Here is a 62196-nt window from a genome sequence, read left to right on the forward strand (position 1 = left end):
GAGGACGCTGCAAGAGAACGTGGCTGCATCGCGTTCTAAGCAGGAAAGGATGCACGAGGCGCTGGTGGCCTCGCAAGCAAGGAATGAAGAGCTCAACAGGATCAACGAAGAGCTGCGCAAAGCCCTTCAAGAGCGGGAGGAGCGTGTGGCAGGGGACAGACCCCCATCCCCACCACGCAGCTTTCCTATGCCATTTTCCCAAGAGATCATGGACTCGGTGGTCCCGGCTAGCACTGTGGCAGTGAAAGCGTCTTTCACTGGGGTGGAGGACCTTGAAGCCCATCTCACGGCGTTTCATACTCAGATGATGCTCTTAGGGGGCTCAGACGCGGTGTATTGTAAGGTGTTCATGAGCACTTTGAGCGGAACGGCGTTGGACTGGTTTGTCAGTATACCCACTGGCCACATTACCACGTTCCAACAGTTTTCCAAGATGTTTGTTGAGCAGTACATAGTGAACAAGGCGCCACCTTTGGTGTCTTACGACTTGTTTGACATAAGGCAGTACCAAGGGGAGTCCTTGAAGGATTTCCTGAACAGATTCGGAGCTCGGATAGTCCGTTTGCCAGGAAAGGACGAAGAGATGTTCGTGCACGCCTTCAAAAAGGGCGTGTTGCCTGGGCCTTTTAGTGAGTCGCTCATCAGGAGCCACCCCGTCACGTTCGCCGAAATCCGGCGACGTGCTGTGGCTCATATCGCCGCCGAGAGCGAGGTCACCGAGAAGAGAGGAAATGTGGCCCCAGCTAAACTGCGCACCCAAGCAAGGGTACAGCCTCAGAGGGTATTGGAGGCGGCGGCGGGAAAGAGGGATCAAAGGACGCGTCATCCTTACGACCCTAAGAAAAATAAGAGCAAGGGACCAGGGCGCCCCAGGGAGAGTAATCGCCCCCCCAGGTATGAGTTTGTGATGGGTTTGGCTGATTTGATCGGCATCCCAAACATAGCTGCCAGGCTCAAAGTGCTTGAGAAAACGGCGAAGATTTTGGGGCCAAAGCCAGACGCTTGGTGCGAGTTCCACAAGAGTTTTGGCCACTCTATCAATTCTTGTTTGGCTCTTGGGCACCAGCTCGCCGAGCTGGTCAAATGTGGTTTCCTAAAGGATTACTTGTTAGAGAAGCAAGCGAAGCAAGCGAACCAAGCATCAGGGTCTCAACCGGCGAGCAGCGGAGGGCAACAGCACAAGGTGCCTATTCACGGCGAGATCCACACCATAGCTGGCGGATTCTCCGGCGGGGGGTGCACAGCGTCGCAACGAAAAAGGTATGCGAGGTCGATAATGTCAGTGGAAGTCTTTGAAGATCACTCGCCCGACGTGGACATCACGTTCACCAAGGAGGACCGCAGGGACGTGGTGCCTCACGACAACGACCCTATTGTGATCTCGCTTGTCACGACGGGAAGGACCGTCCACCGGGTGCTGGTTGACCAAGGAAGCTCAGCAGACGTGATGTTTTGGCCAACCTTTGAGAAGTTACAACTATCCCCTGATCAGCTAAGACCATATGGCCTCACGAACGGAGAAGGTCAGGTACCTTGTTGTAAACGCCCCATCAGCATACAACATACTGCTGGGGAGGCCAACGCTCAACAAAACAGGAGCTGCGCCTTCGACAAGGCACATGAAGGTCAAGCTGCCGTCTATGGAGGGTATGATCATCACTATTTGCTCCGACCAGAAGGAGGCAAAGAAGTGTTACGAAAATAGCCTCAAGAACAAGAGGTTTGTGTGCCACGTAACCACAACGCCTCCCCCTGGCGTGGAGCCAGAGCGCGAACCCCGACGAGCTTCGGATGCGGCGTTAGAGGTGGTCGCCGAGGGCGATGTGCCGATGGGGAATGTAGAGGCAAGGTCAGAGAGAAACTGCTCGAAGACCGCCAGAGAAACCGGTATCGCGAGGGCGCTAATCGCCAGCGAGAGGAAACCTCAGCCAGTGGAGGAATGGCTCGAGAAGGAGATCAGTGGTAAGGTGTTTAAGCTGGGAAGAACCCTGGATAGCAAGACGCAAGACCAGATCGCCGAGGTAATAAGTAGACACTTGGATGCGTTTGCGTGGGCTGCTTCAGATATGCCGGGGATCGACCCCGATTTCTTGTGCCATCGTTTGGCAATGGACCCCAAGTCAGGCCCATCTGCCAAAGAAGAAGAAAATTCAATGAGGAGAAGAGACAGGCGATCAAAGAAGAGACACGGAAACTACTTGCAGCGGGCCACATCAGGGAAATCCAATATCCAGAATGGCTCGCTAACGTCGCCCTGGTCAAGAAGAGTAGCGGAAAATGGCAGATGTGCGTTGACTTTACAGACTTGAACAAGGCCTGCCCGAAGGACTCTTACCCTTTGCCAAGCATTGACGCCCTAGTAGACAGTGCATCAGGGTGCAAGCTGCTCAGTTTCCTGGATGCCTTCTCGGGGTACAACCAAATCAAAATGCACCCCATGGACGAAGAGAAGACCGCCTTCATGACGGAAAGATCATGCTATTGCTACAAGGTGATGCCCTTCGGGTTGAAGAATGCAGGGGCCACGTACCAAAGACTGATGGACAAGGTGCTCGCGCCCATGCTCGGAAGGAATGTGCAGGCATACGTCGACGACATGGTCGTGACGTCCCTGGAGAAAGACAAGCACGTCGCAGAATTGGAAGAGTTGTTCACCATAATAGCCAGGTACAAGCTAAAACTGAATCCTGAAAAGTGCGTTTTTGGTGTAGAAGCAGGGAAATTTCTGGGGTTTCTTCTGTCAGAGAGGGGAATTGAGGCTAACCCCGAGAAGTGCGCTGCCATTTTGGCAATGAGGAGCCCCGCCAATGTGAAGGAGGTGCAGCAACTCACGGGGCGGATGGCCGCCCTGTCTCGATTCGTATCGGCAAGCGGAGAGAAACAACAGATTTGTTTGGACAAAGGAGTGTGAGGAGGCCTTCGTAAAGCTCAAGGAATATTTGGCGAGCCCTCCAGTTCTGTGCAAGCCCCAAGACATTTGGCTGTACTTTGCCATAACTGAGAGGGCGATCAGCGCAGTGCTAGTGCAGGATCAGGACCAGACCCAAAGGCCTATATATTTCGTTAGCAAGGTGCTGCAAGGCCCGGAGGTAAGGTACCAGGCCCTAGAAAAGGCAGCATTAGCGGGTGTATTCTCGGCGAGGAGATTGCGCCATTACTTCCAGAGCTTCACGGTACTGGTGATGACTGATCTGCCGATCCAGAAGGTTTTGAAGAAGCCCGATGTGGCTGGAAGGATGGTGAAGTAGGCAGTCGAGCTCTCGGAGTTCGACATCAAGTATGAACCCCGGGGATCAATCAAAGGGCAAGTCTTCGCCGATTTCTTGGTCGAGTTGTCCTCCGAAGTGGCACAAAACGCCGAGGGTGACTTTCGCTGGGTACTCTCTGTTGATGGGTCGTCCAACCAGCTGGGCAGCGGGGCTAGGGTCATCTTGGAAGGGCCCAACGGAGTGTTGATAGAGCAGTCATTGAGGTTCGCTTTCAAAGCAAGCAACAACCAAGCAGAGTATGAGGCTCTGATCGCTGGAATCCTGCTGGCTAAGGAAATGGGGGCGAGAGTGCTGATGGCCAAGAGCGACTCGCTGTTGGTCACGGGACAAGTAACTAGCGAGTTCCAAGCCAAGGACCCGCAGATGGCAGCCTACTTGGAGTACGTGCAGGAGCTAAGAAGATCTTTCGCTTCATTTGAAGTGGTGCACGTGCCAAGAGAACAGAATGCCCGAGCTGACTTGCTAGCCAAGCTCGTCAGTTCGGGCAAGGGGGGTAGGCAGAGGACTGTCATTCAAGAAACTTTGAAAGCACCTCGAGCATTCGTGGCAGACCACTAAGTTCTCCATGTTTGTAGATCAATGGGAAGACCGGCGAGAAGTCATAGATCCCTAACGCAGGAAACTCTGAGGGCGCCGAGGGTCAGAGCGCGCCCAGCAGAAGAAGGGGCAAGATCGATGCAGATTTGCGCTGTCCACGAGCCAGACACGTGGATAACGCCTTACCAACGTTATTTAGCGGATGGTGTGCTTCCAGTTGACTCAATTGAGGCCAGAAAAATAAAGAAGAGCTCCAGCAAGTTCACCCTTATTGACGGCGAGTTGTACAGGTTTGGATTCACCCACCCCCTTCTTGTATGTATACACGGAGAGAAGTGCACGAGGATTATGGCTGAGCTCCATGAGGGAATTTGCGGGAGCCACATTGGAGGTCGATCGCTAGCGACAAGGACTATCCGTGCAGGCTATTACTGGCCCACGATGAGAGAAGATTGCAAGAGATACACCCAGCGTTGCAAGCAATGCCAGCAGCACGCCGATTGGCACAAGGCACCCCCAGAAGAGCTGAAGTCGATTTACAGCCCCTGGCCGTTCCATACTTGGGGAATTGACATTCTGGGACCCTTCCCATTGGCAATCAGGCAGATGAAGTACTTGGTGGTGGCGATTGAATACTTCACCAAGTAGATCGAAGCGGAGCCAGTGGCCCAGATCACCGCACACAAGATCGAGAGCTTTGTATGGAAGAACATAGTGTGCCGGTTTGGTGTGCCTAAACGCCTGGTGTCAGACAATGGGACTCAGTTCGCAAGTCACCTCTTGAAAAAGTTGTGCGAAGAGGTGGGGATACAATAGGTGTTTGCATCCGTTGAGCACCCACAGACGAACGGCCAAGGGGAGTCTGCCAATCGGGTGTTGCTGAGAGGTTTAAAGAGAAAATTAGAGAAAGCTAAGGGTTCGTGGGCTGAAGAGGTACCCCGCATAGTTTGGGCATACCATACCACTGAGCAGTCAAGAACCCACGAGACCCCCTTTAGTTTGGTTTATGGATGTGATGCGATGATTCCAGTCGAAATCCAGGAAAGCTCGCCGAGATTCCAGAACTTCGTGGCGGAAGACTCGAACCAAGAAAGAAGAATGAATCTGGATTTGCTGGATGAGGTCAGGGAGGAGGCGAGAGTGAAAGCCGAAGCAGTAAAGAGAAGACTTGAGCGAAGGTACAACTCTAAGGTAACGTCAAGGCAGTTTAGAAGCGGCGATCTGGTGATGAGGAAGGCCCATCAGTATGAGATGCAGAACAAGTTATCGCCCAAGTGGACGGGACCGTTCAGAATAACCGAGGCGCTCGGGAATGGCGCCTACCGCTTGGAGACGTTAGAAGGAGGGGCGATTCCTCGCACTTGGAACGCCACACATCTCAAGTCGTATTACAGTTAAAGCCTTGTAAGTAAAGACGAATATGAAAAGATTTGAATAGTTTCTGTTAAAACAATTTCAAGGGGGCACTCTTTTTTCCCTAAGGAGGGTTTTTAATGAGGCCACCCAATAAAGAAGAGTTTTTCAAAGTTTAAAGCTTCTATGTTTGCATGCTTATGGCTTCGAGAGTTTTAGGAAAAAGGCCTTATTACTCGTATGTGATCTAAGGAAACAGTAAAATCGTATTGCATGCTCTCAGTTAAAAGTTTTAAAGTCCCCATCGTTTTTTGGCGATCGGCGGCATCAGTTAAAAGTTTTAAAGTCCCCATCGTTTTTTGGCGATCGGCGGCATCAGTTAAAAGTTTTAAAGTCCCCATCGTTTTTCGGCAATCGGCGGCATCAGTTAAAAGTTTTAAAAGACCTCGTCGTCTTTCGGTGATCGGAGGCACCAACAATGATTAAAGACCTCAACGCCCTCGCGCGTCTTGAGGCGAGAAAGAGATAAAGTCCTCCTCGACTTTGTGTGAGTGCAGGCGAGAACAGATTAAAAGACCTCTCTGCACCAGCAGATAGAGGCAAGATTAAAAGTCCTCAGTGCATCCAGGGGGGTGGAGATGTACACCCTGGGCAAGTTGAGGCACCAGATAAAGTCCTTCTCACCGAGTGAGTTCAGGCAAGATGAGCTGAAAGGTCAGGGGTGTTTGTGGCCTTAAGTGGTGGGAAGGGAAGGAAAATGCCTTTCCCCCTTTAAGTGAAACATCAATGTTGACCCAGTAAGACCAGATCATTGTTCTGAAACTCAGGGAGGTAGAGAAGGATCCGAAAGGCGCCTCTATCCCCAGATGAGGGAACAATGATTAGGTCAGGAAAAGAAGAAAGGTAACATCGCCAGAACCTTATGGCGTGAAAGTTGAGACAGTGAAGGGGTTGTGCGGCGAGTACCAGATCAGAAGAGTCCCGGGCGATGACAGAAGTAGGGGGGATTTCACTTGGCAGATCAGGTAAACTGTATTTTAATACTAGTTTGAGTCAAAACCTGCTGCCTAGTAAGTGATTTTATGTTAAGGTTTGTTGCCTTAAGTTCACAAGTTTTATTGAACGTCATCGTCGAAGAATTGATAGTTGCTCAAGTTTACTTTGAGTTAACAGTTTGCCAAGTTTGTTATAAGATTAAAGAACTTGCTCGAGTTAAAAGCGGTACATGGAGGGTCAAGTTCAAGTATTGCTGAGTTCACGCAGTTGAGCAAGTTTCGCCAAACAAGGTATCACCTCTGACGATCGATGTCCTCTATGCACTTAGCGCTAGAGCGATAGAGAAGCAAAGTGAAGTACGAAGAACGATGACTGATGAGTTTTCGGTGGGTACGCTGCCCGAAGAACGATGACTGATCAGTCTTGCCTTGTCGGAGGAAACTTTCCCAAACAAATTCCTACACAACAAGCTAGCAGACAGGCTATGCCTTATCAGTCATCCAGTACAAAGCAGTGCACAAGAACTGTTAAGGACGAAGCTAAGGGAGTTGTTAGTCGTGATCAAAGTAGAGGCCAAGATCAAAGAAGGCAGATCGTGCTAAGCCTAAGCTGGTTAACAGTTAGTCGTGTGCAAAGAGAAAGACAAAGCTTAAGAAAATGCGAAGAGAAAGATATGCGTCTGAAACTAGTATATATTAAGCGACAAAGTTTATACAAGTTCAAGTACAACAAATTGTGCAGAAGTGTAAAATTACAAAAAAAAAAAAAAAACAGAAAGAGCTCAAGGAGGAGGGATGAGTTTTCCATCTACCACTTCGTGATAAATGCTGAACTGGGAAAGGTCCAGATCTGGGAGAATGCATTTGATCTGCTCGAGTGCCAGCTCGAACCCATCAGCAAGGGCTTCAGCGCCCACGCCCATAAGGTCAGCATTCTCCACTTCGAGCTTTTGCTTGGAGGCTTCCGCAGCATTCTTCTCGGTGGTAAGGGAAGCAATGGAAGAAGCAGCTTCTTCCAATTGGCCCTTTGCCTCAGACAGCTTGCTCACCGCCTCCTCAAGCTTCTTCTCCCCAGTAGTGGTCGTTTCTCTGGCAGACTCGAGATCCCCCGCCAGTTGTGAGTTCAGTTGGCGTAGGGAGGAAGTCTCAGCCTCCAGGTGGGTCACCTTGCCCCGCAACTCCACCACCTCGCAGTCCAAGACATTGATGGCTTCCCCCATCAAGATCTCAGTCTTGATGGTCTCTTGGACCTGCGCTAGGTACTCTCCCCTGGCTTTTTCCACCATACCCCTCATCAGCTCTACGGATCCTTGGGCAGCCTCAAAGTCACTTTGCAGTGACTCCTTGTCATGCTCAAGCTCCTTGATCCTTTTCTCCAGGATTAGCTGCTTGCGGTGCTGGGTGGAAAACTCCAGGGAAAGCACTATCTGCTTAGCCAAGTGCATGTCCACCCCCTCTCCGTTCCATTCGATAAGCTCCCGGCTGCGAATGAGCTGTCGGACCAAAGCAATGACTCGGCTGAAATTCTCATTGCTTGCTCCAGAGCCGCTTGGTCGAGAGCTGGCCCCGCCGCCTTCAGCGGTAGCGGCGGAGGTTGGCGGTGCTGGTGGTGATGGAAGAGGCCCAAGCACAAGCCCACATGCAAGCCCACCAAAGGGTAGATTTGGGCCAACCATAGAGTTATGGCCAAGAGGATCCAAGAAGACGTTCTTTTACATGTTCAAATGCCATAAACTCTAGTGTAGAGTAGACTTTAATTTCTTGTCAAAATTAGCATAGGAGCTTTATTTGTAATTTTCTTAGAATTAATTTTGGCACCTAAAACACCAACCTTGGTAAACTTAGAGTTTCTAAAAAAACCTCTAAATTTACCAAGGCCGGTCTAGAAAGCCCATGGAGGGGGTGAGCATAAAAACTAGACACACCCCTCCCCATGTGCTCATTTGTGCACCCATGTGCCATGTGCACCCATGTGCTTCACATTTACATTTCATTTGGCTAGCATTAGGGTTGCATTATGGTCCTTCTTAGCCTATAAAAGGAGGAGCCTACACCTTGTATTTTCAAGTTTATTGTGAGTAAAGTTATGCTGCCATTTTGTGCCAAGCTTTGCTTCTCCTAGAATTCTAGGCTCTAAACTTCACTTCCTTCACATCTCCTTGGGCTGGCCGAAGCTCCCTATAATCATACCTATCATGCACCTTCAAGATCAACACCACTCTTACGAGGATCTTGCACACACACCTTCATAGCTTCCGCACCACTTGTTGCCGAGAATTAGAGCATGTCGACGAGAGAAGGTGAATGTGATGCAGGTCTGCGCCACCCATGAGCCAGACACTTGGATAACACAGTACAAGCGGTGCCTGGCAGATGGCCTCCTCCCGCTGGATCCGACAGAAGCTAGGAAGGTAAAGAAAAATTCCAGCAAGTACACATTGATTGATGGCGATCTGTACAGGTTTGGGTTCACTCACCCACTCCTGGAGTGCGTACACGGCGAGAAGTGCACGAGAATCATGGCAGAGCTCCACGAGGGTATATGCGGAAGCCACGTTGGGGGTCGAGCTCTGGCCGCGAGGACTCTCCGTGCAGGCTACTACTGGCCATCGATGAGAGAAGATTGCAAGAAATATGCCCAGTGTTGCAAGCAATGCCAACAGCACGCCGATTGGCACAAGACGCCTCCCGAGGAGTTGAAGTCGATCTATAGCCCTTGGCCGTTTCATACTTGGGGAACCGACATCCTGGGACCTTTCCCGCTGGCGATCAGGCAGATGAAGTACTTGGTGGTGGCGATTGAGTATTTCACCAAGTGGATTGAAGCAGAACCAGTGGCCCAGATCACCGCACACAAGATCGAAGGTTTCGTGTGGAAGAACATCGTGTGCCGGTTTGGAGTGCCTAAACGCCTGGTGTCGGATAATGGGACGCAGTTTGCAAGCCACCTGTTGAAGAAGCTTTGTGAAGGGGTGGGAATTCAACAAGTGTTTGCATCCGTCGAGCACCCTCAGACAAATGGCCAGGTGGAGTCAGCTAATCGGGTGTTGTTGAGAGGTTTGAAGAGAAGGCTTGAGAAAGCCAAGGGAAGTTGGGCTGAGGAGGTACCCCGTATAGTCTGGGCGTACCACACCACCGAGCAGTCAGGAACCCATGAGACCCCCTTCAGCTTGGTCTATGGGTGTGATGCCATGATTCCAGTGGAGATCCAGGAGAGCTCGCCGAGATTCCAGAACTTCGTAGAGGAAGACTCGAACGAAGAGAGAAGGCTGAACCTGGATCTACTGGATGAGGTCAGGGAAGAGGCGAGATTAAAGGCTGAAGCCGTGAAGAGAAGGATCGAACGAAGATACAACTCGAAGGTGATGCCAAGGCAGTTTAGAGAAGGCGACTTGGTGATGAGGAAGGCCCACCAGTACGAGATGGAGAATAAACTGTCACCCAAGTGGACTGGACCGTTCAGAATAACCGAGGCGCTCGGGAACGGCGCCTACCGCTTAGAGACGCTGGAAGGAGGGGCGATTCCTCGCACCTGGAACGCCACACACCTGAAGTTGTACTATAGTTAAGAGCTTTGTAAGTAAAGACAAACACAAAGTTATATTACAATGTCTCTGATAAAACAGTTTGAAGGGGGCACTCTTTTTTCCCTAAGGAGGGTTTTTAATGAGGCCACCCAATAAAAGAAGAGTTTTCAAAGTATAAGGCGTTTTCTGGTTGCATGTTTGCTGTTTTCCAAAAGTTTTGAAGAAAGACCTTGTCACTTGTAAGTGATTTAAGGCAAGAAAAGATATATCGCATGCTTTCAGTTAAAGTTTTTAAGTCCTCATCGTTTTTCGGCGATTGGAGGCATCAATTAAAGTTTTTAAGTCCTCATCGTTTTTCGGCGATTGGAGACATCAGTTAAAGTTTTTAAGTCCTCATCGTTTTTCGGCGATTGGAGGCATCAGTTAAAGTTTTCAAGTCCTCATCGTTTTTTGGCGATTGGAGGCATCAGTTAAAGTTTTTAAGTCCTCATCGTTTTTCGGCGATTGGAGGCACAAGTAAAGGTTTTTAAGTCCTCATCGTTTTTCGGCGATCGGAGGCACCAGATGAAAGACCTCAACGCCCTCGCGCGTTCTGAGGCAAGTTAAAGACCTCCTCGCCGTCGAGCGAGTGCAGGCGAGGAAGAGTAAAAAGCCCTCCGTGTTTCTGGAGGCGAGAAGATGTAACCCCTGGGGCAATGTAGAGGCACCAGCAAAAAGTCCTCCGTGTTTCTGGGGGCGAGAAGATGTAACCCCTGGGGCAATGTAGAGGCGCCAGTAAAAGTCCTCCGTGTTTCTGGGGGCGAGAAGATGTAACCCCTGGGGCAATGTAGAGGCAAGATAAAGACCTCCTCGCCGTCGAGCGAGCGCAAGCGAGAAAGAGAAAAGGTCCTCAGTGCATCCAGGGGGGAGGAGATGTACACCCTGGGCAAGTTGAGGCACCAGATAAAGACCTCCTCGCCGTCGAGCGAGCGCAGGCGAGAAAGAGAAAAGGTCCTCAGTGCATCCAGGGGGGAGGAGATGTACACCCTGGGCAAGTTGAGGCACCAGATAAAGACCTTCTCGCCGATGAGCGAGTTCAGGCGAGTTAAAGACCTTGTCGTTTACATGCGATTTTAGGCAAGATAAAATCCTTCTCGTCTCGAACGAGTTCAGGTATGGTGCAGAGGGTGGAAGAAGTTTGGAAGGTGGCTAAGGTAGGTTCGAAGAGAACGCCTAGTTAACCGGTCTTTTGTTCTGAAGTTCGGGGGGGGCAAAGAAGGATCCCAAAAGGCGTTTCTACCCCCAGATAAAGAAACAATTGCCAAAGCATGAGGCCAGAAAGAAGCTGATATTACCAAGAGTTCTTGGCGATCGGGAAGAGTTCAAACAGCGGCGAGAAGGTTGAAAGACCTGTTTGATAAGGCAGGTCGAGCGGGACGGTGTTTTGAGCCAGTAACTGAGTTATAGTTCGTTGCTTGAGGGATATTCTTACGATAAGGTTAGTTGCCTTAAGAGTAAAAGTTGCTTAAAGTGATTATTGCTTAAATTTGAAGTGGTTCGAAGCAGTTAAGTCAAAAGTCGTGTTTGCAAAATCATTAAGTTAAATCCGACAAAGTTAAACATGCAAAGAAGGTTAAAGCGCTTAAAGAAGTCAGGAGAGGGAATACCCAAACTTTGTCATTAAGATAAGTATCTGTTAAAGGCACATATACACGAGTTTATTACAAAGTAATACAAGGGAAAACACGCAGGTAGTAGATGAAGAAGAGTTGATTAGTCTTCAGCAGGAACGACTTTTCCATCTACTACTTCGTTGTTCAGCGACACCATGCTGAGATCCAGATCGGGGAATAGGCAAGCGAATTGTTCCCGAGCAGCTTCGAATCCAGCAGCCAGAATCTGAGCAGAGTTTAGCTTGAGTTCTTCAATTTGCCCCTGAAGTTCCTCAATCCGCTTCTTGAGGTCTTCAGTTTGCTCTTTCAGCTCTTTATTTTGTTGCTCCAGCTCTTCAACCTGTTTTTTAAGTTGTTCGTTGGTCTCTTGAGCCTGGAGAAGGTCTTCAGTAACCTTTTTGGATTCCGATTGTGCTTGGGCCAACTCAGCAGCCACCTTTCCCTTCTCTTTGTTGGCCTCGACGAGATCAGCCATGGTGTCGTCCCTCGCCTTTTCTACTTGCCCAAGTAGTTTCTCTCGGTCGATCGACCTCTGCTCCAGTTTTTGCACCTTAGCGGCGTCAGCTTTCATGAGAGCCTCCAGGTCGACCGCCCTGGCGCGAAGAGGCACAATTTTGCTTTCCAGCTCGACCTTCTCTTGGGCAAGTTGGTGAACTTTGTGGCGAAGGTCAGTGGCCTCCTTGCGCGTCAGCCTGAGCTCGGTATTCATTGCATCCTCCACTCGGGAGTGTTCGATTTCTGCGAGCGTCAGGCTGAAAGACAACTTCTCCACCTCGACTCTCATGGTGCTGTTTTCGGTTTTGAGGTTGAAGAGGTCGTCTTGGAGCCTCCTGGTTGAGCCTTCCACAGCCCTGGTTATGATCGCCGGGATGTCCTCTGCTATGGTTTTCAGCTTGGCAGTTAGAGGCTCCCACATCCTTGTGACCTCAAGGGGAAGGTTTGCGGCTTGGAGAGGCACCAGGTGGGCTTGTTGTGGGTTCTCACCGCCACCTTCCTTAGCAGGTTCTTCAGCAGTTGCTTCCTGGCGTGGCGACGGAATCGGGGATTCGGTGATCAGAATCGGAGAGGTATGAGCAACCTCATCCCCGATTGGAGCATCTTCTGCAGCTGAAGCGTTCGAAGGGGGGCCCCCTCCAGCTGACACATATGGCGTTGAAGCGCTTGGGGGGTCCTCCAGGAAGTTTGGCTCTTGGGCCTCAGCTGCAGGTGGCGCAATGGCCAGTGGAACCGCTTGGACTGGAGAGGCAGGAGCCTGTGGGGGTGGCGATGATGGAGGAGGAGCAGGCGTCGATGGTGGTGTTGAGGTTGGAAAAGGGGGTGGAGCAGGTGGTGAAGAAGGTGCCACCCTCTTCCTCTTCGTAACGAGGCCATCCTCGGTGACCTCGTCATCCTCTTCTTCTTCCTCATGGATGACTTGAGGGGCTTTCCTTTTAGGTCTCTTAAGGACCAATTTCTTGCGTTGGGCGGGTTCCTTGGGTGGTGATCGCCCTTGGACAATGGCGGTCTCCATCACCGAGTTGGGCACCGTTTGGGAACCGGTCGCCAACCCGTGGTTTCGGGCGAGCGCCTTCAGTTCGGCGAGCATGCTTTTGCCCAACATGTTGTCTGCATGGAACAAAAGTGCATGGGTTAACTCAAGGGAAAAAAATAAGTGCATAAGGTAATAAACAGCAAAGCAGGTGGTATGTGCAGGAAAGGTAAAACCAAAGTCTTGTGCATAACGCACAAGACGCCCAGAAACAGCTAAACAAGAAGCGGTATCAAAACAAGAGTTTAATGTCCTAACCTATTCGAATTTCTAGCTGATCTTCGTAGAATTCGAAGCATATCAAGGTGGTGGTAAGGAATGTTATATTGGCGTCCGCCACCTTCTTCCAGAAGAGACAGAGGTCTCTGTCCAATGCTCCCATGCTGTCAGGACTTCTGGGTCTCCTGAAGCAGCTCTTGGACTCCTTCTTCCCCTTGTCCACCCAGTACAAGGGGAAGCCATCGAGAAGGGAGGCGTCCTTGTCGTTCGCACGTACTTGGACGAACTTCCCCTTCCAGTCTTTGTACGATTGCTGGAAGCTGGCAAAGATGGACCTCCCAGCAATCGCGTTCAAGCTGACCCACAGGCGCTCTCCTGGGTGGTTGGCTTCGAAGAGGAATAAGAACGCGTCCACCGACGCGGGCAACCCCAGGTGGTCACACATTACTTGAAAAGCTCGAACAAACGCCCAGCTGTTGGGGTGAAGCTGGGCGGCAGCAATGTTGAGCTCGGTAAGAAGTTCCCTCTCGAATCGGGTGAAAGGGAACCTGAGCTTGACCTTCTTGAATAGAGTCGTATAGACAAAACAGAAGGGCCCGTCGGCGCTTACTTTGTCATCAGCACACACGGGCAGATCGGCGGGGCAAGGCAGCACCATCATCTTCTCGTCGTGCTCCTTGTGAAAGGATTGATAGATCTCGTCCCCCTTGGTCAGCCGCAAAACTGCTCCCGCAGTGTTCACAGAGGACGTCTCCCTCAGGAGGGTCGAGTTGGCCCAGGGATACAAAGTTTTGAAGTCAGGCAGGGGAACGGGGGCTCCTCCAGCGTTAGGTGGAGTCACCTGGGCCAGGACAGGTTGGGAAGACGCAGGCCTCTCAGCCTGCAAAGATGAAGCGCCACGAACTTGTGTTGGGTCATGTGCTTGTGAAGGAAGGTTTCGTGCTGAAGGAGGAGGGTTCGGGGTAATCTTTGTGCGAGTCATGGTAGCAGCTGCAAAGGAAGAAGAAAGGAAAAATGATCAGGGGGTTACAGAGGCTGACTCGATCATAGAAGGAGGGTGAAAAACGAACGAATGTAGGTTCGTTGCGACGATTGACGAAGCCCTAAGTTACGCAGAAGGATAAATGGAAAAACAACCCACAGCGTATGCACCAAGCAGTTACAGGATGATGCAAATCGGTGAAAATGCAAGAAAAACCAGCAGATGAAGGAAAGTAAATACCTTTTGATGATCAGGAAGACGATGGAGGAAGATGGTGATCTAGAGCGTTGGAGAGCGTTGAGAGTTTTCACAGAAAGAAGTTAGAGCGTTTGCAGGCACGAAGAAAGTGATGGAACAGTGGAGCGAAATGGGTTTAAGGGTTTTTCGAAATGGTTTTAGGAAGCGCAGACGGCAAATGAAGAGAGTCGTTGATGAAGCCACGTGTCGAGCGATGAGTGAGGGGTTTGGTGGAGCGTCAGAGCAGCAGAAGGTACAACCGCTTGGAATTCTGCGTCAGTGCCACGTAGGTCGGTGTTAACGTAGGCTCTTTCAGTCTTTTCGCTAGACAAGTCTTCGCTTAAGACTGGGGGGCTTGTGTACCGCCCTGGTGGTCGTGTGTGATGACGTGGCATCCTGCTACAGTATAGGCGTGTTGACAAGGCGCCAGGTTGGTAGAAGGGAAGGAAGTCGGGGGGCTCGTGTAGTCGCCAGTTGTTATATTGGCGTGTTCCGATTTCCAGCTTACCAGAATCGGCGATCGCCAGGTTAAAGATGAAGTCGCCAGATGTAGATTCAGGCGACCTAGTCATTGGAGATCGCCAGAGCAAGCACATCGCCGAAGATGAAGGAGAAGCAGATTATGAAGGCGGCCGGCGAGACCACAGGAAGGTGTATGAAGGCCCCTAACTCGCCAGTTCCAGTAGAGATCGCACTCCCAAGTTAGCTATGCACTGGGCAGTACCATGCATAAGTAACTTAGCCAAAATGAGAGTAGAAGCAGCGCCAAGTCAGGGAGCCTCCAGATGATGGCACGTGTACAGTTGGATGCGAGCCACGTGTCCAAGTCTGTAACTGCCAGGAGAGAGAAAGCTACCAGGTATATAAGAGTTCTTAACAAACTTTCTGAGGTACGCACGTTCAGTTTATACTCTTTACGCTTGCGAGTTAGAGCTGACTGTGAGAGAGGATTTGCACGGTTCTTGTTCTCTTAGTATTTGGTGATACTGTCACTGACTTGGGCGTTGGAGTGCGATCGGCCGCAGCGGCGCCGCTCTGTTTCTTTGCAGGTTCTTGAGGTGGATCTCGAAGAGGAACGGAGGTTCGAAGCGGTGCACACGTCGATCCTTTGACGAGGCAGTTTCCAGCGTTCTGGTCAACAGGCAGGATCAGATGTGTTGTCAACAACCATATTGTAAGCAACCTCAACATGATGTAAACATAATTCTTGGATAGCCGTCACCTTTTCATCATCTACATGAACTCCTTCGGCACTTACCACAAAACACAAGAATGCAGTTTGTTCAGTACAAAATGTGCATTTCTCAAGATTAGCATACAACTTTTCTGTTCTAAGAACATTTAAAACAACGCACAAATGTTCCTCATGTAATTCCAAACTAGTGTTATAGTTCAAGATGTCATCAAAATACACCACAACAAATTTGCCCCAAAAATTCTCTCAAAACATAGTTCATTAATCTCATAAAAGTGCTTGAGGCATTTGTTAGCCCAAATAGCAACACACGCCAGTCATACAATCCATATTTTGTTGTAAAGACAATTTTTCATTCATTCTCATTCCTAATCCTAATTTGATGGTAACCACTTCTTTAAGTCAATTTTTGAAAATAAACAACCACCATACAATTCATCCATTAAATCATCTAACATGGGAATATGGTGTTTATACTTAATGGTAATGTTATTAAGCGCTCTGCAATCTGTGCACATCCTCCAATAACCATCATTTTTCGGCACCAAAATTACTGGAACAACACACGGGCTCATGGTCTCTTGTACCCATCCTTTGTTCATCAATTCTTCAACTTGAGTTTGGATTTCCTGCAAAACAGAATCAACACTAGGAAGCAAATTAATTTGGTTAGAATGGTCAGCAACCAAAGTGCTGTTTTTGCAATAAGGTAAATAAAGAAGTTTGCTAGAAAGTAGCAACTTCTTCACTTCCTTCACTTTCAGTAATCCACTCATTTTTCTCTCATGTGTTTCTCTCCTTTTAAGTGTTTCACTCTTGCTCTGTTTAGGTGTTTCACTCATCTCTCTTTTCTCTTGGACTCTCTTTTCTCTCAATTTGATTTTATCCTCACACACCTCTCTAGGAGATAAAGGTTTGAGAATGATCTTCTTATTATTCTGCATGAAAGAGATTTTATTGGTGAAACCATCATGAATAGCCTTGGTGTCAAACTACCACAGCCTCCCTAACAAAATGTGAGTTGCCTCCATTGGAACCACATCACACAAGACATTGTCGTTATATTGTCCTATGGATAGGTTCACCTCCACTTGCTTACTCACTGTCATCTCTCCATCTTCACTAAGCCATTGAACCTTGTATGGCCTTGGGTGCGGTTTTGTCTCCAAATTCAATTTGTTAACTAGTCTTGAGCTAGCTACATTGGTGCAACTTCCTCCATCAACTATGAGTGAACATATTTTCCCTTGAATGGAACATCTAGTATGAAAAATATTTTCCCTTTGGGTTTGGTCCAAAGCTTGCATTTTGCTTCCTAAAAGCCTTTGAATCATCAACAAATCACCCTCCAATGCATCCAACTCCACCTCTACATCCTCTTTCTCTTATTCACTTGAAGGTTCACTGTCTATTTGTCCATTTGATAACATGTACATAGTTTTTTTTGTTGGACATTCCGCAGCATAGGGTCCCCTTCCCAAGCATTTGAAACATTTTACATCACTTGTCTTCCTTTTAGGTGGTGAATTATTATATCTATTAGATGACCTCCCACTTGAAGACATGGCTGAACTTGAGGGAACTCCTTTATCCTTCATCACCTTATCCTTCCAGTTGGAATTATTATTATTGTTTGAACTCCTCCTCATGATTCCTTTCCTCTTGAGTTGTTGTTCTACTTGGTTAACCTTGTGGAACAAGTCCTCAATGTCAACATACTCTTGCAGCTCCACAACATCCCTAATATCGTAGTTCAGTCCATTCAAAAACCTAGCCATGATTGCTTCGTTTTCTTCATTCATTCCAGCTCTAATCATGGTTACCTCCATCCCTTTAAAATACTCTTCCACACTTTTATTTCCTTGAGTCATTCTTTGGAGTTTGAGTTGCAAATCCCTATTGTAGCTTGCTGGAATATATCTCTTCGTCATAATCCTTTTCATTTATGTCCAAGATTCTACCATGGGTTCTTTATATCTAGTTCTGTCCCTTTGGTATTTATTCCACCAAGTTAAAGCATAAGCTGAAAATTCAGTTGCTGCCAACTTCATTTTCTGCTCCTCATTGTACTCATTGCAAGCAAACACATGCTCTACTTTAATTTCCCACTCCAAGTAAGCATCAGGATCACTTTTCCCATTGAATGTGGGAATATTTAATTTTATTCCATCAATTCTCAGAGTTCTTTGTTCTCCATCATTTTCTCTTCTCCTCCTCCTATCTCCCCCTCTATTTTCTGGATTTACTTGCTGTGCTTGCTCCATTTGATCCAACCTCCCATGGAGTCCATCACTTTGTTGTTTCATTATCCTTTCCAAGTGTTGTGTTAAGGCTTGCATCTGTAGTTGAGAAAGTCCATTATCTGACGATTCCCCAACCATGCTCAAGTAAACAGATTACAAATAACAATAAGTTTGGGCCTCACACCACTTTCTCACGTGTTTACACTCAACACTCGTGTTTCACACAATAAGGCTTTTTTTTCTAATGATCACGTTGCCTTTTATCACTTTTTCTCTACTTAAGGTTCTTACAAGAATCAAACAATCAATAATCCAGAATCACTTCCAAAAGTAGCAATCAGAATCAATTAAAAAATAATAGTAAAGAACAAAATAGTGATGAACAATTTCACTATCAACAAACAAACAAGGCAATTAAAAAACAGCAAGCAAAACAATATATAGAGAAAATAAAATATATAGACAGAACACTTTTAGAACTTTTAAAAAACACCAAGTATGAACTGAATAAGAACTATTTTTTTTTCTATTTTCCTCTTGTTCTTTTTTTATTTATTTCTGTTTTCCTCTTCTTCTTCCTTTTTTTTCTTTTCTTTTCTTTTTTTTCTATTTCTTCTTCTTTTTTTCTGTTTCTGCTTTTTTTAAAAATAAAATAAAAAATGAACATTACCGTGAACAGTGTCGTGGACAGTACCCGTGAACATTAATGTGAACAGTACCCCGTGAACAGTAACGTGAACAGTACCCGTGAACAGTAACGTGAACAGTAATGAGGAGAAAAAAATACAGGATGCACAGTTATATTATGACTCAAACCTTTGCTCTGAATACCAACTAATATGAATCCAAATAGAAATGACAATAAAATTGGGAATTTAGGGTTACAAAACGGAATAAATTCAAAACAGTAACAATAAAAACCTAGATAAAGGAAGACGCCACAAACAAAGTTTGATAAGCCTAAGGATGATCGCCACAAGAATTGGTGGATTTTTTATAAGATCGCAAGAAGCAAAGAAAAACCCTAGCAGAGAAACACTCTCTAAAATTGTGAAAATATTCGTCCCTATTCCGAGTTTCAACAACGTATAAATTACAAAGGTCTTTTCTTGTTTGTAAGAAAATAAGACGATACTACAATCCTTATATTTCATGAATGATCATTTGTCCCAGTGGTTAGGTTGATACTCTGTACTTGGTCCTGATTTCAAATCCTAACTCCAAATAAAATAATCCAAATAAAATATTAATATTATTTTATTTTAATATTCCAATCTTGTTGTGCGTGGCCCTTGGGCTTGGATGTCCGCATCAACACTTAAAGCATTTGATGTCTCTACTGCAGGGTTGTGAGTTGCAGACATCTTAAGCACTCTCAATCCTTTTAAAAGATAAGTTTTTTTCAAGCTAAGTGAAAAACAACCTGTTGTTTTGTCGAAACAACTGATTGTTTTATACTTAGGTGTTTTTAGAAAAGGTTGAAAACTGTTTTTATGGTTAACTTGCTGTCAAAACCAAAACAACTGATTGATTCGTGGAAACAACCGATTGTTTGTTTTGGTACCAAACCAATCATTAACATACGATTGCGTCTCCACATTGACTCACGTTAGCCACAAACCAAAAACAAAAGAAGGGTCCTCATCGAACCTATACAGGGCCAACACAGGTGATAATTTCTCAAAAATCCAGTTAATTTTTTCACGTTTAACTTTCTTAATGCCCCTCATTACTAGGGCAACCAATTTTCCTTCTTACTTTCTTATTCTTTCGCATTTCACTCACTGTGCTCGTTTCATATAAGAATCTCGACTGAATTTAAGACAAAACGCGACAAATTTCAGGTCCAACGGATGAGTATTGACATAGGAAAATAATCAAACAGTTTCACACACAAACAAACCTTCGATTCAGGCTTGGAAGTGGTGAATAAAATTTTTATTGCAAATCTTGTGGGACAAATTTGGGAATCAATTATCATTGTTCATCTAGCCATGTCATCTATAGATGCTTCTTTGTTCAGTGAGTTATTATACAATCTTGGATAATTATAAATTCTAATTATTTAAACTTACGAAAAGAAATATATTTTTTCTTACTTCATTTAGAAAAACTTTGAAATAAATAAATATATAAATATATATATATACATATATATATATAACAGTGATCATCATCATGATATTGGGGTTTGTATCAATTATGATCTTGCCGGTTGACCTAGCGTAAGAGCGATGCCTCGTCACGATCTTCCTCACCACCTTTGACACCACGTGCCCTTCAAGTCCACACCACAGATTGTCTCTCTGAGAACCTGAAAACACAAGATGGCGCCTCTGCGGCCGGTGGCGCTCCGACGCTCAAGTCAGTAACAAGAACACCAAAAACTGAGAGAAAACTATACTCTGTAGAACCGTATTAAAGTGCACTCAACCTAAAACAATGAGCTGTAATGAACGTACCTCTGCAAATTCTGTTAAGTTTACCTTTATAGCTAGGTTTTTTCTCTCTTCAGGCAGTTACGCTTTGGACGCGTGGCTCGCATCCAACCCTGCACGTGTCACCATCTGGGTTGGGGTAGCAGGTAGCACCCAGCCCTACACGTGTCATCATCTGAGTTAGGATAACTCGAGCGTCATTTCTATATTGCATCCAACCCTACACGTGTCATCATCTGGGTTGGAGTAACAGGTAGCATCCAACCCTACACGTGTCGTCATCTGGGTTGGGGTAACTTGAACGTTATTTCTTAGTAACCAGCCGCGCGGCCAAGTCTCCTATTCGAGGAGTAATCTAGCACGTAACACGCTCTGGAACACCACCCGACAAGGCGAGTATCGGATGCAACAAAGTACACCATCTTTGTGATATCGCTTGTCGCAAGTGCCACCTTCCTCATTGCTACGCCATGCATGTTCCAGCTGAGGAAACCTTGCCACCAACGAATGTCCACTTTGGGAATCCCGTCGTTGATGAGCAAGTTGTTCCCTCCAACTCATTCGACCTTCACGCCCCATGCTGGAGTAACAATCATCTTACCAAACTTACAAGCTTGAACTTACTCGTCTAAGCCTCCAACAGCTTTAACTAGGCTTACTGGGAAACTCGGCGATGTGCTCCTTGCGGCGAGGTCAGATCACCTGATCTGCCATTATCTAACACGTTGATGACACACAAACCCGGCGACAATCGACTATGTACACTGCAGAACGCCACTTCCACGAACAGCGACTATGCTCACTTCTGAACCATTCATCTTTCTCCTGTCCACGTGCCCTGTTGAGCACGCCCCACATAGTCACTTGCTAGACACGTTATCACACCCGATGACCTGGTCGGTACACAAGCCCCCAGTCTTGAGCTGCGACTTGTCCAGCGAAAAGACTAAGGAGTTGAATTTCCAGCGACCTACGTGGCCTTGCGCGTTGGCGCTCACACTGTTTACTGATTCGACATTTCACCAACCCCTTCAATCAAACGACACGTGGACTTATCAACGACTGTTATTCATTGCCATTTGCGCTTCTCGCAACGTTCCAAACTCTTAAAAACTTCGCGCCACTTTACTGTTTCATTATCTTCTTCCTCACTCCAAACTCCCGAAACGCTTCAGCGAACGCTTCGTCTCCTTCGATCACCATCTTACTGAACGCTCTTCTAATCATCAAAAGGTAACTTTTTTATCACTCCCACTGATATTTGCTGCATTTTGATCGGTTTGCATCATCCATTAACTGTCTGGAGCATACGTTGTGGGCTGTTTTCGTTCTTTGCTTCGCTTTTTCCTACGTTTAGGTTTTCTAGTCTATTCTCTGCGAGCCCCCCTTGTCCTCTCTGTCTTCTCCTTTTCTGTTGGCTCCCTCTGTTTTCAAACTCTCATCTCTTCCATTTTCATTTTCTTTGCAGCTCTTTTGATGGCTCGCTCCAAAGTCACTCCAAACCCTCCTCCATCTCCTCAAAACCCTCCGACGAAAACTCGTAGGGCCAACCCCTCTTCCTTTCGCAATCCACCAAGGGATCCTAATGTCCCTTCGAGCCAGGCCGTGAGACCTGCAGCTTCACGACCCAACCAACTGCAACCAAACCCACCTCACACCAGCACGGTTGTGAGACCCCTCCCAAACTATAAACAACTGTATCCCTGGTTCTCTTCATCTTTGCTGGGTGAGACCTCCTCTATTAACACCGACCTCGACATCCTCAGCCTCAAGAAAGGTGATCAAGCTCACCTTTCTTTCAGCAAAGAACACGACGACAAAGTGTCTGTTCGTCCTTGTCCTCCCGGAGAACCCATTTGTCTACGCCACGATGTTCAAGAAAGTCAAGCTCCGCTTCCCCTTCACTCGCTTCGAGAGGGAGCTTTTGACCGAGCTTGACATAGCCCCCGCCCAGCTTCATCCCAACAGATGGGCGTTCGTCAGGGCATACCAAATCATCTGTGCACACTTGGGACATCCAGCTTCGGTGGACGTGTTCCTTTATTTGTTTGAGGCCAAGAACCCAGGTGATCGTCTATGGTTCAGCCTCAATGGGGTTGCGAGGAGGTCCATCCTCTCCATCTTTCAGCAATCCTATAAAGAATGGAAGGGGAAGTTCGTCGCGTCTGTTGCAATGACCAAGACCCCACTCTCCTCGACGGATTTCCCTTGTATTGGGTGGACAAGGGAAAGAAATAGACTAGCTTCAGGAGGGCTAGAGGGCCAGAAAAGATGGGGGAGCTCGAGAAAGACCTATGCAACTTCTAGAAAGGAGTTGCCTCCTCCAACGTAACGTTGGCCACCTCCTCCATCATCGCCTATGAATTTCACGAAGGCCAACTGGACGTTCATATAGGTTTGTCCTTCCCTCCTCCCCGAGTTCCCTTTCCTTGAATTCGCATCACCTTGCCTTTTACATTGATGTTGTAGTTCTGCTTCGCGCGTAGTCTCAACTAGCTAGTCCATGCATTGACTCATATTGCTTATTTCCTTGTGCATCATCAACTGCTTGAATTGGACTGGTTTGTGATCGTTGGCTTCTTTGTGCAGATATGATGTTGGGAAAAGGAAGGATGGCTGAGCTGCGCTCCATAGCCAAACTTCACAATCTGGCGGCGGGCTCCCAAACCATTCCAAACTCTGTTGCAAAAATCGCCGCCGCCCAAGGCAAACCTCCGCCAGTTGGCCCATCCACTGCCGCTGCTCTTCCTACCCCCGAGTGGAAGAAACTACCACTAAAAAAGGCTAAGAGGAAAGCCCCCAGGGTGGTGTCAGACGAAGAGGCAGACAAAAGCACCAAGGATAAGCTAGTCTTCAAGAGGAAGAGGAGAGCTGTAATCGAACCACCAGCAGTTGAAGGCGCCACCCTAGATTACGTCGAGAACCCCCCCCCCCAGCGCCTTCACGCCATTCGAGTCCGCTGGGGATGTTCTTGCTTCAAACGCCTTAGTTGCTGAAGCTGTACCTGAACAACTTGCTGATACGCAAGCTTCCTCTCAAGCTGCAGCGGAACTTCCCACCTCACCACCACACCTCGAGGCTCCCCTCGCCATCCAACCTTGCGAGGGTGGTGGTGAGAATCAACCTTCACCTCCTCCCTCAACTCCAACCCTTCCAGCTCCTCTTCAGGAGGCCTTGAAGTCTTTCACTGCGCGCCTGAACGCCATGGTCGACGAGTGTCTTCCTCAAATCATCGGTGAAGGGCTAAAAGACTCCTTGGACAAGTTCGAGCTCGATAACCGCATCCGTCAGGAGGTGGCGAGCACCGCAAGGGCCGAAACTGAGAAAGTCAAATGCAACATGATGATGCAAGGGCTCGAGTTCTCGCGGGTGGAAAACGCTCTCAACGAAGAGCTCCGAAGTTTGCGCAAGGACAAGACTGAACTGCGTCGGAAATTGCACGACAAACTTCAGGATGTCGTCGAGTTAGAGAGCAAGCTCGTCCCTATGAGGGAGAAAATTGCAGAGCTGAAGGAGGCCCGAAAAACTGACGGGGAAAAGATGGCCAAGCTGGAGAAGAGGTCGATCGAGAAGGAAACCCTTCTGGGGAAAGTTGAAAAAGATCGGGACAAGGCCCTCAAAGAGCTGAGCGAAACTACTATCGAGCTTGCCCAAGTTCGCGAGGAGAGCAGCGGGTTCAAGAAGAAGGCCGACGAGCTTGAGCTTGAGATTTCCCAGGTTCGTGAAGAGAACAGTGTGTTCAAGACAAAGATCGACGAGCTTCAGCTTGAAGCTGCCCAAGTTCTCACCTCCGGCTTTGGGGCTCCTTTGGAGCAGTTCGCTTGCAAATTCCCCGATCTTGACCTCTCCGAGTTTTCGATGTACAACGAGGTGGTGGATGGCAAGATCATGCCTCCAACTTAATTGCTGCTCCCATCTGCCAGTTCAACTTTACCGCCACTGAAACTCTTGTATTTTAACTTTGATTTATATGTAATAACTTTCATTTTGCTCAAACTGTTTGATATACATGTGTATATGTATGGCTTCTAATTTTATCTGTTGTGCAATCACCTGGTATAACTGGCTGGTTTTTACTCAACCCAATGTACTTCGCACAAATTGGTACTTAATTCTCTGGAGATCACCTTAACTTAAACTGTTCCGTCCGGTTGACTGGGGCGTCTTCGTGCGCGACCTCAACCGTCAGCTAGGGTCTCCTTCCCACTGGTTACCTGTGGATTCCTGCAAAAAAGAGGACAAAGAGGCGCCCTAGCGGCCGTTTGCACTCCGACGCTCAAGTCAGCCAGCAAGAAACACCAAAACTGTGCACCTCCGTCTCTGAGCACCGCGTATGGCACCTTGCTGCCGGACGCACTATCTACCAAGGTGTCGATGTTGGGCAACGGGTACGAGTCCTTTGGGCACGCCTTATTCAAGTCTGTGAAGTCAACACACATCCTCCACTTTCCATTCGCCTTTTTCACCAAGACGACATTGGCCAGCCACTCAGGGTATTGAATCTCCCGGATGTGGCCAGCACTCAACAGCTTCTGCGTTTCATCTTTCACCACCTGCTGTCGTTCCTCATTGAACTTTCTCCTTCTCTGGCGCACGGGGCGGACCGTGGCGTCCATGCTGAGGTGGTGACACAGGAAATCGGGGTCGATGTCGGGCATATCTGAGGCGGACCATGCGAAGGCATCCAGGTGGCGCGAAATCACTTCTGCCATCCCTTCCTGTTCTTCTGGGCTCAGCAAACTTCCTAACTTGAATGTCTTGCCGCCAATCTCCCTTTCTACGGCGTTAGCCGCTGGCTGTTCCCTGCTATCATCCTCAACGGGCGCCACCTCTTCCACGGACGCCGCGTCGTCAGGGCCTTCCTCCATAGGCGCATCTGCTTCGGGCCTCGCCCTCGCCGGTATGGCCTCATTAGGCGTCGACCCAGCGGGCGTCGCCTCAATCATCGTCGTGTCCGCGCTCGGCGGACGTTCATATACCATGAACACGCCTCTCTTCGTTTTCAGGCTGTTCTCATAGCATTTCCTTGCCTCCTCCTAGTCTGACCTGATGACTATCACCTTGCCACTGAGATCCGGCAGCTTCATCTTCATGTGGCGTGTGGAGGACACCGCGTTCAAACGGTTTAACGCCGGCCTGCCCGGCAAAATATTGTAGGTGGAGTTGGCGTTCACGACCAGGTACCGGATGCTTTCGGTACAGGAGGCCTCTCCGTCCGTGAACGTAGTCCTCAACTCCAGGTAACCCCGGACTTCCACCTGGTTATCCCCAAACCCATACAGGCACCCCGTGTAGGGCCTCAACAGGTCGGGGGAAAACCGTAACTTATTAAAGGTCGACAAGAACATGACGTCCGCCGAACTTCCCTGGTCGACAAGCACTCTGTGCACCTTCCTTCTGGCTGTGACGACTGAGATGACAACGGGGTCGTTGTTGTGGGGTACCACATCTCGGAGGTCTCCTCTCGTGAACACGAGATCTAACTCCCATGGCTCCCCCGAGAGTCTCTCTTTGATTGAATTGACCCCCCTCGCGTATTTCTTCCGCTGGGAGGCGGTGGGTCCCCCGCCGGAAAAACCTCCAGCAATGGTGTGGACCTCGTCGAGCACAGGCATCTCGTGTGCTGGTTCTTCCGCCGGCGGCGGCAAGGTGGCGGTCGTTGCGGGCTCTGCGACATAATCCTTCAAAAACCCAGTTCTCACCAGCTCATCTAGCTGGTAACCCAACGACAGGCAGTTATCAATGTGGTGCCCGAAAGCCTCGTGGAACTCGCACCAAGAGTCTTTGCGAGGCCCTAACACCTTGTCAGTCTTCGCCGGTCACCTCAGCCTCTCGGCTATATTAGGCACGACGATCAGGTCCTTCAGCTCTACCACAAAATTGTACCTCGCCGGTCTCGCTCTTTCTCTGGCCGGGCGATCGCCTCCTGCTGGACCCCGGGGCTGGGGCTTTCTGGCCTCATTGGGGCGTCTCGCCTCTGGTTTCTTTCTTCCCGTCGTGGTCTCATTGACCCTGACCGGTTGAGCTCGCGCCGGTCCCCTCGGGCGTGAGGGTACGACGCTGGTGCGCTTCACACACACCTCCCCTTCAGAAGCAATATGTTCTACCGCCCTACGTTGTAGCTCAGCGAAAGTCCTAGGGCGGTTGCGAATGATGGATTCTCCAAAAGGACCGGGGCATACGCCTTTCACGAACGCGTACACGATCATAGGCTCCTCTGTCGTACCAACCTTCACGACCTGGGCTCCGAAGCGATTGATTTACTCCTTCAGGGTCTCCCCTTGATACTGCTTCACATCAAACAGATCGTAAGAGACCGGCGGCGGGGCCTTGTTTGCTAAGTATTGTTCCCTGAACAATCGTGACAATTGGCGGAAAGATGTGATATGACCGTCCGGGAGGCTGATGAACCAGTCCATAGCCATCCCAGTGAGGGTGCTCATAAAGAGCTTGCACTTGGCAGCGTCAGAACCGCCTACTAGGACCATCTGTGTGTGAAAGGCAGCAAGGTGCGTCTCCGTGTCCTCCATCCCGGTGAAGATCACCTTGGGTCCCGCGAACGTGTTCGGGATCACTGCATCTAGAATCTCCTGCGAGAAGGGTGGGGAATGGTTCTCCATCTCGTCGTGTCCATGCCGCCTCCGATCATTTCTCAGGCCCTGGCGCAACTCCTCATTTACACGGTGGAGCTCTTCATTCCGCTCATGCGAGGCATCGAGATCTGCCTGCATGCGTTCCTGTTCCAGTTTCGACTCCGCCATATCCTGCTGCAGCCCCCCCATTATCTCCAGGACCTGTTGCATGGATAGTTCTGCTGGGGCTGTGCTTGCTGTACTTCGTCTGGTGGGGGCCATTGTCACTTTAACCTCCTCCAACGTTACTGTAACCTGGTAGATTTTCTCGAACATGTGATGGGACTGATGTTTTATATCGGCCCCACGGTGGGCGCCAAATGTTCCGTCCGGTTGACTGGGACGTCTTCGTGCGCGACCTCAACCGTCAGCTAGGGTCTCCTTCCCACAGGTTACCTGTGGATTCCTGCAAAAAAGAGGACAAAGAGGCGCCCTAGCGGCCGTTTGCACTCCGACGCTCAAGTTAGCCAGCAAGAAACACCAAAACTGTGCACCTCCATCTCTGAGCACCGCGTATGGCACTCTGAAGGTGGAAAAGAACTGTGTATCGTGTGTGTGTTCTCTCCCTCAGGCAAAGATCTTTCCCCAGTCCCTTGTACGTAACCTCAAAGCACGAGCAAGCAACTAGAGAGTTCTGGTCAATTTGCCAAAAAGTTCGAACCCCGTTCCCAACATTCTCAGCGCTATTTAAACTACCCAAGCATTTACAGCGCCTTTAATTACAAATGTAACGCACTCAATCAGCGTATCTAATTAGAAAACGTAGCGCATTTAAGACGTGAAACGCATGGGAGCCATTATAGTACCTGAATGCTCGAAACGGAAACTGTATTGAATGACTTTAATTACCTGGCACCTGACTAAAGGGTATTTCTATTCTGACATGGTTGTCGTACACGTGGAGGGCCTCACGACGCCGTGACCCCATCTGGGGGCGTTTCTGCCCATCTGGGGACGTTTCTACGTGTGAGTCCTCCTGCTTGGGAGTGCTACTGCGCTAGGGGTGACTTTTTGGGTGCCAACTCATGCCCCCAATCATCTAGTCACTTACTTTGAGAGCGTATCTGCCTTCCTCTCGTACCCTGCACCTGGCTACCCTGGGCGTGACCTTCCTCTTGGGTCGTATCTGTCCCAAAGGCGTCTCTGGAGCGACAGGGGTACTTCACGAGTCAGACTGCCCTACACTGGTGCTATCACTATGGCCTTGAAGCCACCTTTTCCTTCTCTTTATCACTGCCTCGGGTTATCGGGACCTGAGGCCTTCCCACGGCGTCGCTCCCTCCATGGTCTTTCCTACCCATGGGTATCGGGGAACCACACTGTGATTGCCTTGCTTTAGTACTGTTTGATCTGGCGACACCCTGGTTGGGCGACGCCTTCACCTAGGCGACGCCCTGCCTTGACGACGCCTCTTCTTGACGACGCTGGCACTTGGCGTCTCTTCACCTAGGCAACGCCTTGTGTTGACTTTGACCCCTGGTGTTGACTTTGACCTTGACTTAGTCAACGCCCGGATACGAAACGGTACATAAACAAACTATTAGTCTATAGCAATAACGTTTAACGCGAAATTACTTACTGGGCAGTAGGGGCGTAGGTCGATCTTAGTATCTGAAATCTTGCTCGCCTAATCTGCCAAGGGACAAGCGTATTTCTACGTTATCGCCCCAAACTTCGTTGATCTGGTTCTCGCTGTTTAATCCTCTTTCTATTTCAATCTCGAAGCCATAGGCTTTCGGCGATGCCATTTTCCTTTTAACTGAAAACGTCCCTTGCGGGGCCACCTCATGACTTCATCTTTGCTCGTTTGGAAGGAGAGCTGCCTTTCGGATCTCCCTCTGCCTTCCCCGAGTCTTTAACCTGAGATAGCTTAAATCATTGTTCCCTCATCTGAGGGTAGAACCGCCTTTCGGATCCTTCTCTACCTCCCTGAGTTTTAGAACAATGATTTAGGTGGTGAGGTGTCCTCTGCGACCCTTCCCCAGCCAACCTTTAACTTCTTTTTTAACTGGTCTTACTAGGTCAATATTGATGTTTCACTCAAGGGAAAAGGCGTTCTTGTCAACCTTCCTTTCCCATACTTAAGATCATTAACACCCTTGACTTTTCAGCTTTATCTTGCCTGAACTCACTCGAGGGTGATAAGGGCTTTTACTGATGCCTCCACTTGCTCAGGGGTTACATCTCCTCCTCCCCTGGATGCACTGAGGACTTTCAAACTTGCCTCGATTTGCTTACGCAAAGAGGTCTTGTGATCTGCTCTTGCATGTACTCGCTCAGGGCGAGGAGGACTTTTTAATCTCTTCTCGTCTACGCTCGCTCAAGGCAAGGAGGTCTTTTTAATCTCTTCTCGCCTGTGCTCGCTCAAGGCGAGGAGGTCTTTTTAATCTTTTCCCGCCTGCGCTCGCTCAAGGCGAGGAGGTCTTTTTAATCTCTTCTCGCCGGATGGCGACGAGAATTTAAAGAACTTTATACTTGTGCCTCCGATCGCTAGGTGCTATAAGGACTTTAAAAAACTTTAGCTTATACCTCCGATCGCCAGTTGGCGATGAGGGTTTAAAACTTTATGCTTTAAAACTTTGCACTGAATGCATGCGATCTGAATTCGCCGTAGCTTTAAATTACACAAGCGCGACAAAGTCTCTTTCCGAAAACTTAAAAAACGGTAAGCGTGCAAACTTAATAACTTGGAAACTTTGATAAACTCCGAAACCTTCTTTATTGAGTGGCCTCATTAAAAACCCTCCTTAGGGAAAAAAGAGTGCCCCCTTGAAAAACTGTTTTAACTTAAACATCTTAAACTGTTCAAGTTAATTACTACTTACAATGCCTTAACTGTAATAAAACTTGAGATGGGTGGCGTTCCAAGTGCGAGGAATCGCCCCTCCATCTAGCGTCTCCAAGCGGTAGGCGCCGTTCCCGAGCGCTTCGGTTATTCTAAACGGTCATGTCCACTTGGGTGACAATTTGCTCTCCATCTCATATTGGTGGGCCTTCCTCATCACCAGGTCACCATCTCTGAATTACCTCGGCCTTATTCTGGAGTTGTACTTGCGTTCAACTCTTCTCTTTACTGCCTCGGCCTTCACCCGTGCTTCCTCCCTGACCTCATCTAGCAAATCCAAGTTCATTCTCCTTTCTTCGTTCGAGTCTTCCGCCACAAAGTTTTGGAATCTCGGCGAGCTTTCCTGGGTTTCAACTGGAATCATCGCATCACACCCATACACCAAACTAAACGGGGTTTCGTGGGTTCCCGATTGCTCAGTGGTATGGTACGCCCATACTATACGGGGAACCTCTTCAGCCCAAGACCCTTTGGCCTTCTCCAACCTCCTCTTCAGCCCTCTCAACAAGACCCGGTTGGCTCACTCCACTTGCCCGTTCGTTTGTGGGTGCTCCACAGAAGCAAACACCTGTTGTATCCCAACATCCCCACACAGCTTCTTCAATAGGTGACTTGCAAACTGAGTTCTATTATCTGATACCAGACGCTTGGGCACACCAAATCGGCACACAATATTCTTCCACACAAAACTTTGAATCTTGTGTTCGGTGATCTGGGCTACTGGTTCTACTTCAATCCACTTCGTGAAGTATTCGATCGCCACAACCAAATACTTCATCTGCCTGATCGCCAAAGGAAAAGGTCCCAGAATATCGATTCCCCACGTATGGAATGGCCAGGGGCTGTAAATTGACTTCAGCTCTTCTGGAGGCGCCTTGTGCCAATCGGCGTGCTGCTGGCATTGCTTGCAACACTGGGCGTACTTCTTGCAATCTTCCCTCATTGTAGGCCAGTAATAACCTGCGCAGAGGGTTCTTGTTGCCAAAGCTCGACCCCCGATGTGACTCCCACAAATCCCCTCATGGAGCTTAGCCATAATTCTCGTGCACTTCTCTCCATATACGCATACTAAAAGAGGATGTGTGAACCCGAACCTATACAACTCGCCATCGATGAGGGTGAACCTACTGGAGTTCTTCTTTATCTTTCTGGCCTCCGTAGAGTCCATTGGGAGCACGCCATCCGCCATGTAGCGCTGGTACAGCGTTATCCATGTATCTGGCTCATGGATGGCACAGACTTGCGTCATCTTCGTCACTCCCGCTGGATGTGCCCTAACTCTCGGCGTCCTCAAAGTCTCCTGAGTCAAGGATCTGTGACTCCTCGCCGACCTTTCCATTGACTTGCACACTTGAAGAACCTGGTGATCTGCCACAAACGCTCGAGGTGTCTTCAAAGTTTCTTGTATAACGGTCCTCTGCCTGCCCCCCCTTGCCCGAACTAGCGAGCTTGGCTAGCAAGTCAGCTCGGGCATTCTGCTCTCTTGGCACGTGCACCACTTCAAACAAAACGAAGGACCTCTTTAACTCTTGCACATACTCCAGGTAAGCCGCCATCTGCGGATCTTTGGTCTGAAACTCGCCGGTTACTTGCCCAGTGACCAACAACGAATCACTCTTGGCCATCAGCACCTTTGCTCCCATCTCCTTTGCCAACAAAATACCAGCGATCAAAGCCTCATACTCCGCTTGATTATTGCTGGCTTTAAAGGCAAACCTCAGAGATTGCTCTATCAACACGCCGTTTGGTCCTTCCAAAATAACTCTAGCCCCGCTACCCAGCTGGTTAGACGACCCATCCACCGAGAGCACCCAACGAAAATCATCCCCGGCGCTCTGCACTGTTTCAGAGGATAGTTCGACCACAAAGTCGGCGAAGATTTGCCCCTTGATCGGTCCTCGGGGCTCATACTTGATGTCGAGTTCCGACAACTCCACCGCCCATTTTACCATCCTCCCAGCTACATCCGGTTTCTTCAAAACCTTCTAGATGGGTAAGTCAATCATCACCAACACTGTAAAGCTCTGGAAGTAATGACGCAGCCTCCTCGCCGAAAACACAACCGCCAGCGTCGCTTTCTCTAAGGCCTGATATCTTACTTCTAGGCCCTGGAACACCTTGCTAACAAAATAGATGGGTTTCTGGACTTGATCTTGATCCTGGACGAGCACTGCACTTATCGCCCTCTCAGTTATGGCAAAATATAACCTGAGAGGCGTTGCCACTTGAGGTTTGCACAGAACCGGCGGGCTCGCCAAGTACTCTTTGAGCTTCACAAAAGCTTCTTCACACTCCTTCATCCAGACAAACCTGGTATTCCTCTTCAAGCATTGGAAGTACGGGTGGCCCTTCTCTCCACTGGCGGATACGAATCGAGACAGGGCGGCTATCCGGCCCGTGAGCTGTTGCACCTCCTTTACCGTGGCAGGACTCCTCATCGCCAGAATGGTGGCACATTTGTCGGGATTTGCCTCGATTCCCCTTTCCGACAAGAGAAATCCCAGAAACTTTCCTGCCTCCACGCCGAAAATACACTTCTCAGGATTCAGTTTCAGCTTGTACCTGGCTATTGTAACGAACAACTCTTCCAGATCAGTGACGTGCCTGCTCTTTTCCAGAGATGTTACGACCATGTCGTCAACATATGCTTGCACATTCCTCTCGAGCATAGGGGCGAGCACCTTGTCCATTAGCCTCTGGTACGTGGCCCCTGCATTCTTCAGCCCGAAGGGCATCACCTTGTAGCAATAGCACGACCTTTCCATCATGAAAGTGGTATTTTCCTCATCCATGGGATGCATTTTAATCTGGTTGTATCCTGAGAAGGCATCCAAGAAGCTGAGCAACTTACACCCTGACGCACTGTCTACCAGGGCATCTATACTTGGCAAAGGATAAGAATCCTTTGGACAGGCTTTATTCAGATCCGTGAAGTCAGCACACATCCGCTATTTCCCACTGCTCTTCTTGACCAGAACGACGTTGGCGAGCCATTCTGGATATTGGATCTCCCTGATAGGCCTGCTGCAAGGATTTTCTGCGTCTCGTCCTTGATTGCCTGTCTCTTTTCTTCGTTGAACTTTCTCCTTCTCTGGCGGATTGGCCTGACCTGGGGATCCATTGCTAAACGATGACACAAAAAATCGGGGTCAATCCCCGCATGTCTGAAGCAGACCATGCAAACGCATCCAGGTGTCTACTTATTACCTTGGCGATCTGGTCTTGTGTCTTGTCGTCTAAGGTTTTCCCCAATTTAAACGTCTTGCCGTTGATCTCTTCTCAAGCCACTCCTCGACCGGCTGGGGCCTCTTCTCGCTGGCGATCAGCGCTCTCGCAATACCTGACTCCCGGGCGGTCTCCGGGCAGTTTTTCTCTTCCTCCACCCGAGCGGCGCTCTCGGACCTCGCCTCGACATCCTCCATTGCCACATCGCCCTCGGCGGCCACCTCCAACGCCGTATCCACAACTCGCCGATTTCCCTGCTCAGGCTCCACACCAAGGGGTGACGTTGTGGTTACATGGCATACCGATCTCTTGTTCTTGAGGCTGTTTTCATAACACTTCTTCGCCTTCTTTTGGTCAGAACGGATGGTGATAACTTGACCTTCATGTGCCTTGTTGAAGGCACAGCTCCTGTCCTGTTGACTATTGGCCTTCCCAACAGGATGTTATATACCGACGGTGCGTTCACAACGAGGTACCTGATCTTTTCTGTGCGCGAGGCCAACCCATCTGTGAACGTCGTCCTTAACTCAATGTACCCCTGACCTCCACCTGATCACCGGCAAAACCGTATAAACAGCCCCCATATGGCCTCAGCTGGTCAGGGGATAACTGTAACTTTTCGAAAGTCGGCCAAAACATCACATCTGCCGAGCTTCCTTGATCGACCAGCACCCGATGGACCATCCTTCCCGCCGTAACAAGCGAGATTACAATAGGGTCATTGTCATGAGGCACAACATCCCTAAGGTCTTCTTTGGTGAATGTAATGTCCACGTCGGGTGAGTGATCCTCAAAATCCTCCACTGACATCACAGACCTTGCATACTTCTTTCGCTGCGATGCAGTACACCCACCACCCTAGAATCCACCAGCTATGGTGTGGATCTCGCCGTGAATGGGTACCTCGTGCTGCTGTCCCTCACTGCCCGCTGGTTGGGAACCTGATGATTGCCCCGCTTGCTTCTCTAGCAAGTAATCCTTCAAGAACCCACACTTGACCAACTCGGCAAGTTGGTATCCCAAAGCCAGACACGAATTGATAGAGTGGCCAAAGCTATTGTGGAACTCACCACTCGTCGGGTTTTGGTCCCACCACCTTATCCGTTGTCTTCTCAGGCACATTGAGCCTGGCAGCAATGTTTGGGATGGCGATCAGGTCAGCCAATCCTATCACGTACTCGTACCTCGGCGGGCGATTAGTCTCTCTGGGCCGCCCCGGCCCCTTCCCCTTACTCTTCTTTGGGTCATAAGGATGACGCATCCTTTGATCCCTCTTCCCCACCGCCGCCTCCATCACCTTCTGCGACTGGATCCTCGTATGAGCGTGTGGCTTAGTTGGGGCCACGTTTCCCCTTTTCTCGAAAACTTCGCTCTCAGCGGCGATGTGAGCCACGGCACGTCGCCGGATTTCAGCGAACGTGGCGGCGTGACTCCTGATCAGCGATTCACTAAAAGGCCCAGGAAACACGCCCTTTTTGAAGGCATGTACAAACATTTCTTCATCCTTACATGGCAAGCGGACTATATGAGCTTCGAATCTGTTCAAGAAATCCTTCAGGGACTCCCCTTGATACTGCCTCACGTCGAACAGATCGTAAGACACCAAAGGCGGTGCCTTGTTCACTATGTACTGCTCAACGAACATCTTGGAAAACTGCTGGAATGTGGTAATGTGGCCAGTAGGTAAACTGACGAACCAGTCCAGCGTTGTTCCACTGAGAGTGCTCATGAACACCTTGCAGTAGACCGCGTCTGACCCTCCTGAGAGCATCATCTGAGTGTGAAACGCCGTGAGGTGAGCCTCAGGGTCCTCCACCCCGGTGAAAGATGCTTTCACCGCTACCGTATTTGCAGGGACCACCGTCTCCATGATCTCCTGAGAAAACGGCATGGGAAAGCTATGCGGTGGGGATGGGGGTGCAGATCTGTCCCCAATCGCACGCTCCTCCTGTCCCTGAAGAGCTTTACGCAGCTCTTCGTTGATCCTATTGAGCTCTTCATTCCTAGCAAGTGAAGCCACTAGTGCCTCGTGCATTCTTTCTTGCTCAGAACGCGATGCAGCTACGTTCTCCTGCAACGTCCTCATCATCTCCATCACCTGCGTCATAGACACAGCGTCCTCTTCGGTTGACGGCGCGACTGAACTGGACCGCATTGTCCTCATCCTTTCTCAGCAAACTCAGCAACTCAAAGAAACTCCAAACGAACGGTGAGAACTCCGAAAACCGACTGCGACAGCAAGCAGTCGAACAGAAAGCACCAAAACATCAACAAACTCGAACTGTGGTTGGGAATCACCTTTTATACGGCCCCACGGTGGGCGCCAGATGATCCTGCCGGTTGACCTAGCGTAAGAGCGGTGCCTCGTCACGATCTTCCTCACCACCTTTGACACCACGTGCCCTTCAAGTCCACACCACAGATTGTCTCTCTAAGAACCTGAGAACACAAGATGGTGCCTCTGTGGCCGGTGGCGCTCCGACGCTCAAGTTAGTAACAAGAACACCCAAAAACTGAGAAAAAACTATACTCTGTAGAACCGTATTAAAGTGCACTCAACCTAAAACAATGATCTGTAATGCACGTACCTCTGCAAATTCTGTTAAGTTTACCTTTATAGCTAGGTTTCTTCTCTCTTCAGGCAGTTACGCTTTGGACGCGTGGCTCGCATCCAACCCTGCACGTGTCACCATCTGGGCTGGGGTAGCAGGTAGCACCCAGCCCTACACGTGTCATCATCTGAGTTAGGATAACTTGAGCATCATTTCTATATTGCATCCAACCCTACACGTGTCATCATCTGGGTTGGAGTAACAGGTAGCATCCAACCCTACACGTGTCGTCATCTGGGTTGGGGTAACTTTAACGTTATTTCTATGTAGTAACCAGCCGCGCGGCCAAGTCTCCTATTCGAGGAGTAATCTAGCACGTAACACGCTCTGGAACACCACCCGACAAGGCGAGTATCGGATGCAACAAAGTACACCATCTTTGTGATATCGCTTGTCGCAAGTGCCACCTTCCTCATTGCTACGCCATGCATGTTCCAGCTGAGGAAACCTTGCCACCAACGAATGTCCACTCTAGGAATCCCGTCGTTGATGAGCAAGTTGTTCCCTCCAACTCATTCGACCTTCATGCCCCATGATGGCGTAACAATCATCTTACCAAACTTACACGCTTGAACTTACTCGTCTAAGCCTCCAACAGCTTTAACTAAGCTTACTGGGAAACCCGGCGATGTGCTCCTTGCGGCGATGTCAGATCACCTGATCTTCCATTATCTAACACGTCGATGACACACAAACCCGGCGACAATCGACTATGTACACTGTAGAACGCCTGTTGTGATTCCAATAGCCACATAGAACAAGATTCTTGACATTTTTAGGAATCACCTTGAGCTGGAAAATATAGAGGCACTTTCTTAGAGTTGGATCATGGTTCTAAGTCAAGAACTCACCAATAACAAGTACCAAATCCCAAACTCATTTGGATGAACCAAATATTGTCAAATTGAATCAACAAAGGAATTTAAAAAGAGAAGACCGAACAGAATTAAAATCTAAATCAATTGTACCGAACAGAATTAAGAAACAAAACAGAATATAGGTGCTGGAAATTGGAAGAACCGAAACTAAAACAACTCAAAACACAAGGCAACATGAACAATTGAAGAAGAAGAAAGGAATGAGAAGAGAATGCTCATGAAGATGGAGGAATGGTTGGATGATCACGCCACTAGAAGTATGGATGCTACTAGATGAGTGTGCAAGCCGCCACTTGAGGAAACCATGGTCCTTCAAGATAAGACTAGAGTAAAAGGCTCAAAAGCTCTCCAAATGCTCACTCCAATTTTGAGTATAGTTTTTTTAGATAAATTCAAATCTGAAATTTACAAGGAAGGCACCTCTATTTATAGCCTAAGGTGCTGAAAAATGAAAGCTAAAACAATTCAAAATTCCCTCCAAATCAAACTAGAACCGGCGCCTATTTGCTAAGCAAGGAAGGTGTGATCCTTTCCTTCACTTTGGCACCCCCTATTCTACTCCTACACCTATCTACTAATACACCCCCCTAAAGCTCCTAACTAAAGCCTAAAAGATGCTATAACAAAAGAGGTTTCTAAGGTTTCCCTCTAAGCACCTTCAACTAAAGAAACTACAAAAAGAGAAAATAAATGTCCTCTAGCTCCCAAAGCTTTGAACATGCTTCTTGTAATCCTTTGAGGTGGACTTTGACCTCCATGGGCGTCCTCCATTTGTGCCTCCACCTCTTCTTGAGCTTGATGAGTGGCCTCCATGTTCTCTTGGGCTTGATCTCCATCATACTCCCCGAGTTGGAGAGAATTCGACCACGAATTCTGGAGACCTACAGAAAAAGGAGTTAGATCGCTGACATTAAAAGTATGACTACCTAAGAATGTATCAGGCATATCTAACTCATAAGCATTGTCATTAATCCTCTTGAGGACTTGGAAAGGTCCATCCCCTCGAGGCATTAGTTTGGACTTCCTTTGAGTAGGAAAATGATCCTTCCTCAAATGAAGCCAAACCCAATCGCCCTCATCAAACAACAATGCTTTTCTCCTTTTATTGGCAAGTTCAGCATACTTGCCAACCTTCTTCTCAATTCTCTTCTTGATGTCTTTATGCAAAGTTTTCACAAAAGAAGCCTTTTCATCCCCATCTTTGCACAAGACATCTTCAAGAAGGGGAATAGGAAGAAGATCAAGAGGTGTTAGGGGATTAAACCCATAGACTACCTCAAAAGGAGAATGAGAGGTGGTAGAATTTACTACTCGGTTATATGCAAACTCAACATGGGGTAGTAAATTCTCCCACACTCTAGGATTCCCCGAAATAAAGCATCTCAATAGTTGTCCCAAAGTTCTATTCACCACCTCGGTTTGACCATCAGTTTGTGGGTGGCAAGTGGTAGAAAATAAAAGCTTAGTTCCAAGCTTGCCCCACAAGGTCTTCCAAAAGTGACTCAAGAACTTAGGATCTCTATCGGACACTATAGACCTAGGAATCCCATGCAAGCGAACCACTTCTTGGAAGAAGAGGTTTGCAATGTGGCATGCATCATCCACTTTGTGGCAAGGAATAAAGTGAGCCATCTTTGAAAAACGATCCACTACCACAAAAATGGAGTCCTTTCCCTTTGATGTCTTGGGTAAGCCTAAGATGAAATCCATAGATATATCTACCCAAGGCATTGAAGGGATAGGAAGAGGAGTATAAAGACCATGGGGATGCATTTTAGATTTAGCTTTGCGGCAAGCTATGCATTTATCACACAAACTATGAACATGTTTATGCATATGAGGCCAAAAGAAATGTTCATGCAACACATCCAAAGTTTTAGCAACCCCAAAATGTCCCATTAAGCCCTCCTCATGAGCTTCTCTAACAAGAGATAATCTAATAGAGCATTGGGGAACACAAAGACGTTTTCCCTTAAAAAGAAAGTCATCTTGAATAAAAAAGTCTTTGTGTCCTCCCTTAAGACACTCTTGATAGAGGAGAGAAAAATCAAGGTCATCATGATAAAGTTCCTTAATGTGATCAAAACCAAGATATTGAGAGGTTAAAAGATTTAGCAAGGTGTATCTTCTAGAAAGAGCATCCGCCACAATATTTATTTTGCCTTGCTTGTGTTTGATCACATAAGAAAATTGCTCAATGAATTCCACCCACTTAGCATGCCTTTTGTTAAGTTTGTTTTGGCTTTTCAAATATTTAAGAGATTCATGATCACTATGTATCACAAACTCTTTGGGAAAAAGATAGTGTTGCCAAGTAAACAAAGCCCTAACAAGTGCATATAATTCCTTATCATAGGTGGAATAGTTGAGATAACTTCCCTTCAATTTCTCACTAAAATAGGCTATGGGGTGGCCCTCTTGAAGGAGAACAGCCCCAATACCTATGCTTGAAGCATCACACTCAATCTCAAATGTCTTAGTGAAATTAGGAAGGGCCAAGATGGGAGCATTAGTCAATTTTTCTTTCAAAGTATCAAAAGCATTTTGTTGTGCTTCTCCCCAATGAAAGACCACATCCTTTTTCACTATGTCATTGAGTGGTGCGGCAATGGTACCAAAGTTTGGGACAAATCTTCTATAGAAAGAAGCAAGCCCATGAAAACTTCGGACCTCATTCAAAGATTTCGGTGTAGGCCAATTTTGAATGGCCACCACCTTTGTTTTGTCCACATGGACCCCTTTACAACTCACAACAAACCCTAGGAATTCTATATGATCAAGAGCAAACATACATTTAGCAAGGTTAGCATACAAATGTTCCTTCCTAAGGGTTTCCAAAACTTGCCTAACATGCAACCTATGGTCTTTCAAAGATAAGCTATAAATGAGAATGTCATCAAAGTAAACCACAACAAACTTACCAATGAAAGATCTAAGAACATGATGCATGAGGCGCATGAAGGTACTTGGTGCATTAGTTAAACCAAAAGGCATAACTAACCACTCATATAAACCAAAGTTGGTCTTAAAAGCCGTCTTCCATTCATCACCCGGTTTGATACGGATTTGATTGTAGCCGCTTTTAAGATCAATCTTTGAAAAGATTTTAGAACCATGTAATTCATCCAACAAATCATCTAGTCTAGGTATGGGATGCCTATACTTAATGGTTATGTTATTTATGGCCCTACAATCCGAACACATTCGCCATGTGCCATCCTTTTTTGGCACTAAGATGATAGGCATAGCACAAGGACTCATGCTATCTTGCACCCACCCTTTCTCAATCAAAGCCTCAACTTGTTGGCGAATTTCCTTGGTTTCACTTGGATTGGTCCTATATGCGGGACGATTTGGTAAAGAAGAGCCCGGTATCAAATCAATTTGGTGTTCAATCCCTCTCAAAGGTGGAAGTCCATTTGGAGGATCTTGAAACACATCTTTGAACTCCTCTACCAAATTTTCCAAGCAATGAGGACTATCAACAAGTGATTCTATGCTAAGAGTTCTAGGGATGGCTAAAAAAAGAGGATGATGAGCCACTATTTCCCTTTCAATGTCACGCCTAGACACAAGGAGTGTAGGCTTAGAACTCTTATCTTTTTTATCTTTTTCACTCTCCCTCTTTTTCTTCATGATAACTTGGTCCTCATGGACTTCTCTTGGAGAGAGAGATTTTAAAGTAACCTTGTGACCATGGAATTCAAAAGATAATTTGTTGGTAAAGCCATCATGTAAAACTTTTCTATCAAATTGCCAAGGCCTTCCCAAAAGAACATGAGTGGCTTCCATGGGCACAACATCACATAATACCTCATCTTTGTATTTTCCAATGGAGAAATGGATGAGGACTTGTTTATTAACAATTATTTCTCCTACTTCACTAAGCCATTGTAACTTGTAGGGCTTTGTATGAGAGATAGTAGGCAATCCAAGCTTATCTACCAGTCTTGTACTAGCCACATTTGCACAACTACCCCCATCCACTATCAAGGAACAAATGTTGTTTTGAATAAGACATCTTGTATGGAAAATATTTTCCCTTTGACTTTCATCAAAAGGTTGTGAAACTTGTCCAAGAAGTCTTCTCACAACTAACAAGTCCCCTTCAAGTGGACATTCGCTCTCTTCCTCACTAGATGTATGAGAATGCAATGAATGCTTTGGAGAATCCGAATCATGCTCACTAACTACAATGCCCTCATGCATGTACATACTTCGTTTGGAAGGACAATTTGCAGCAATATGACCATAACCCATACATTTAAAGCATTTAGTGTTAGATGTTCTAGTGGGAGACTTAGGTCTAGAAGTTGATGGCTTAGATTCCTTGGGTTTGAAAGAAGAATCTTTGGAAGGATGTTTAGAAAAAGAAGTTTTGTTTCTCCAAGACTTGGAGTAGTATCCATCATTGGAAGCATTTTTAAAAGAGTTTTTCTTAGTAAGTTGGGCTTCCACCTTCATTGCAAGATGAACTAAAGATCCCAATGATGAATACTCTTGTAACTCAACAATGTCTTGAATATCCTTCCTAAGACCACTCACAAATTGAATCAACAAAGGAATTTAAAAAGAGAAGACCGAACAGAATTAAAATCTAAATCAATTGTACCGAACAGAATTAAGAAACAAAACAGAATATAGGTGCTGGAAATTGGAAGAACCGAAACTAAAACAACTCAAAACACAAGGCAACATGAACAATTGAAGAAGAAGAAAGGAAGGAGAAGAGAATGCTCATGAAGATGGAGGAATGGTTGGATGATCACGCCACTAGAAGTATGGATGCTCCTAGATGAGTGTGCAAGCCGCCACTTGAGGAAACCATGGTCCTTCAAGATAAGACTAGAGTAGAAGGCTCAAAAGCTCTCCAAATGCTCACTCCAATTTTGAGTATAGTTTCTTTAGATAAATTCAAATCTGAAATTTACAAGGAAGGCACCTCTATTTATAGCCTAAGGTGCTGAAAAATGAAAGCTAAAATAATTCAAAATTCCCTCCAAATCAAACTAGAACCGGCGCCTATTTGCTAAGCAAGGAAGGTGTGATCCTTTCCTTCACTTTGGCACCCCCTATTCTACTCCTACACCTATCTACTAATACACCCCCCTAAAGCTCCTAACTAAAGCCTAAAAGATGCTATAACAAAAGAGGTTTCTAAGGTTTCCCTCTAAGCACCTTCAACTAAAGAAACTACAAAAAGAGAAAATAAATGTCCTCTAGCTCCCAAAGCTTTGAACATGCTTCTTGTAATCCTTTGAGGTGGACTTTGACCTCCATGGGCGTCCTCCATTTGTGCCTCCACCTCTTCTTGAGCTTGATGAGTGGCCTCCATGTTCTCTTGGGCTTGATCTCCATCAACGCCACTTCCACGAACGGCGACTATGCTCACTTCTGAACCATTCATCTTTCTCCTGTCCACGTGCCTTGCTGAGCACGCCCCACATAGTCACTTGCTAGACACGTCATCACACCCGATGACCTGGTTGGTAGAAATTATTTTTTGTGGAGGCCATGATCCATTTATGACCACAGTAGTCTTGGGAGTTGGGAGGGTTGACTTGCACAGCCTTTAATTTAACCCAATTTTTGCCACATTTACTCCACACCATTTCTTTAAGTCATGTATTCAATTCTTTCGGCACGATTCTGCATTTTTCTCTTGCCCTGTTAACCTCAACATCATACTTGATCGGTTTCTTTTCAAGTTTCAATTTTTTTTCTATTTTATCAGTGGTTTTCAATATTTACATTAGCTTCTTCTGCAATACTCTTAGACCAGATACCTCTTATGCAAAAATTATTGGATTACTAGTTGGTGATGAGACTAAAAAATGCATTGATAATATATTTTTTCAGCATTTTTTTCTTTTAATCCTTTTGATCAACATCATTAAAACATTTGTGTTTTTTTTTACATTCCTTGTAAGGACTGAATTCCTACCTTATTTACATTTTTTTTACTCAACATTTACTTAAAAAATCTTTGAAAAATTCTTAAAATTCATTTGAAGCCCAAGGCAGCAGGTTAGGCTTGATGGAGTAAACATTAAATCTATTTCAGGAGAAAATATTGAAATGTTGGTTGGAAATATAGAAGAGGATGGGATAAAATAAGCAATATGGAATTGTGATAGTTATAAAAGCCCGGGGCCTAATGGGTTCAATTTTTGTTTCGTGAAATTTTGTTGGGAGGAGATTAAAGACGACCTTGTCAAAGAAGACTTGATCCTTTTCTCAAATTTTGTAGCTCAAAATTTATGCAAAGTTGGACCAAGTCATTCAAGTCTACATAGGCAAGAGTTCCACTTTATCTCTAATCTCAAGATTGAGACCACTTAGAAACCTAGCTATGGTGGTGGTTTCTTCCTCCCTAATAGAGAGTCTCATCATGTATAGCTCCATTTTCTGCCTATATTCCACTACACTCATGCTCTTTTGTTGGAGTCTTTGGAGCCTGTCCATTAACTCCCTATTGTAATAGGAGGGAATATGGCTCCCCTAAGATCATTCCAATACTCAATGGGAGGGTCCTTATGGAGGCGTCTCTCTTTCTGAAGGACAGTCCACCAATACATAGCATTTCCTTAAAAACTTAAGGTAGTTAGGGGTACTTTTCTCTCCTCACTCACATGGTGACAAGAAAAAGTTATTCTAACTTCATCTCCTAATCTAGATATGTTTCAACATTTTCTTTTCCATAGAAATGAGGTAAATCTACCCTAGTTTTCTTTTGGGTTTTTCCTTCTAGTTCTCCTAGGTTGAGGTTGATAGTATTCATTCATTATAAGACTCTCCTCAGTATATGAGTCACTCAACCTAGAACTAGATGCATGTGAAGATTTTTTTTTTCTTATGTATTCATCCTTTTCTTTAACAATTTGCAACTCCTCTTCTAAAATAGCAAGATGAGCATCCCTTACTTTTTTATCTTCTATGTTTTAGGACTCATGTTTCAATTGTCTATGTGATAGTGATTAGTGATTGAAAGTCTTTGGCTAATTGTTTTAAAAGGGATTTTATAGACTTTCTATCACTTTCAACTCCATTATTCACCAAAGCACTTTTTAAGTTGCTTCCACTAAAAAGAGGTCAAACAAGTTTAAAACAACAAAACTCAATTTAAAAAATAGGACCGCAACAAAGGGAATTGATGTATGACAAGACTTGAAAGAGTATTCAATAAAATTGACAAACAAAAAATTAAGGTACACAAGAAAAGGTAGTACACAAATTCAACCTAGAGAATGGTGTTGAACAAGATACTTTGATGTCTCCAAATCCAAGTGGAAAGCTTGAAGACCTTGCTACTGTTGTGTGTGTGTGTTTAGTTGCTTGAACTTGTTAATTCACTCCTTAAGTTGATCCAAGTTCATTTCAATATTTAACCTTTTGAAAAGATGGTTTTTATAAAAAGCAGTTAAAATTTCAACAGGTTGAAATTTCAAAACAATAGGTTGAAATTTCAAAACAATAGGTTGAAATTTCAAAACAATAGGTTGTTTTACCTTAGCAGTTTTTGAAAATGTTTTGAAACAAAAGGTTGACCACTTGGTTGGTCTATATAAAGGTGGTTTTACGCTCCTAATCTGGAAGTAAGAAAAAGAGTTTATCAAAAACAGTTTTTCCAAGATTTGAAAGAGCTTTGGATCATTCTTAAGTGTGTGGAATAGGATTAGGTTGTGATTCTGAACATTAAGTTTTGTAATACCCAGGTGTATTTTATTCCCTTCTTCCTTGATTACTGTATTTTTGTATTTGTGTTGCCAACGAGTGTTGTGTGTTCTTGAGGTGTTCAAGATCAACACTCTTGGTGTGGTTTGCCAAAGGTAGTGTGTTTCTTGAGGGGTTTAAGGTCACTACTTTGGTATGTGGTGCTTGCAATCTGGTTTTGATTGCATAGTGGATTACCTAGTGGTTTCTGGGGACTGGATGTAGCTCTTGGTGTAAGAGTGAACCAGTATAAATCTATTTGTGTGATTATCTTCTTCCCTGATCTCACATATATCTTTTTTAAGTTGTTTTTCTTAACTGCTGATAAAAACAATCGATTGTTTCGACAAAACAACCGGTTGATTTTCTGGAAATCAACTAAAACAACTTTATGCATTGCTTTCCTTAGTTTCTTTCTCTGTGATTCTTCATTGGCTTTCATTATACCTTCGAAGTTTTCAAAAATATTTTATAAACAATTCACCCCCTCTCTTGTTTAAGGCCATATATTCTAGCAAATGGTACTAGAATTGGATGAAAAGAACCAAAAATAGCACAACTGGAATTTTGTGTAAAATTTGCGTAAATTTCAAAATTTATGTTGAGCCAAATACTTCTGATCCTGCCGGCAACTTGAACGTGGGTGAATCGCTTTGTAACACTTTCTGCCCTGTCTTCGCGACTGCGTCTCCTGAAGAATCACCTTCTGAACTCTCTCTCTCTGATGGCTTCAAAATGTGACCTGCAAAATACACAGACGGCGCCTCTAGCGGCCGTTTGCACTCCGACGATCAAGTTAGTTCAACAGAACCACCAGAAACTAGAAACTAATAAGAATGTGTGTGTGTAGAACTTGCACTCTGTCTCTCTTCTCTTTTTTTCTTTCTACTCTCCCTCTGATTCTGCCTTTTATCTCTCTTTCCCTGCTTCTGGGCATAACAGAATTCTGTTATGCTTTACTGGCATGTGTCAGAACCCTGTCGTGCTTTTCAGAGAAAGCGTACCTTCAGAATCAACAATGGGGAGCGTGAGAGTCTGCGCATGTCTGCGCTTGGCTGCGCCTGTCTGTACCTTTAGCGGTACGGAGTGCTCCTTTGTCTGGACCGCACCCCTCTCAGATGATGACACGTGGAGGCCTGCAACTCACATCTAACCACACACGTGTCACTTACTGGAAGGGCTCTAGCGCCTCTCTTTGTCTGCCTAAGTTACGCCCTTGCGGAGTAACTTAGGATGCTTCTCTTGTCTGGGTAAATTGCATACTCCTAGGAGAACGTCGGGTGTGGCTGGTCTAGGCACACTCACCAAACGTTACTCTCTGCGTAGGCGACTTACCCTTCAGGATGACACGCACGTAATGGGTTGAGGGAATCACCAATCACCGACTGGCTTACTAGTTCCCTCAGGCCACTCTCGTGCACGATTCCTTGAGGTGTGTTCATGCGAGGTCCACGCGTAACGCTCTCGCTGGGAGCCTCAGTCCCAGTTTAACTGCGTGTAACACGAGACCCCGATGACAATACACCTGATGACTGATCAGTGTTTATTCGCTTATCGCGCTCTGCCTCCAGGCGCGAGTCTAGGAACTGATCTGCTGGTGGTCACTTGGCTACTGACCACCGATCACCATTCCGGGTGATCTATCCCCCGACCTCTCTGCCGCCTGATCTGTCGGTGGTAACTTGATTACTGACCATCGATCACCTCTCTTGGCGATCGTCCCCCTACCTCTCTGCCACCTGGTCCACGTGTCACCCTGCGAGTGGTCCACGTGGTTCTCTGATGCTGACGTCATCGACTACCGATGACCGATCGGATCACAAGCCCCCCAGTCTCGAGTCGAGAACTCGTTCTCAACGAAGAGACTAAGTGGTCGTGCCCTCAGTCCACGTGGCAAGTGGGGCCGCCTCACGTGCCACCTCACGTGCTGCTTCTTTAACGTTTGGGCTTCCTTCCTTAATCTCACGACACGTGGCACCATCAACGGCCAGCGTTGTGCGTCGCTAGCGCTTCTCTTATTCAAAATGGCGCGCCCTTCCACTGTTCCTTCATCTTCTTCATTTGACTCCCAAACTCTCTGCGAACCTTTCTTCTGCGCACCCATCTTTCTTCGAATTCTCTGTGATCCTATACTCCTACGATCATTCAAAGGTATGGTTTTTCTTTTCCCTGGCCCCTTTTTGGTCATCTTTACCGATTGCATTTACCATTCTAGTTATCATGCATTCACCTTCCCTGTTTTTCTTCTTCTCAACCCGCGCTAGGGTTCTTCTCATGTTTCCGCTTTGGCTTCTGCCTTCCCTTCTTTCTCCTTTACCTGGGCATTTCTTCCTCATTCCCCCTCTTTGTTTTTCACCGATCCATCCATCACTCTCTCCCTTTCTATTTCTGACCCTTCGTTTTTCCTCCATTGCAGCTATCTCTCGATGGCTCGCTTGAAGCAGACCGCTCGCGTCCTTGCCTCTTCTTCTGGTGCACAGCCCTCCGCGAGTGCACCAGCTTCGCCACCGCCTGTTGTCACCTCATTCCATGACAACGCCAAAGTCTATGACTGGGCCCCTCTGGCGTTGCTATCTGAAACGTCCATCTTGCTACCTGAGGACCATCTTAACTCGCTTCTGAGCCACGACCCGGATGAACCCTCGTGTTCTATAGACAGGGAAAACGACTTCCACATCCGAGTCCGCATCCCTCCCCGAGGGATGCCCATTTGCGCTGACGACAGGGCCACCAATGGGGTGCCCTTCGTTTTTGTTTACTCCGCGATCTTCAAAAGGTTGAGGCTGCGACTCCCCTTCACCTTCTTCGAGAAAGAGCTGATGATGGAGTTGAACGTCGCGCCCTGCCAACTCCACCCCAATGCCTGGGCCTTCATCCGGGCGTTTCAGATTCTGTGCAACTACTTTGGGCACAACGCCTCGGTGGAGGTGTTCCTCTACTTCTTTGAGGCGAAGAAACCAGGGGATAGGTTTTGGGTCAGCCTGAACGGGGTTGCTGGACGGGTGCTTCTGGGCCTGTACCAGCAGTCCTTCAAAGACTGGAAGGGCAGATTTTATATGATATCCGCCACCCCACAAAGCCCTCATCTGCTCGAGGGGTACCCCCTCTACTGGGTTCCCCAGGTTCAATTTAAGAAACCCAAGGACCTCGAGACCATGGCCCCCTACGAGCGCGAGCTGTGTGGGCTGCTCCTGGGGGCTAAGTATGACTCCGCTCGCCTCATCAAGGATGAGTTTGATGTGGTTTCCCTGAAGAAATATATAGGTAGTTCTTTCTCTGCCGCCCCTTAGGACATTTATACTTCCTCATGCATGCTCTTATACTTTTCACCTTGCTTGCGTCTCTTAGCTGTCTAACTTCCCTCTTTCTTGCTTATGCAGATTCAATGTCAGGGAAAGATAGGCGGTTGGCGGTGTTGGAGCTCGCTAAACGCCGAGCGGCCAAAGGGACTGGCTCTTCCTCTTCCACCACTGATCCAATCGAAGCCCCTCCGCTCTCGGTCGCGCCAGCCGAAGGCCCTGAGCAAGGGAAGAAAAGGAAGAGACTGGTGAAGGCTTCTTCGCTGGTACCTACTGCTGCTGCTGCCTCAGTGGAAAAGGAAAGCTCAGGCTCCCCCCTCATTCACCGCCAGAGGAAGAAAGCAGTAGCCGAGGGGGTCTCGTCTCTCCAGCCCGGAGGGATAGAGGTGGTAGAGGTAGAGGAAGGTTCACCACCTCCCTCTCCCTCTACTCGACCGGCCCCAGAGCCCGCATGTCCTCCTTCTCCTGGCCAAAAAACGCCCCCAACCTCTCAACCACCAACTCCCCCCCCAGCAGGCCAATCACCTGGTCCATCCACTCACCCTGCTGGGGGTGTTTCCGCTCAAAAAGAGTGTGCCCCGCCTCCAATGACAATCTCCACCGCCAATGCTGAACATGGTGGGTCTGGCTCGCGCCCAAGCAACTCTGGAGCCAACCATGAGAACTTCAGCAGAGTCATCTCCATGGTGCGACAGCATATCAGCAATGGGGAGCTCGTCGACTGGAGCGGGGAGGAGATAGACGCACACCTTGCCAAGCAGGTGGTGCTCTCGCTGGAGTTCTCCAACCAGCATCGCAAGCAGAAAGCCCTGGAGAAAAGGGTGAAGGAACTTGAGCACGACAACGAGTCGCTGCACAGTGACCTTGAAGCCGCTCAGGGGTCTGTCGAGCTGATGCGGGGCATGGTGGAGAAGGCCAGGAGGGAGTACTTGCTGCAGGTCCAGGAGACCATCAAGATGGAGATCTTGATGGGGCAGACTGTTGGTCCCCTGGACTGGAAGGTGGCAGAGTTACAGGCTGAGAATTCCTCTTTGCTCGAACGGAGTCAGATGGTGGAGGAGTTAGAGGCTGAGAACTCCTCCCTACGCCAACAGGATTCTCAGCGGGTAGAGATGCTCAAGGCCGCCAAGGAGGCAACTGCTGCCGCCGAAAAGAAGCTTGAGGAGGCAGTGGGCAAGCTGTCTGAGGCTGCCTCCTCCCTTGCTACCCTTACCACGCAGAGGGATGCTGCAGAGGCTTCGAGGCGAAGTCTGGAGGCGGAGAAAGAGGACTTGATGAACGTGGGCGCCGATTCCCTCATTGATGGATTCGAGCTGGCGCTCGAGCAAGTCCGCTGCGTCCTTCCAGAACTGGACCTTGCGCAATTCAGCATTCATCACTCGGTGGTAGATGGGAAACTTAAGCCTCCTACTCCCTGAATCTCTTCCTTCTGTAATTTTGACTTCTTCTGTACAAAGTTTCATTTTGTAACCTTATGTTTCTGCACCATTCAACTCTTTGTAACTTACAATTGTATGAACATCTCTGGTGATATACCTTGGTTTCAATTGCTCAATTTTTCTTTGTATTTTCTTTGGACTCCACTTACCTTTATGTGCGCGACTAACTGTTAGCTAGTTTAGGTTCAGCGCGATCTTGGGCTTTGCCTTTCCTTTCGCACACGACTAAGTGTCAACCAGCTTAGGCTTAGCGCGATCTGCTTCTCTTACTCTTTGCGCGCGACTAAGTGTTAACCAACTCAGGCTTAGCGCGATCTGCTTCTCTTCTCTTTGCGCGCGACTAAGTGTTAACCAACTCAGGCTTAGCGCGATCTGCATGATCTCGACTGGCTGTTCCCTCAGCTTAACAGTCCTCGTGCGCTGCTTTGTACTACTAGCCAATTACTGACGACTCATCGGTGATCGCTCTTTACTCCTTACTTAGCTTTCTCTGTCGCTCTAGCGCTAAGTGCATAAAGGACCTTGACATCGATTGCTCAAAGTGAGGCCTCATCTTGGGGAAAAGGAAGTGTTTCTCGCTAACCCCTTTCCCTTTCCCCGAGGTCATCACCCTTTGGCGGGTTGAGTCGATCACTCCCTGTCTCACTCCTGGGGTGAGAAAGGTTTTCTGACTGAGAGTTTTACTGGGCCAATATTGGTGCATGCCAAGTGGGTAAGGACGTTTTGTTAAAACCTTTCCTTTCCTTCTCTTGGTCTTACTAGCACCCCTGGCCTTTCAAACCTTTCTGCTTGCGCTCACACCTGGGGTGAGGAAGACTTAGATCGGTGCCAGTACTTGCGCCTAGGGCAAGTAGGGCCTAACCAATCACCTGCACTTGCACCTGGGGCAAGGAGGATTTTAACTTTAATACTTGAGAACACTTTATATGCTGGAAATTTTTCTTTAATTGGGTGGCCTCGTTAAAAACCCTCTTTAGGGAAAAGAGTGCCCCCTTGTCTGTTCAACTGTTTCCACCATAAACAAAGCATGTGCCTTTTAGCGTGAGAACGCCATTACCGTACAATTTTAACTGAAATAAAATTTTAAATGGGTGGCGTTCCACGTTCTGGGGATTGCTCCTCCCTCCAAAGTCTCTAGGCGATAGGCTCCGTTCTCTAATGTCTCCACCACTCTGTACGGGCCTGTCCACTTCGGGGATAACTTATTCTGCATGTCATTCTGATGCGCCTTTCTCATCACCAGATCACCTTCCTGGAAGCGCCTGGGCCTCACTTTAGAGTTGTGCCTCCGCTCGACTCTTCTCTTTACGGCTTCAGCACTGACTCTGGCCTCCTCTCGCACTTCGTCTAGCAGATCTAGATTCACCTTACGTTCTTCATTGGACTCTTCGGCAACGAAGTTCAAGAATCTGGGGGAGCTCTCCTGTATCTCTACGGGAATCATGGCGTCTGTCCCATAGACAAGGCTGAAGGGTGTCTCATGGGTGCTGGACTGTGGGGTGGTGTGGTAAGACCACACAATTCTGGGGACCTCCTCTGCCCAGCCTCCTTTGGCCTTGTCTAGCCTTCGCTTCAGCCCCCTGAGCAGCACTCGATTTGCTGACTCCACCTGCCCATTTGTTTGTGGGTGCTCCACTGATGCGAAAACCTGTTGTATCTTTAGCTCTTCACACATCTTCCTCAACTGATGACTGGTGAACTGGGTGCCATTGTCGGAAACCAGCCTCTTGGGTATTCCGAAGCGGCAGACAATGTTCTTCCAGACGAAGTGTTCGACTTTCTGTGCGGTGATGTGTGCAACTGGCTCTGCCTCCACCCACTTAGTGAAATATTCAATGGCCACAATGAGGAACTTCATCTGCCTTGTCGCCAGGGGAAAAGGTCCTAGGATGTCAATCCCCCATGTATGGAATGGCCACGGGCTATGGATGGACCTCAACTCCTCAGGGGGTGCCTTGTGCCAATCTGCATGCAGCTGACATTGTTTGCATCGCTGAGCAAACCTTATGCAATCTTCCTTCAGCTTTGGCCAGTAGTACCCCGCGCGGAGTACTCTACTTGCCAAAGCGCGACCACCCACATGGCTTCCGCACACCCCCTCGTGCAGCTCAGACATGAGTCTGGTGCATTGTTCGCCGTGTACACAGATCTGCACAGGGTGAGAAAATCCAAATCTAAATAGGCTTCCATCTATGAGAGTAAACTTACTTGAACCCCTCTTTATTCTTTTGGCTTCTGCCAGATCGAGCGGGAGTATACCATCTTCTAAGTATCGCCGGTATGGCGTCATCCAGGTGTGGGGTTCCTTCTCCGCGTGGACCTCCATCGACTCACCAATCTTTGAGGGTCGTGATCTCACCCTCGGCGCTCTCAGCGTCTCTTGAGTCAATGACCGATGACCGATCGTTAGACACTCCATTGACTTGTATACGTGAAGCACCTGGTTGTCTGATACAAACGCGCGTGGCACCTTCAGGGTCGCTGAAGGACTACCTCAACCGTTTTGGAGCACAAGTGGTTAGACTACCCAGAAAAGATGAAGATATGCTTGTGCACGCGTTTAAGAAGGGAGTGCTGCCTGGCCCTTTCAGTGAGTCTCTCATCAGGAGCCATCCCAGCACCTTTGCAGAGATCCGACGGCGTGCGGTGGCGCACATAGTGGCAGAAACAGAAGTTTCTGAGAAGAAGGAAATTTAACGAGGAGAAGAGGAAGGTGATCCACGACGAAGCGCAGAAGCTCCTTGACGCAGGGCATATCAGAGAAATCCAGTACTCCGAGTGGCTAGCGAATGTGGTACTGGTGCGGAAGGCAAGCGGCAAGTGGAGAATGTGCGTGGACTTCACTGACCTCAATAAGGCGTGCCCCAAGGATTCTTACCCCTTACCCAGTATAGATGCCCTAGTCGATAGCGCATCGGGGGGAAAGCTGCTCAGCTTCTTGGACGCTTTCTCGGGATACAACTAGATCAGGATGCACCCAATGGACGAATGCAAGACCGCGTTTATGACGGAACGGTCTTGCTATTGCTACAAGGTCATGCCATTTGGGTTGAAGAATGCGGGGGCTACCTACCAGCGGCTCATGGATAGGGTGCTCTCGCCCATGCTGGGGAGAAACGTACACGCCTATGTAGATGACATGGTGGTTACGTCCCAAGAGAAGAAGCATCATGCAGCTGATCTGGAAGAGCTATTCGCCACCATCGCCAAGTATAGGCTGAAGCTCAACCCTGAGAAGTGCATATTCGGTGTAGAGGCTGGGAAGTTCTTGGGTTTCCTCTTGACAGAGCGAGGAATCGAAGCTAACCCGGAGAAGTGCGCGGCGATCGTGGCGATGAGGAGCCCAACGACGGTGAAGGAGGTGCAGCAGCTCACCGGTCGCTTGGCAGCACTGTCCCGGTTTATGTCTGCTGGTGGGGAGAAAGGTCACCCATACTTCCAGTGTCTCAAGCGCAACAGCAGATTTCTCTGGACGCAGGAGTGCGAGGAGGCCTTCATTAAGTTGAAGGGATATCTGGCAAGCCCACCAGTCTTGCGAAAGCCCCAGGTAGGCATCCCTCTCCGTCTATACTTTGCTGTTACGGAGAGGGCAGTCAGTTCAGTCCTGGTGCAAGAGCAGGACCAGGCCCAGAGGCCTGTTTATTTCGTCAGCAAGGTGCTGCAAGGCCCGGAAACCAGGTACCAGGCCCTCGAGAAGGCTGCTCTGGCGGTGGTATTCTCAGCCAGAAGACTCAGGCATTATTTCCACAGCTTCACAGTGGTGGTGATGACTGATCTGCCTATCCAGAATGTATTGAAGAAACCTGATGTGGCAGGAAGGATGGTCAAGTGGGCGGTAGAATTGTCGGAATTCGATATTCAGTATGAGCCCCGAGGACCGATCAAGGGGCAGGTGTTCGCGGACTTCGTAGTCGAGCTATCATCCATCGCGACACCTGCAGAAGGGCTAGATTTCCGATGGGTGTTATCGGTGGATGGCTCCTCTAATCAGCAAGGAAGCGGCGCTGGGGTCATCCTGGAAGGGCCAAACGGAGTACTGATCGAACAGTCCCTCCGTTTCGCCTTCAAAGCTAGCAACAATCAGGCGGAGTACGAAGCCCTGATCGCGGGAATGTTGCTAGCAAGGGAAATGGGAGCAAGAAATCTGCTGGCCAAGAGCGATTCGTTACTGGTCACTGGGCAGGTTACGGGGGAGTTCCAAGCAAAGGATCCTCAGATGGCAGCCTACCTGGAGTATGTGCAGCTCCTGAAGACGTCCTTCACTGAGTTTGAGTTAGTGCATGTGCCAAGAGAGCAAAATGCCCGAGCAGACCTGCTTGCCAAGCTGGCCAGCTCAGGCAAGGGGGGGAAGCAGAGGACTGTCATTCAGGAGACCCTGAAGGTGCCACGCGCGTTTGTATCAGACAACCAGGTGCTTCACGTATACAAGTCAATGGAGCGTCTAACGATCGGTCATCGGTCGTTGACTCAAGAGACGCTGAGAGCGCCGAGGGTGAGATCACGACCCTCAAAGATTGGTGAGTCGATGGAGGTCCACGCGGAGAAGGAACCCCACACCTGGATGACGCCATACCGGCGATACTTAGAAGATGGTATACTCCCGCTCGATCTGGCAGAAGCCAAAAGAATAAAGAGGGGTTCAAGTAAGTTTACTCTCATAGATGGAAGCCTATTTAGATTTGGATTTTCTCACCCTGTGCAGATCTGTGTACACGGCGAACAATGCACCAGACTCATGTCTGAGCTGCACGAGGGGGTGTGCGGAAGCCATGTGGGTGGTCGCGCTTTGGCAAGTAGAGTACTCCGCGCGGGGTACTACTGGCCAAAGAATCTGGGGGAGCTCTCCTGTATCTCTACGGGAATCATGGCGTCTGTCCCATAGACAAGACTGAAGGGTGTCTCATGGGTTTTTCTTCCTGTCTTAATTTATATAATAAATTATTTTTTTGTTGTGTATTTCACTCCAAATTACTGTTAAAAGAATATTATTATTTATTCTTTTTTATGACTCACAGAATAATGTGTTGAAGCTATACTTTTAGATATTAGCGAAGATGTAACAAATAACTAAAACCTAATTCGATTTTATGTACACACAAAAAGAGAATGAAAAAGGAAAAATCTTGCACTGAACACCACAGACTCGCTCGCAGTTAACAGTTCCCACTCACTAACAATGCAATCGCACCTTGTGGTGGGATCCATCTCCGTCGGACGCTATGGTGGCGCCGCCGATTCCAGTCCCTTCCACTCCGCCGCACCTTCCTGCTGGGCCAACCCTCCTCGCCGGCGCTCTCCACTCGTCGTGGCCTCCTCCTCGCCCGCTGCCGTCAACGGCGGCCATAATCACTACGCCGTGCTCGGCGTCGCCCGCACTGCCACCGCTGTCGAGATCAAACGCGCTTATCGCCTCCTCGCCCGCAAGGTCTTCTTCCATTTCGCATGAATACTTTATTGATTGATGTTCCGTTCCTAGTCTGCGTTGGAATACGCTACGAGCTGGGATGATTCTCGATTTGACGTGAAAACCTAAGAATTAGGTTATGCTAACTTATAGGAATTTTGGTTATTCTTTTTCTTTGGCATTTTAGTATTTTGTAATTGTTTCAAATTATTTGACAATTTCTGGTGCCTGGTGATTGGTCGTGTAATATTACCGCAAGTTTATCTTCTCTCCTAACAGGTCAAACCAAAATAATAAAATTATACGAGTAATCCCCTAAGTGTTGAATATCCATGACTTTAGTTCTTAAGTTTTATACTTTAACTAACATTCATGGACAGATTTGAAGGACTTTTTAATATCTGAGAATTATTTAGCATGATTTTTAGCATTGGGGGATTACTTATATATGTTCTCTACTTTAGAGGCCATTTAGGAGACAGGGTAATGGTTTAAGGATGGAGTTTATGGTTTATATGAAATGGATTTCTCTAGGCTAGTAACAACTATAACAGACCATAGCATTAGAGAAGTGAATCTAAACCATATAATTACTAAATAGTCAATCCTACATACCGCATGACAGCTTCTATTGCGAAGTCTAGCACACAAATATGCATAATTTTGTAATTTTATATCATGCACATGTAAATACTGAAAAATAGAAAACTTACCAATTAAAGAGGAAAGACAAGTCATAATTATATCAATAATCAAAATCTATTGTCATTGTCACTACATTCAAATGCAAGACTAATAATCAAAGTAAATACTTTGCCTTGTGCTTATTACAAGTGATTCCTTAAATAGAATTTCTATATCCACTTTTAAGTTCTTCCTCATTACTTTCTCTTGTTCATCATCATCAAAGATGTTCTTCTTCCTCCTCCTCCTTTTAAATATGTGCAATTGGGTTAAGTCTCGAATGCTGTCTAGGGACTCTATTTGGTTGTCTAGCTCACCGAGCCAACCCACTTATATGATCAACAACTCCCTAAGTCAAGCTATCATACCAAAGATCAATTCATCTTCAACCACTTCTCCATCTTCACCCATTTCTTCTACCTACCCTTTGTTACAATCATCAATTTCATCTGGGAGAATAAGGTGAATTCCATCCATGTTGTCACTACAATCTTTAAGAGTTGATGATTGTACGTCAAAAACCATGTCTTGCAGCTTTTGATGCCCAAACTTGCTTTTCTTCTTAGACATTACATTGTATTGTATAATTTTTTAAAATAGTTAGTTGTACTTCAATGTACTCCATTGTGCTTACACCTTGGTGAGCTACATGCCAGGCTTAATACTTTAGTTGTAATTGTTTGCAAGTCTGGAGCATGTTTTCCATGTATCCTCCTCCACTTATATGTAATGTAATGGCATATTAGCTTTGTCTTTCATTTTGCAAAGTTGAACTGTGCAATTTTAATTTAATAAAACAATGCAACTTGAAAGTTAAACTTATCAAAATCAATAGTGGACTGTTGTCTAATTGCAAAAGATATGCCAAGTATGACTGAGGATGGTTCATGAGTGTTCAACATAATCTTCCTTCTCGATTCATCATTCTAACCTTAGAAAAGACCTCTGTAATATATTTGATTCCTTCTTGATTCATCCTCTTACATCAAGACTCCAATTAGGGCCAGTGATGAAATCTACTCATGTCACGAACATTCTCCTCTCTCTTCTTGAACTGATTAGAATCTCTGGGATTTCCCAATTATCTCCATAACATAGTCTAACTCTTGCCAACAAGTTATTATCAAGTTGTAATATGATGTGACATATTGTTTCAATTTCTGCAATTTTGTCTTCAAGTAATAAATCTTTGATGAATTCTTCAGGTCTGAATAGTATTCACATCCAAAATTGCAACCAGTTTTGGCTGTAGTTAGAAACAATAGGGTTTTCCTACTACTAGTTCCATGGAGTTGATCAACCCACCAGGTAGTAATGAGGGAATTTTCTAACTTTCATCTTGTGAAAGAGCGGTCATCCCTCCAATTTTCTAACTTATATGACTTCTCCCATTAGTTATCTCAATTTTCCTTTCCCATCTATGTCCAACTTCACAGATTGAGTCCATTCAATGTAATTTTTGCCATTGAGTTGTAAACTTGGTTCTGTAAGAAATATCAAATGGATCTGTAAGAGTGCTTTCTGTAGGCTCTGTCGAGGTGTTTGATGTATTTGTGGAAGCACCTGTCATTAGTGTATGGTTTAAAGAGGTTATAGATGAAGCTGTGGTATCATCAAGTTTAGAGATTTTTTTTTCTCTCTATAGTATTGATAAAAGAATACGGGTAACCATAAATTGTGATCAGAATTTCAAGCAAATCATATCATGAATAGTTAGATTCATGATAAAGGTAAACATAATTCTAATAGCTATTTATCATAGAACATATAAGAACAATATAAAAACTGTCAACTCCATTACAAGGGCAGGATGGTCTTATGATCATCTTCGAGTTGGATTCCTAACTACTCCAGGAATACCATACTACTCTTATGGGAGGACATTCAGGAATTTTCCGCACCTACAAGAATAGCTCAGTCCTTGCATTGGATGGGCATGAAGAAGACCATCACCGAATATGTAACACATGTGCAATGTATCAGCGAACAAGTATCAGGCGTGCTCACCACAAGGATTGCTTCAACCGTTGCCAATTCCCAAAGCAATTTGGGAGGAGATAAGTATGGATTTCATTGTTAGACTTCCTAATCATGCGGGAAGGATGCGATTTTGGTGGTAGTGGATCGTCTTAGTAAGTATGGGCATTTCATTTGTCTTAAACATCCGTATTTCGCTAGATCATCGCAGAGGTGTTTGTTAAAGAGGTGGTGAGATTCCATTGTCAGCGATAGAGACTCAACGTTTCTAGTCTTTTTTAGAAGGAAATATTCAAATTGCAGGGGACAATGCTGAGAATGAGCACGGAGTATCATCCAGAAAAGGATGGTCAAACGGAGGTTTTGAATAGAACGCTGGAAACATACTTCGTTACTTTAGTTCGGAGCAACCCAAATGTGGGCGATATTCCTTCCTTGGGCGGAATATTGGTATACACCAGTTTAGCAAGTGTACACCTTTTGAAGTTGTGTATGGACGACCTCCTCCATCTCTGGCTCGTTTTTTTCCCGGGGAAACATGGTAAAGGCGGGGGCACAAGATTTAATGAATTAGGATGAGGCCCTTACACACCTCAATTTCATTTAACAAGAGTGCAGGATCAAATGTCCAAGTTTGCCAGAAGATTTCTCCAATGAAAGTAGGGATATGGTTACTTGAAGATTCATCCGCATCGACAACTATCTATGCCTAGTCGATTGCATTGCATCCTAACTTGCAGCATATTATGGGCATTTTCAGTTCTAGCAAAGGTGGGTTCGGTGGCTTTAGGCTACAATTACTGGAACAAGCTCGAATACACCCAGTTTTCTATGTTTCCCAACTCAAGTTAGTAGAGGGACTGCACCAAATATCCAGAATTGCCTCAAGAGTTTCAGGGACAATGTGTGAATTTTTATCCAAAAGAAATTTTGGATAGACGTGAAGTAACAGCTCAAGGGCACACGTTCCACAATCTTAATAAATAGAATGAAGGGGACAATGATACCTGCTACTGGGAGGACGTGGCAACCATCAAGAGCAATTTCCAGATTTCAACCTTGAAGACAGGTTGTTTTGGAGAAGGGAGTAATGTTAGGCAAGAAATAAGGATAGAATATGGAGGGTGTATCATAGAAGGAAATTTAAAATAAGGATAAGGGATTGTGAGTTAGTTACGGGTGGTCTTTAAATAAAGACCACCTGGTATGGGAGAGGGTAGTGATTTGTATGTGTAAGTGGCGACAGGATATACCTGTGTGAAAGGAACTATTTTCCTTTATATTCTTTTGAGCGTTCTGAACAGTGCTGGAATAAAACAGTTATTCTTTCTTTTATCTTGGTTCTTTGAGAGAGTCTAGTTTTCTTTTGGGAACCTAGAATTTCAGCCAATTGCACTGGTGGGGTAACTAGGGCCAAGAGACATCAATAAAGGGGAAGGGAGATGTTGGTGCTTGCCTAAGAATCTCGCTTGATTGAAATCAAGCTTAGTATCAAGGAAACTTTGAGAATATGGTTGTTTAAATGATGTAACATTTGGGTTGAAAAGCGATACTAGGGTACAAACATTTCATGAAATTTCAACATTTAGTTTGGAATAATATTTTAGCAGCAGGTTCTGCCCTTGATCCGATTGCCAGCGAGATAATGTGGAAAGATCTTGTGGATTTGCATATGTTTATAAGTATCAAACAAAGTGACAGTTATAATGGCTAAAATGCAAAAAAAGCACATGAGATGTTTGTATTAGAGAAGCAAAGGCTAAACTAATCAAAATACTTTTTAATTCTTCTGTAGGATCAAAATCCTTTTAATGTGTGCATTCTAAAAGTTTCAAGATGATTGGAGCTGTTGGGAAGTACAGTCCATCCTTGATCCTCCAGCTACTATGAGTTAAGGGTTCTTTATATATATGATCATCACATTAAATAGGGAAATATGTATGATTTGATAGGGAAATAGATATGTCCCATTATTAGATATTGATTTTGTTCCTTTTATGTATTTCTTCTTCATTATAATTAAGAATACTCATGTGTGTATCCAACACACAGGCTTTCATTCTTTCTTTTTCAGTTTCTCTCTTCTGAACATGGTACCAGAAAGGTACCATCCTTCGTTGCTTGTTTTATCACTAATCCTTTCAACAGGTTCATTTACTAAAATCAATTAGAGTTTGCATGATAATGCTCAAGCTGCATTAGATAGAGTGAATTCAATACTTGTCTACTATAGAAGTGGCAGTATATTTGGTATCTTAATTTGTAAATAATGCTTTCTCATTTTATCTTGTCCGGTATTTTGCTGTGAGTGCAGTATCATCCCGCGTTAGCAGGGATCCGCATCTGCGAATTATTCAAGAGCATCCATCATGCATATGAAGTGAGCAATTGTTATTTCTTGATATATGGAATAGTTTCTGTTACCAGGGATTTAATTTCCTTTTCTTGGGCCAATGAAAAGTTCTACATTTTTAATAGGGACCCTACTGTTACACTATGCAGTTTTACTGGTTCCACAACAATGTTCTTTGGTAGAGACAAGAAAGCAGAATAGAATGTAACCAAGTGACATTTAGTTAATGGTTTTCAAATAGAGAGCTAACAAACTTATTGCTATGCTTTCTTTCAGTTTTTAATGTAGTCAAGTTTTTCATCCCACAAATTTATTACATTTATAAAGTAATTTTTGAATTTGAAGCATTTTATGAAGTTCCTAGAATTCCTTCTGTAATATATATGGTTTGCTCCTTTTTTGTTTTTCTTGTGCTTGGAGCATATCTACCTTTGGAAATCCAATGACGATGTCTAGTTCTTTATATCCTTAAACAGGTACTATCTAATGAAGCAACTAGAGTTCAGTATGATCAAGAACTTCAATTTAGTCAGAACTCTCCCAGGGAAAAATGGAGTTACAGTACTGAGTTTGAAGATCAGGTAGAGTCTATAGATGGGCTCAACGGAGGAAAGAATGCATAGTGAAAGATACGGGGAGGATTACAATGTAAATGAGGAGTACAGCAGTGAAACAGAGGAGAAGAAGGTGAAGAGAGAGGTTCTTTATTGAAGTGCTTAGATCAGCGTTCTTGTCATTATTTTTGTTTCAGACGTTTGGATCCCGACTCTCTCTAACATTTAGCGGCCTGACAGCATTGTTCGATGAAAAGTTGGACACCGGTTATAAATTGGTCATGTAATAGCATGGATTTTGGGTGGGAGGGGTGGCATATTGGCTAACGTTGTGCTTGTCTTTTGCAAGTTGGGTTTGCGGGAAAACCAGTAGTAGTGTTGTTGCACTAATTGTGGTGGCCATGTGGTTGGCTCCTACCTCGCAGGTATGCACCACTTCCCCAAGGTGCTCTATTGGCGCTTCTCTACATGTCATTAAGCTACAGTCTGACCTAATATAAACACATTGTCGAACTGCAATTACCATATTTTCTGAACTTGTACATCTAACTATATTCTCTATTATAGTGTTTGTACATTATAATATATTCTGGTAAATGTAAATAATTGTTATTTTATGATTATAAATAAAGTGCATAAACGGTTGATGAGTTGTGTTATGCCAATTTCCATCTTGTCCCTGAGTGTGTAGCTGTGTGCAGTGTTGGAATAGAAGGGAGAAAAGTGTTGAGAATGAGGCATAAGGCTTTGGGAAAATGAGCACTGAAATTAGTTTGCAAAATTATTGAATTGTACAAGTTACTTCCCCTTTAACCTATCAAGCATTTGCAGAAAGAAAAGAAAGACCAGAATTTACAGGTTTCTCGACACCGGTAGTGAAAATAAAATAATGAATTAAAAGTTTCTGCAACAACCATCAAGATTTGAGAAGTTCCAACATCTAAGAGCTCTTTACTTGAACAGTATCATTCCTGGACATCAAAGTTCTCCCACATATACCTCCCGCTGGCCATGTCAACAAATACCCAGAATCCATTCTGAATCATCTGACACCAAAGAAAAAACTACAGTCAGGATTTAAAAGAAGAAACTCAAGAATGGTGATGAATTGTATACAAAAAATGGAACAGAGGGCACCTTGATGAAATTGAAATTATCCTTGTCGGTGGAGGCTTCGTTGTTCTGGTCTTGGATGGTGAGGTCAATCTCTGGGGAGGAGCGCACGGTGGTCCAGGCGAAGTAGGCTGCCAATGCGGCGGAGAAAAAGACGAGGATGAACCTGAGAGGGCACATGTCTTCCAAGGCAACAACAAAGAGGCTGAATTTACAGTAATAGGAAGTCAGAAAGAAAGAACGAAAACTGAAGGCAACCAAATCAAGTAAAGAATTGTTTGTATCATATGTGCTTTGATTATGTTGAGGTCGAGTTGTTTTTATATGAGAATCATTTTAATTGTAACAATGAATGAATTAGTAAAAGCAAGGAAGGCAGACGCTGCGTTGTACGGGTCTATGTGTGACTTTTCTTTAAGAACCAGTGTTGTTTACACTCTCAAATGTAACGCTTTCCCTTTTTGCATATTGGACTTTGTAAAACCTTGGCATAAAGGAAAATATATTATATACAATATAACAGCAATGTTCTATACATATCATGCATCAGCTGGATCTTTTGGATCATCCAAAGTTGACCACATCTTGCTCATCCATCTACTCCACTGACTAATTCTCTGCAGCATTATTATTTGGTATCATATTTCTTTTTCATGCTGTTTTGTTAAACTTGAAGATCTATTTTTTGGTCTGACCAAAAATTTCATTTCTCCTATGTAAGGCAATATTCAGTTGCACAAAGGGACCGAGTCTCAATTTTGTTGAGGGGGACAGAAATTTAACACATGAATCAATAATGATCTTGGTTTTTATATGGATTAATTTATTGATTCATGTACCAAATTCAAAGCAATTTATAACCTAACATATGAACGAGAAAACCTATTTGTAAGCTATTAAAATAATTACAATTGTACAAAAAGTAATTTACCTAATTTTCTGGGGAATAAACACCTCTCAACTGCAGGTTGCATTTTAGAATTCAAAATGCATCTACCTTGACCCTTTAAAATCTTTCCACCTAATTTAAAATGCCATGTTGTATTCGTTTTTTTATAAATAGAGTTTAACGTAATTTTTCCCTAAATTTTTCAGATTTTTATTTTTATTTTTAATAAAACTTTTTTTAACAGTTTTAGTTTTTGAAAGTTTTTAAACAATTTTTTTATCTTTGTTGTCAAATATCAACGTTAAAAGAAACTTCCTTTAATCTAAAATCATTATTAGTTGTTTAGATACACGATATAACCCATCCGCTTGTAAGAAAATTTAATGTGACATCTAATCATGATA

General features: G+C 46.3%; 3 protein-coding genes and 1 pseudogene across 3 annotated transcripts; 2 read left to right on the top strand and 2 right to left on the bottom strand.

Moving 5' to 3' along the window:
• Window positions 1-17437: 17437 nt before the first annotated feature.
• LOC137817498 (uncharacterized) lies at window positions 17438-17875 on the bottom strand. The gene has a single exon (XM_068620778.1). The coding sequence runs from the start codon at window positions 17873-17875 to the stop codon at window positions 17438-17440; it is 438 nt and encodes a 145-aa protein (XP_068476879.1).
• A 4170-nt stretch (window positions 17876-22045) lies between these two features.
• LOC137817499 (uncharacterized) lies at window positions 22046-24078 on the top strand. The gene is made up of 3 exons (XM_068620779.1): window positions 22046-22385; window positions 22765-23073; window positions 23165-24078. Exons 1-3 carry the CDS (start codon window positions 22046-22048, stop codon window positions 24076-24078), a joined length of 1563 nt encoding a protein of 520 aa, XP_068476880.1.
• An 8522-nt stretch (window positions 24079-32600) lies between these two features.
• Window positions 32601-33687, bottom strand: LOC137817500 (uncharacterized). The gene is made up of 3 exons (XM_068620780.1): window positions 33421-33687; window positions 32993-33305; window positions 32601-32761 (listed from the first exon to the last, which is right to left on the bottom strand). Exons 1-3 carry the CDS (start codon window positions 33685-33687, stop codon window positions 32601-32603), a joined length of 741 nt encoding a protein of 246 aa, XP_068476881.1.
• Window positions 33688-53852: 20165 nt separating this feature from the next.
• On the top strand, window positions 53853-60469 carry LOC137817501 (uncharacterized; annotated as a pseudogene).
• The last annotated feature ends 1727 nt before the right edge of the window (window positions 60470-62196 follow it).

The sequence above is a fragment of the Phaseolus vulgaris genome, unplaced genomic scaffold (genome assembly GCF_000499845.2).
Source record: "Phaseolus vulgaris cultivar G19833 unplaced genomic scaffold, P. vulgaris v2.0 scaffold_93, whole genome shotgun sequence".
Lineage (NCBI taxonomy): Eukaryota > Viridiplantae > Streptophyta > Magnoliopsida > Fabales > Fabaceae > Phaseolus > Phaseolus vulgaris.

Coding starts and splice junctions, on each gene's coding strand:
- LOC137817500 (XM_068620780.1), bottom strand. CDS start 33,687: ATGTCAGTGGAGGATTTTGAGGATCACTCACCCGACGTGGACATTACA. Junction 33,306..33,420: donor TTGCCGGTGATCAGGTGGAG/GTCAGGGGTACA, acceptor CCTGTTGGGAAG/GCCAATAGTCAACAGGACAG. Junction 32,762..32,992: donor GGAGACCGCCCGGGAGTCAG/GTATTGCGAGAG, acceptor ATGGATCCCCAG/GTCAGGCCAATCCGCCAGAG.
- LOC137817499 (XM_068620779.1), top strand. CDS start 22,046: ATGTTCAAGAAAGTCAAGCTCCGCTTCCCCTTCACTCGCTTCGAGAGG. Junction 22,386..22,764: donor CTCCTCGACGGATTTCCCTT/GTATTGGGTGGA, acceptor TTCTTTGTGCAG/ATATGATGTTGGGAAAAGGA. Junction 23,074..23,164: donor CGAACCACCAGCAGTTGAAG/GCGCCACCCTAG, acceptor CAAACGCCTTAG/TTGCTGAAGCTGTACCTGAA.
- LOC137817498 (XM_068620778.1), bottom strand. CDS start 17,875: ATGGTTGGGGAATCGTCAGATAATGGACTTTCTCAACTACAGATGCAA.